This window comes from Rattus rattus, chromosome 12 (genome assembly GCF_011064425.1).
Source record: "Rattus rattus isolate New Zealand chromosome 12, Rrattus_CSIRO_v1, whole genome shotgun sequence".
NCBI lineage: Eukaryota > Metazoa > Chordata > Mammalia > Rodentia > Muridae > Rattus > Rattus rattus.
In genome coordinates, this window is record NC_046165.1 from 88,684,321 (window position 1) to 88,756,409 (window position 72,089).

The following is a 72,089-nucleotide window of genomic DNA, read 5'->3' on the forward strand; positions in this document are numbered from 1 at the left end:
TTTATAGATTGATATTTCCCAAAAACAACTTACACAGGACTCTGTTCTTGAGTCTCTTCTGAGAGATACAGGTTAAGTGTGATAATTAATTGTGTTAATTAACTGTGAATGAGATAGACGTTTCACTTCTAAGGTACTGAGATTTGTTGAAAAAAACACAACTGATTTATACTGTATAAATATTTTTATTTCGCTAACTTCTAACTTGCTTATAATTTTCACAGGGTATTCAGTAACTAGGGGGAAAACAGCAAATAAATGGCTAGAATGGTTTATAGAAGAGAAAAAGTATTCTTCACATTCAAGTTATGTTCCACTTCCAGTTGTAAACATATCTTCGTGGCTTGCCAAGATGGCACCATTGTTCACAGGTTAGGGCAGCTGCTTAGTATGCCTGTGTATCAATGTGGAGAAGGGAGATTCAAATCTTTAATGGTCCTTTCATAATGGATCTAAGTGACTCTGCTTCCTGAGTAGATGGCGCTTATGCAGAGTAGTCACATTTCAGTCTTTGACGTTCCACAGCAACACCTCCCCCTGTAATCCTTGTCCCCACATTTGCTCCTCACAGAAGTCAGGAGGTGTTAAGCCTGTAAATATTCAGTGTCTCCAACACAGGTACCAGAATGTTGAGTTCCCTGACCCCTTTCCTTATCTATGCTCCTGGATATACTTAGTTAAAAACTCCTGAAGAATCTTAGTGCAAAAGTACACTGCCTAACACTTCCTAAAATGCTCCCTTGTCTTTCACTGTTACTTGGATAATCCCCAAGTCCTACTCTGAAAGTGAGAAAAATAGAGGCTCATATCTCTTGCTTCTTCTGTCTTTCTTTTGATTTTCTGTCTCTATGCCCAGCCACTTGGGATTGGCTTCTCTTCATCCTGTAACACATCAACAATTCCCTCAAACCCTAGCATGTGACTATCCTCCATAATGCAAACACTCAGACTTTGTTCTTGAGCAAACAGAGGAAGGTATGTGGAGTTGAGAAATCTCCATCAACTTTAAATTTAAAGACATTTCATGACACACAGGTGGATTAGCTCTAACTCTCAAAGCAAACAGATACATCTGTTCCTCAAGCCCAGGACCCATAGGACCAAGGTACATGGAGAACAAAAAGCTACAAGCCAACACAGTCAAAGGGATGAAAATCCATCAGTCTAATTGTGTTTAAAGTTGTCTGAGTCATCTATGCAAAATACTTAGAACACTATACAGCTCACAGCAAGTGGACTCTCAGGTCAGATGCTGAGGATGAAAATAAACTAACTGGTGATGGTTCGTTTTGCTTTAACATTGATCCCTGAAAGCATGCATAGAATTTAGACACAGAAACAGGTCCAAGAAACAGGAGTACTAGAGGGAAAAGTGGGTCCTGAAATAGGAACCAAATCACGAATGTCAATATCACAGTAAGAGCTTTCTAACACTAATCAACTGATAATGGTAAACACTGAAAACGGCTCTTTGAGCAGTAAAAGCATAGGCTCAGAACTTGGCTATAAAAAGACCAATAGGGAAGCAATTATTAGGGGAAATTGTATTGTTACAGCATTGATATTGAAATAGGGAAGATCCTAGAAGAGAGTGGTTCCTAGGTAAAATAGTCTTCTACTGCACTAATTACAATTATGTTAAAAGAGAAGCCACCAGAACATCAGCCGTAACAGTGGCTGTCATTATAAAAAGAGGCATCTTTACAGATCATAAATGATTGATTAAAGGAGAATATTATTATTCTCCACTATGCAATATGTTTTTAGTGAACTGTTTTCATTGTTTTGTAGAATTTTGCAAGTGTTTTCAATTCTAAAATGTTACTAAGAAATTACCTTAGAAGCAACCAACAACACCCTTGATAATTGTAAACATTCAACTGCCATCTGTCTAAATCCTCTGGCAAATTAACTCTACCCTAATGTTTATAATGAAGGCTGGTAGTTCTGTGCTGTCAGAAGACTTAAACCAGTGAAAGGCCCTAACAATGGATAGAAGATGCCTCATAAAATGGAGTATACAGTGTTATAAATATTTTACAAATTAGCATCATTTGCTATAAGTAAATATATTAGTATCTTACATCACTTAATAGAGCTTTGGTTAATTTATAATTTCTAGCTCTGATAATGATCAGATGGCTTTAATCAGAAGTCCATAGTAGTCACAATAAGGAGGCTTCAAAGGAAACCACCGCAAGCCAGTTCATCCTGAGCATCAAGCAAAAAACATTCTTTCAGATCTATTAAATAGATCATGCAATTACCAATAAGATCAACAGCAACAGCATCTAATGCAGAATACCTATGATATGACCAACACAGCCAAGCTTAGCCTTTGAAGACTTGGGAGGATTTTGTATTGGTTGCTATTGTTGTTGTTGTTGTTGTTGTTGTTTTTTTGATTTGGTTTGGTTTGTTTTTTTTTTTTTCTTTGACATCATATTTTATGGACACTCTCAAAGTATCTTACAATGGACAAGTTAATATCTATGTTCAACTGCTTCATAAACTACCCAGGCACCCACAGAAAACTACCAGCTTCAACTGGCTCACCCGAAATTCCCAACTGTTTTCAAAACTAATTGATATTTAATTTTTAAATCAAATTTGTATTTATACGAATTATTTGTGTATATTATAAGCGCACAGGTTATAGTAGGTTCATTCTGTACAATCAAAAAATGAAACAGAAATATAATCACACGTACTCACAGAGAGAGAGAGAGAAAGAGAGAGAGAGAGGAGAGGAGAGGGAGAGGGAAAGTTGCTGTCTCTCTGTCCTCTCTCTTCCCTCCCGAACCCCTCTCATAAAACTCATGTGAAAGGGGTTACTATTGTTAGCTGAGGGATGACTCTTGATTCTGTATGGGTTCAGGGATTAGGGCAGAGGAGTGTGGGATACAAGTTCTGGATGAAGTTCTGAATAACTACCCTACATTCAAATTTACCCTCAGAGCTCTTCATATTTAGGAAAACTTTAAAGATAATGTACAGGTTTGATTCAAAATCTCATGGGCACATGGGTTAAACGGGTTAAACTGTGTAGTGGAGCCCGATGAGAAAAAAGCTATTGAGAAGCCTGGTGCAGGGCATTGATGTGGGCACTCCGGATAGGAGTGAAAGGCATGGGATTGCAGCCCTGCGTGGAGACCAAGGGGCTATGGAATTTGACAGAGCAAGCAAACTGAAGCTCTAGAGATTCTCTGAAGTCAGACACTGCCACTGCCCTGTAATGACCTTGACCTTGTCTTGTTCCTATTTTTTTCTCCTAGAAGAGCTCTAGCATGGCTGTTTGCTCTTTTTCTTGCTCCAATTGAAATTGGATACTGCTAGGAAAAATGAATCAAGATTCTCAGCTTGCAGAATATTTGAGAACTAAGAGGGAAAAAAAAAAGACATTTGAAATGTCTTATAAGGAAACTCTCGTTGAAATGTTGTATACTATGGTAGGACTGGGCATATCATTTTCCTGTGGTTAGCAAATGAAGGCATGCCCTCTGGTGATAGAAGGTGGATTTTTAAGCTGATGATATCATTTAAGTTCCAATGACTCCAGAGTCCCTGTCCAACACTGGTTGTCTCAGTATCTATATTACCCACCCTTTTAATTCTTCCACTTCCTGTTCTTGGGTCCAAGACTCTAAAGACCAGGTTGTGGAAATAATGGTAGAATCTAAGCATAGAGAAACCTCCCGTAACATTATATGGATCTCTGGCATCCTCTCATATGGCACTAAGCTCATACGTCCAGTAACTGAGGAAGAACATGCATTCATGCACTCAGATTCAAGAGTACAAATGTCTGCTTCTTTCATGTAAGTACAGTATAGGCCTAAAGCGCCAACCCAGCTCTACTACTCCCCTCTGGGAATCGGTAGGCTGTGCTGCCTGCACACTGCCTTCAGTCGCCCTCAGCCCTATCCTACCTTCTTCCATTCTCCACAGAAGAACCTCCCAAAACCTACTGTGTGCCAAGCATGCTTGTAAGTGCTGGATATGCAGCAGTGAACATGACTAGAAGGACTCTGCCACCCTGTGTCAACAGAAGAAAGCCATAAACAAATAAACACATGGATTAGTGCTAGGTGGTAAACTTACTTAAAGGAAAATTAATTGAATTGGAGAAATTAATTAGGCGCTGGGGAAAATGTGTTACTCAGATGGGAAAGACTTGGGTTGGGGTCTCTGAAAAGGGGTGAAGTGGAAACCACACCCCAACAAAGTATCAGAATGAAGCACAGAGGCTAGAGAGAAGCAGAAGTCAATGAAGGAAAAAAAAGCAACTGGAAAGTTCCAAGGCCAAGCAATGTCTCTGAAGAATGCTGAAGTAGCAGGGGTTAGGATGGAGAAATAGGAAATGCATTCTCAGGTGGAGGGGCCAATAGGACTTAGGGATGGGACACAAACACCTTTTATTTTGAATGCAGTAAGAAGCCACTGCGGCATCTGGAACAGGCAGGGGATGAGCAACAGAGATGTGGCAGTTGATGTTTGAAAGATGACTCTGGCTGTTGTTGAGAAAAAGTTGGCTGAGGACAAAAGAAGAAGCAGAGAGACTCTCCAGAGAATGCTGCATACCCAGGAGACAGCCTCATTTGGGCTTGACGGGCATCTCAGAAAAGAAGGGAGGATACCAGGAACACACAGTGTGCCCACTGTGCAGACTCTAATTACGTTGTCCTGTGTTCTTTCTCACCCTCCCGCCTTTGCTCCTTCTTCTCTGTGGAAACAAGTAGCCTGTTCAAATGGTGCAAAACTGCCAGCAGGGCAGGAAAGGAAAATTTAGTACTCAGCGCTTGGAAGATCTCCCACAGGAAACAAAAAATAGCTGAGGTCGTGTCCCCAACACAGTCTCAAAGGGATGATGAGACTCCAACACAAAAGAGCATCAGCAATCCTTTAGAAACAAAAGGAACAAGCAAGGCTCCTCTCAGAGCCAAGTCCAGCGCTGAAGAAGAGTCTGAAGGGTATTTTTAAATACTTCACTAGTGACCTCTTTACTTATATTGAGAAAAACTTTATGAAATGTATACTTCCTGTCATCCTTCAGCACATGTGCTTTCTTTACCCCAAACTATGGAAGACCCCAACAATCACATCACTTACCACTGCTCCGGAAAATACCAACAGTGGGGGTGGTGAAAATACACTAAATTTAGAGTTTATCTATTCAAAAATGAATATTCTGAGCATTATCTTACTTGTGAAATCGTGGTGAATATATGTTTTCCTTATTATGGGCTATATAGGTTCCTTCTTTTAAAAAAAAATCACAATTAAAATGAGATAGACAGGTAGATAGCCACTCGTCAACAGAAATATCAAGTAATAACTCTCTCAGCAAAGGAAGTCCTGTTAGGTTCAGAGCACAGGGTCCACAATGTTCACAGAACTCAAATGATGCACACCTATGCAGATACTTTTTCATGTGCAAACATTTAATCTACAGATGGTGTCTATGTTAACCTGTAGATGGCAACCAGGGATTTCAAATTGCTGTTTTATATCATTTTACCTAATGCTCTATTTACCTTGAAGCTTGGAGGTAGAGGTGACTGTTTATGCCACCGATAGTTAAAATTTAGGAATTGTTAAAAGTCTTGCTACTTACTAGCCTTTATTCCTACTGCAGGCATCATGTAATGGGCGTGATTTTCTGGTTTTCATTGTGACCGTATACTTCAGAGCCCCTTTGAAGATCAAGTACATAAAATACATTTGATTATATTTTTAGCTAAAATGCCAAAAAACCATGAGCAGTTCTTCTGTGTCATTTGATTGTCTTTATAGAACAGTTACAATGTTGACATCTCTCCTACTTAAGGCCCCTTATGGAAAGTGCCAGATTTGCTTCAACCACACTGGTAAGCCCGGTTCTCACAGCCTCCCATTTTTCTGTCCTTCTCGTAAGTAACATCTTGATGAGAAAGCATAAAAGATCTAAGGAGCTGCAGTTGCTCACAGCACAAGCTCATCTCAGAGTTGGACAAAATATGAAGCCCTGAGCCCACTCAGAACTCTCCACATGTCCTGAGTATTGACCCTCATGACAGCTCACATCCTGGGGAACTTTAAAAGATCTAAATAAAGACACTCTGCACTGTGTGGGGTCCAAATATTGAGGACAGAGCCAAGTAAATCAATTTATCCAAAAGTGAACCAAACGCCTTTCTTCCTAACTCACGATAAAAAATAATAACAAACCAGCAAGAGCTACCCTCCTATCTGAAGACAAATACAGCCAAAAATGACCTCAGCTCTCTCTAGATATCATCTCTTTAACCAGCTGACAATGATAAGTGCTGTGCAAATTCTCTGTGAGAATTATATCACACACACACACACACACATACACACATATACACACACACATACACACACATACACACATGCACACACACATACACACATACACACACACACACACATATACACACATACACACACACACATACACACACAGATACACACACATGCATACACACACATACACACACATGCACACACACATACACACACACATACACACATACACACACACATACATACACACACACACACAGGCAATCAGCAGAGTCTTGGAAACAATTATTATAAAGAGTTCTTATATTAGTTACATTTCTTATCATTGTTACCAAATACTGGACAGAGCTAAGTAAGGGTTTATCTTTATCACTGTTTAAAGGGTTACAGTCAGCAATGGTCAGAAGGCATGGCAGCAGGGTCTCCACGTGCTTGGGAGTGAGTGACTCAGGAGAAGAACAGAAAGTCTGGCCAGGTTGTCAGTGTCAAATATCCGCCTTTTTTGATGCACCTCTTCCAGGCAGGCCCCACCTCCCAAAGATTTTACAGTTTCCAAATGAAGCACCACCGTGTGGACAAAGTGCTCAAACATATGTGTCAGTCGGGAACATTTCACATTCAAACTACAACATTACCGTGATAATCACATTGATCGGTCAGGTAGTCATATACTGACATATGCATTGACAATTGTGTCAATATGAGGATATTGTCTTCCTGACCTCTGAAGAGTTCCATATGGTCCTTGCTATCTGCTCAGGACCTGCATGAGCCAAGAGGCTGAGTGGGTGAGGGAAGGCGTAAATGAGTGACTCAGCAAATGCGCATGCTTTGCCCTACTTCTATTACACATTTGCTATCCCACAGATGTCATGGGATCTTGCAATGATGATTTTTTTTTCCTCCATTTCTTCCCAACCTGTACTAAAACACCCATCTCATCACATACACTGGTAGATTTTAAAACGTTTGAAACTGTCACTTAGCTCCTTTCTTTCTGGGGCCAATCAGTGTGTTCCTGGAAAATCCACTTATCAGTTCTGTGCTGAGCACACAGACACCGAGATGATTGCAGACCCGCTGGCCACCTCAGATTTTCCACTCTTACTAAATGTGCTGTGCTTTTCTCCCCATCGAAAGTTAGAGGATGGCAGGCCAGCACATTAAATCCGTAAAGGAAATTTAGTTTCATGAGTGTAGATACCTGAGTTCACTATGCGATTTACCCATACTCCTCCTCTATAATTAATTACATGTTTGCTTAAGGTCTGAATCACTGGAAAGAGGCTTGTCTGTTAATCAGACGTGATTAAAATCATTCTTGCTATCCAGCTAACTGTTTAAGGGGGAGAAAATCCACATCACTTTTAAGAGAAAATGCCAAAAACAAAAATCTTACATGTCCCTTTAATTTCAAGGTCTTATGCTTAGCATACATCAGAATAAAACTGGAAAAAAAGCTATGATTCAAAGGCATAGAATTATAAATTCTTTCCCCTCAATATCCTCTCTTCCTTCCAAAATACTTTAAAGAGAACAAGACCTACTCAGAGTCACAAAGGTCTTCATATATGCTACCAAAGACACCACTGCTTAAAATTTACTCAATCTTTCCATCCCACCAATGACTTGTATGAAAAATTATTTTCCATATAAGAATCTTCTGCTGTCAATGTCCCATTGTGATGAATACACAACTAGTAAAACAGAATAGGAAGAAAGTGGGGAGTGAAATTGAAGCTTCTTCTGACGCATGGTGTTTTTCAGACCTTGAAGGATAATGGAGTTGAAATCATTAAAAAAATGAGGCCTATGAAATGAGAATTTATGCTGTTTCTCCTTTATTTTTCTTTTTGAAGTGAGGTAAGCATCAGATATCCCTACAGGACACTGACAGTGCACAAATAAGTTTCAAGCCCAAAAAAACCACAAACAACCCAAAAACTTATTTGTTCTCAAACAAGGTTTTCAGAACACTGTTCTGCACAGTCATGTGATAGCTAATTTGGGAAGTCAATTTGAATAGACGAAGAAATGTCTAGGCAATGAATGGGATGGAACTCTGGGTGTGTCTGTGATGGCATCTCCAGGTAGCAGTACAGTCCAAAGCTCTGACCTAGTCAATGGATCAATCTCTTTTTTTTTCTCTAATTTATTAATTTATTCACTTTACACTCAATCACAGCTCCCCCTCCATCCTTTCCTCCCAGTCCTCCCCCTGAACCTCTCTCTCTCTAGGTAGATTCATAACCTGAAGTTATTGTGGGAAGTGAAAGGCAGAAGGGAGAGCCAAGTTGAAGGAAGTTGGCCAATCGGCTATGTTCTCTAGGTTACTTAATACTGTAGCCTAGTCCTGTATGCTGCCTTTATTTTCTGTCCAGCTGAAGAAGAAATTTCACCTCTACACTACCACAAACATGCAATTGTGGATTGGACTCTGGAACTGTGAGCTAAAATATATATATACATATATATATCTTCCTCTTGAGTGTTTCTGACAGGTACTAATTCACACCAACAAGAGAAGTCACTAGTATAGTCCAGTAGAATAGAAAAGGAATAAACTGACAGAAGCATTTTTGGTTTAGTTGCTGAAGAACTCTGCTGATACCAGACTAATTTTTAATTATCCCATGTGCACCATGGTATGAAGATGCATCTCTCAGATTTCCCATGGAGAGTGTACTTGGCTAACAACACTGACTGCTTCTTCCTGAAATATAGGAATTGATAGGACTATGCTTCCCGCAGGCTCTCCCAGTTTATTCTTGGAAAATGCAGTAAGAATCCCCTGTGTAGGATTCTGGCTAGGGGTGCAGCCTTGCAGAAACTGTTTTCGAACAGCCTCAGGCCTGCTGAACACATTTCTGCTGAACTCCTTTTCTTCACGCTCAGCTTGCTCTCTCTCTCGCTCTCTCTCTCTCTCTCTCTCTCTCTCTCTCTCTCTCTCTCTCTTCAAAGTGAAAGACCTAAACCAGTCTAAAGTCATCCTCCTCAGGTTTCTTCACTAAATTTCCCTCGATGTTTCCTTCTGTATCTAATCCTTTGTTGAAGCTCAGAGAAACTTCAACTGATAGAAAATAAATTAAGTCCTATAGTACTTGTAAAGAAAAGACCTTCTTTCCTTTTTGCCTTTTGGTGAGGGAGCACTGTGGTGTGACAGTTTATGGAATAGGATGTTTGCTAGTCCCCAAGCCTTTCCCGATTGTTTGGACACACAATTACCAGACCCCATTTCCCAAGCTCCCTTCCAGATAAGTATGATTCCAAACATCTGCCTAGGCTTTACTGTTTCTGAATCTGTCACCTAACAATCTGTGTAGGTCCCCATCTCTTTCATTTTCATGTTTCCCTGTGACTGTGGCAGATCCAGAAATTCTGAACTCCGTCTGATGACAACAAAGTGAAAAGTCCACAGATAGGAACTACAGATTACCAGTTGGATAAAAGAAGTTTGACCTAGAACACCAGTTTGTTTGTAAATACAAAACGCACAGCTGGAGCTTGCCGATGATCCCAACTGGGGAGGCTGAGGCGGGAAGATTGCTACTGCTTTAACCCCAGCAGGCAAGATTCTGTCTCAAAATCAATAAAAAAGAAGGAAAGGAAAGTAATGTGGTGTAGCAGTGAATGACTTAAACTGCAGTGGTCGTGTGGGCCGCACCTGCCCAAGTGCTCTTCTCTTTGGATTCCCGAGTTAAAGACGCGCCAGCTAAATTTGACAAACCTTGACTAGCTCGATGGTTGGGCACTTCTAAACCTTCCCTCGGGTAATAAACACTCCACTCCAGTATTCCTGAGCTAACATCTTTTAAAATCTATATTTCATCTCTGCTACCCAGGACCCAATCAGGGAAGTGACCCCTAGGACCACTTTCCTGGATTCGTACATGCCAGCAGACCTTTAAGTTTGATCTTTCTGCTTTCCCATCATGGTGATTCTGTTTCTCCCCTCTCCCTTGGTCCGTTGCCTGCACAATCTAAACGTCCTACACTGTCGCCTTGCCAATGATTCTTTTTTTCTTTTTCTTTTTTTTTTTTAAGATTTATTTATTTCATGTATTGAGTACATTGTCGCTGTCTTCAGACAGACCAGAGGAGGTCATCGGGTCCCATTACAGATGGTTGTGAGCCACCATGTGGTTGCTGGGATTTGAACTCAGAACCTCAGGAAGAGCAGTCAGTGCTCTTAACCACTGAGCCACCTCTCCAGCCCGATTCTTTTTTTTTTTTTCTTAATCAGTCAAAGTCATCTAGGGGCAGGGACCCTAGGGTCTGGAAGTGTGGCTTTTCGGAGCCAAAATAAGACAAAGCATTAGAACCAATCACCAACAATGTTGTTGCATGAGGTCACTGATTTGGTTCTGAGCTTGTCACAGAGCAATTACCTGAAGCAACACTTAATTTTACAGCAAAATACGCTTGAGATTTTAAATAAAGCTGTCCCTGCTTGTCAATGAGCATGCACAGCATGTGGCAGGTGGTACTAAGAGCTACAGCTGCTGTTCCTTTTGTGTTACAAACAAGTCATTCCTCCCCTCACAAAGCAGTGTGTCTTCATCTCTCCTTATCAGACTGGCCCTATGACTTTTTTGACCCAGATGGTGACAAGTGGAAATGACAAACACACTGTGGACTTGCACAACAAAGGTGAACGGTCCCTACCTCTTGATCTGAACCCTCAAGCTGGTACTGTTGGGGTAGCTGATCGTGGGGAAGGCTTAAACAATAAAACCCAGACAGTGAATACTTGTAATGGCAATACTTGACCCATGGAAGCAAGAGGATCAGGAGTTCAGGAGTTCAAGGCCACCCAGGACTATGTGAGAGTGCTTCAAAATAACCACAAAACAACAACAACTACAACTGCCAAGACAAACAAACAAACAAACGATTTAAATAAAGAAGCAGTTGAAAAGATGGGGAACTGATAAATTACTATATTTTCAGCCTCAAGCAATCTGAAAGTAATGATATTATTTTGTGTGCTTAAAATACCATTGAGTGTCCCTACAATCCAAGACCAAATAAAAATCTGTGCCTCATACAAATACATCGTAATTCCTTTTGTTGACTGTCCTAAATTGTTTATTGGATATGTGTTTTACCAATATTACATGTATTAGCGTTAATGGTAGAGTTTGAGAGTATTGTGCCTTTTCCAGGTTGCACTGCGAGATCCACTAACAGTGTGGTGGACATTGTGACCCTTTCCAAGGCTATGGCTATTGCCATTAGCAGATGTCAGCCCATGCATCTCCCTGTGCTTGTGAACTGGTTTGGTGACGCACTGGGTGTCCGAATTTCTTCTGATAGCTTTATGGAATGGATTAACAAGGAAGATTCCACATCATGATTCCTACATAAACAAAAGTAATATGACTTGTCGCAATCTTTTTACTCTTTAAATAATAATATAAATAATATACTTGCAATTTAAAAGGTCAAATCATACAGAAAAGGAAAGAGAAGTAAAACTTTCAGTTTTTTGCTTCTTTCTTCATTCTAATACCTCTTCTCTACCTAGAGGCAATGGCAGAAGACATTTTCTGTGACTGTGGTTCACTCAACCAAGTTTGTTTTGCCATGCCATGACTATGAGGTGTGTGTGTGGTGTGTGGTGTGTGTGGTGTATGGTGTGGTGTGTGTGTGTGTGGTGTGTGGTATGTGGGGGGGGTGTGTGAGTGTGGGTGTGTGTATGTATGTTTGTATGTATGCATGTATGTATGTATATTGCTGTATTATGCAGGTTAGTATATGTGCATAGATTTCTGGATTTACTCATGACAAGAATTAAGCAGTAAATCTAATTTTATGACCTACAGAATTCATTAATTTAGAAAAGATGAATATTCTACCATACCCCCCACAAATGGACATCACTTGTTCACACATACATTTCCTTCTTGCTAGGCCCACATTTTCTCCACTAGGACCAAGGATGTATGCTACCAGCTGCTTACTTCCCTAAACCCAAGCACCCTACAGAGTAACAATTTCTGAGACATCGTTTTTTATTATCATGCACTTTCTTAGCTCTTTGATTTCATCACAAAACTTATTTTTCATATTTACATTTCATCTCTTTACAGGAGACTTCCATTATAATGAGTGATGGCAGAGAAACAAAGCTATGACATCATGTAACCAATAAACCAGTGATTGGCTGGTACCAGGGCCTGACAGGGAGGGAGCACTAGTAAATCTTTACTTCTTTGGATTTGTGCCACTGTACCAAGCTTGGAAAGGAAAATTGAAAACAGAAAGACGTGAAAATACATGGCAACTCTTTATCATAGACCTCTGTTTTCAGATTTTGGGCAAAATTAGTAACTAGATAGACAGCAGTCTGAGATCAAAGGTGCCATATTCTTGAATTCCAGGTATCTTTAGAAGAGGAGATTTGGGTTGCTTAATTCTAGAAACACACACACACACACACACACACACACACAGAGAGAGAGAGAGAGAGAGAGAGAGAGAGAGAGAGAGAGAGAGAGAGAGAGGAAATTCTACTGCATAATGCATAAAATAAAATACCTCAGGATCTTAAGAAAGAAACATCTTTTTTCTTGTTAAAAAACAGTTGAAACCAGACTTTCATTTCATTAGCAGATTCCAAAGTATGTTTATGTTTGCATTTAGTATGGAAAATATATCTGGAATAACATGGAAACAAGTCAGCTGGTCCAGTGATTCTTAGGCAAACATGAAGAGCCAAGTTCAATGCTCGGAAGCCATGTAAAGAAGTTGAGATGTAAAGAAGTTGAGTATGGTAAAGCAGGTTTATAACTTCAGTGCTGGGAAAGCAGAGGTACGTGGATTCTTGGACTCTTTGGCCAGCCAGCCTAAGCTACTAGGAAAGGTTCAGAGGAGTGAGAGAAACTCTGTCTCAATAAACTAAGTAGAATAGATTCTGAGGAACAAAATCTAAGGTTGTTGTCTGCATTCCACATGCATGACCATATACATGCCCTTATATCTGATCTCTCTCTCTCTCTCTCTCTTTCTCTCTCTCTCTCTCTCTCTCTCTCTCTCTCTCATACACACACACACACAAACACGCACACATCTTCTTTGATCTAATGACATAGATTATCTGCATGTGTGAGAGGATTAGATGGATGGACTTTTCTCCAGCATTTGCTTTCTTGCTTTCTTTTTTCTCCAAAAGGACGTGTGCTTACCAATTTCCTCTCAGCTTTTGGTTGGGAAGGTAGCCCTTACAGTGTATGACCACCTCAAGCACCATCAGATAATAACAATAGCATATTGTGTCTTGTAAAGATAAGCTGAGGAATATCCCCTACCTACATACCCCCCTCACATTGATGAATTCAGAAGCTATGACAAGAAATCACAAAGACGACTCAAATTCTGTCTTGCAGCTAAACAATCACATTTGAACTTGAACCTCTTCATATGTAAGCTAATGGCGCTGAAGCTGCTAAGTTGTTGGGACAAACCTGGAGACATCTACAGAGAAGTGTCTAGCTAAAATCAAGATAGATGGAAGGTCAACTTCAAAACAATTAAATAGTCTTCTTACATGTTAGCAGGAGCAGAAAGGGACAGCTAGAGTGTACTAAATGCTGTTTTTGTTATATCTATATTATTATATGAAATGGGCCAGATTTCTAAGATAAGATATCTGGGAGTTCAGCTCAAACTTCAACTTGAATCTACCTTTGTGTGAATTTGGACACTTGAAGATCTTGATTTCTCACTTGGATACCAGAGTCATACATTGCCTTAGAAAACTCAAGAGCATTTGGATGGTTTCAAGCAACCATGGTACTGGAAACCTCTCAGTTTACTGCTGCAGGTCAAATCCAGTCCTGAGGATTCTACGTAATTTTCTTTCCTTTGCACTCAATATTTTCCCTCACAGACAAAGAAATGTGAAATTCATGCATGCCTATTTTACTTGCATCTAAAATTTGGAAAACTATTACTTTTTTAAAAATAGGAAATCACTTCCAGAATATTCTTCAGACCAGTATCTATTATTGTACCACTCAAAAAATAAGCTCAAGAACTGAATACTTTTTTTTCAGAAATCACTGAAAACTTTGGGGGGGAAAATGACATGTGCCCCATCGTGAACTTAACCTGTGCTTCATTTCCTGAACACACATTCTCTGTGGGCGCACAATACCATCAACCCCCATTAAAAATCCAATACATCTCTGTCCTACTAGAGTGGTAATTCAGGAGGATTCTTTCAAAATTGAATCTGATTTAAAAGGGTGACACTTTTAGGAGCTGAATTTCAAAGCTACTAAGTCTTTCATTTATTTAATATTCTCCACAACGGCAACAAAGATGACTTTCAACACAAGTATAATATATTAACAATTTCAACTACCAAACAAACATAGTAAAAAAAAAAAATCAACCCTCTGCAGTTTTCAATCACATAGTTCACAAAGAAGCACAGAACATTCTAGTCAAGTGGGTAATTTGGCATCCTTGCCATCAAAGACAGTTTTAAACATGTAATTCAAAATGCCCATCGACAGCAAGTCTCTCTTGCTGCTTATGAATCTGTCAGGACGAATCTGGAAACATCAACATCTCTCAATTAAAAGCATAAACTCCTAAAATGAGAAATAAAATCACAGCAGCCTGAACAGGGCACTAGTGGCTAACTGACAGGCCAGCTTAATGTGAAAAATTTAGAGGTTGGAGGGAAAGGAAAAAGAATACAAAGCTTTAGACTTGCACAGCCACTTCCCCTGAAGAGATCAGAGCCCCTAAAGCACTTTATCATCTCATTAACTCCCTTGTTGCCTGCTGTGGGAGCAATGTCAGGGCAGAAGCCATTCATGAAGATCTGTAGCTGACAGTGCAGTGTGTAGGCACCAATTGTGAGGCCTATTACTTCGATTCTCTTTTCTGTATAAAGTGTGAGATTAGTGCTTAAGTCACAGCTGGAGGTGTGACACAGCATCAATTCTTAAACCAATTTATCCCTTTCCCCGACTCACCACACTACACAGATAATGATCTGAAATATTTCCATGTGCAGGTACATTATTAATGAACGATGACTGCATCTCTCAAAGAGAAATCAAAGACATCAAAAACATACCTAAGTGCTAATTAGAGACTTACTTAACTTCATGAGGATATTTAGAAAGTAGGTAACCCACGGGACTCATTTGTTGCTCAATGGTCTATCTATACATTCAGGCATCTGATTTCTTTCAATTATTTCCTTTCCATCTCCTGATGGAAAGATTACATACATGTTAAAGGGCATGCATGTATAAGAACACAGAGCAGGAAACAAAGGACACCATGTTACCATTACATACATTAACTTCTGAAAGGCAGTTTTCCAACATGCTACTTTATATCCCTTTACTTATTTTGTTTAAGAAAAAAAAAAGAAGCCTTCCTGAAGGCAGGGGCAGGGAGGGGGGAGAGCTGGAATCTCAGAATTGCAAACAATCCTGAGAGCTGAGGGAAGACCTCCATTTCTGCTCACATTCCTGGCCCCAAAGGAACCTTCCTAGTGTTCTCTGAATACAGGAACCTGGGAGCAGTCAGGGGCAGGACCCTTTTGGCTTCTGCCTGCTCCCAGAGATGAAAGTCAGTTGCCAGGAGCGCCTGCCAGCCTCAGGACATATAAATCCAGAAGTACTCTGGGACAGGACCCTTCCCATTTCTGCCTGTATCCACAGCTGAACTGGTCCCACAGCTCTCTGTACCTAAATCTCATGGGGGAGAGAGCTGGAATGTCAGAAGTGTGAACAATTCTGAGAGCTCAGGGGACACCACCATATCTGTTCACATTCCTGGCCCAAGAGGAACCTGCCTAGTGCCCTCTCTGCCCTCTGAGCACAGGAACCTAGGAGCAGTCAGGGGCAGAACCCTTTCAGTTTCTGCCTGCTCCCGGAGCTGAAAGCCAGTCATCAGGAGCACTGACTCACCTGAGAGCAGAGGTAAGACCAACACTTCTGCTCTGAGCAACCTGCCTGGAGGCCTCAGGACACACAAACCCAGGAGCAGTCTGGGACAGGACCCTTCTGGTTTCGGCCTGTGCCCATAGCTGACCTGGTACCACAGTTCTCAAGAGCCAGATCTGGCTGAAAGAAAACAGGTCTACAGGAGTGCTGACACACAGGCTTACACGAGGGTCAAGGCACATTAGGAGACAGCAAGAAAGCTAACACCAGAGACAACCTGATGATTAGAGTCAAGCACAGGAACCTAAGCAAAAGAAACCAAGACTATTTGGCATCATCAGAGCCCAGTTCTCCCACCAAAGCAAATACTGGATAGCCAAACACACCAGAAAAGCAAGATTTGGATTTAAAATCAAATCTCATGATGATAAGAGAGGACTTCAAGAAGGACATAAATAATTCCCTTAAAAAATTACAGGAAAAAAAAACAACCAAAAGGTGAAGGAATTGAACAAAGCCATCTAGCATTTAAAAATGGAAACAGGAACAATAAAGAAATCACAGAGAGAAATAACGCTGGATATGGAAAACCTAGAAAAGAGATCAGGAGTCATAGACGCAAGCACACCAACAGAATACAAGAGAAAGAAGAGAGAATCTCAGGGTCAGAAGATACCATAGAAAGCATTGACACAACCTCCAAAGAAAATGTAAACTGCAAAAAGCTCCTAACACAATACATCCAGGAAATCCAGGATGCGATGAGATAATCAAACTTAAGGATAATAAGTACAGTAAGAAAGTGAAGATTCCCAACTTAAAGGGCCAGTAAAAATTATAGAAGAAAACTTCCTGAACCTAAAATAAAACCTAAAGGAAGAGATGCCCATAAACATACAAAAAGCCTACAGAACTCTAAGTAGATTGAACCAGAAAAGAAACTCCTCCTGTCATATAATATTTAAAACACCAAACGCACAAAACCAAAAAGGAATATTAAAAGCAGTAAGGGGAAAAGGTCAAGTAACATATAAAGGCAGACCTATCAGAATGACACCAGACTTCTCACCAGAGACTATGAAAGCCAGAAGATCCAGAGCAGATGTCATATAGACCCTAAGAGAACACAAATGCCAGCCCAGGCTACTATACCCAGCAAAGCTCTCAATTAACATAGATGGAGAAACCAAGATATTCCATGGCAAAACAAAATATGCATAGTATCTTTCCACAAATCCAGCCCAACAAAGGATAATAGATGGAAAACTCCAACACAAGGAGAAAAACTACACACTAGAAAAAGCAAGAAAGAAATCTCCTTGCAAAAACCCCAAAAGAAGAGAGCCACACAAACATAGTTCCAACTCTAAAACAAGAATAAAAGGTAACAGCAATCACTATTCCTAAATATCTTGTGACATCAATGGACTCAATTCTCCAATAAAAAGATGTAGACTAACAGACTGGATATGTACAAAGAGGACCCAGCATTTTCCAGCATACAGGAAGTACAACTTAGTGACAAAGACAGAACATACCTCAAAGTAAAGGGCTAGGAAACAATTTTCCAAGCAAAGAGTCCCAAGAAACAAGCTGGAGTAGCCATTCTAATGACGAATAAAATTGACTTTCAACAAATATTATAAAAAAACATAAGGAAGAACACTTTATATTCATCAAAGGAAAAATCCACCAAGGTGATCTCTCAATTCTAAATATTTATGCTCCAAAACCAATAGCACCTATATTCATAAAAGAAATCTTACTAAAGCTCAAAGCATGCATTTACCTCACACAATAATAACAGGAGATTTCAACATTCCACTCTCAACAATGGACAGATCATGGAAACAGAAATTAAATAGAGACACAGAGAAACAGAAGATACAGAGACACAGAAGTTATGAACCAAATGGATTTAACAGATATTTATAGAACATGTCATCCTAAAACAAAAGAATAAACCTTCTTCTCAATACCTCATGGTACTGTCTCCAAAAGTGACCACATAACCAGTGAAAAAATAGGCCTCAACAAATACAAAAAGATTGAAATGATCTCATGCATCCTCTCAGACCACCATGGACTAAGGCTGGTCTTCAATAACAACAAAAACAACAGAAAGGCCACATACACTGGGAAGTTGAACAACGTTCTTTAGTGAAAACTTGGTCAAGGAAGAAATACAAAAAAGAAATTTAAGAATTTTTACAATTTAATGAAAATGAAGGCACAACATACCCAAACTTACAAGACATAATAAAAGCAGTGCTAAGATGAAAACTCAAAGCTCTGATGCCTCCAAAAAGAAACTGGAGAAAATATATACTAATGCCTTGACCGCACCTCTTAAAGCTATAGAATGAAAAGAAGCAAATTCATCCAAGAGCAATACAAGGCAGGAAATAATCAAAATCAGAGCTGAAATAAACCAAGGAGAAACAAAAAGAACTACACAAAGAATCAACAAAAACAGGCGCTGGTTCTTTGAGAAAAGCAACATCATAGATAAACCCTTAGCCAGACTAACAAGAGTACACAGAGAGTGTATTCAAATTCACAAAATCAGAAATGAAAAAGGAGACATAATGAAAGAATCTGAGGAAACTCAAAAAATCATCAGATTCTACTACATAACCCTGTACTCAACAAAACTGGAAAATCTGGATGAAATGGACAATTTTCTAGACAGATACCAGGTACCAAAGTTAAATCGGGATCAGATAAGCCATCTAAACAGTCCCATAACCCCTAAAGAAATACAAACAGTTATTAAAAGTCTCCCAACATGGGTTGGGGATTTGGCTCAGTGGTAGAGCGCTTGCCTAGCAAGCGCAAGGCCCTGGGTTCGGTCCCCAGCTCCGAAAAAAAAAGAAAAGAAAAAAAAAAGTCTCCCAACAAAAAAGATCCCATAACCAAATGGGTTTAGTGCAGGATTCTATCAGACCTTCATAGAAGACCTCATACCAATACTCTCCAAACTATTTCACATAATAGAAACAGAAGGAACACTATTCAATTCTGTCAATGAAGCCACAGTTACATTTATGCCTAAACTACACAAAGAATCAACAAAGAAAGAGAACTTCAGACCAATTTGCCTAATGAATATTGACCCAAAAATGCACAATAAAATTCTCAAAAACAATCTAAGAACATATCAAAACAATCCTCCATCATGATCAAGTAGGCTTCATTCCAGGGATGCAGGGATGGTTCAATATATGGAATTCCATCAGCATAATCCACTATGTAAACAAATTCAAAGGAAATAAAACATAATCATCTCATTAGCTGCTGAGAAAGCATTTGACAAAATTCAAGATGCCTTCATGGTAAAAGTCTTGGAAAGATCAGGAATTCAAGTCCCATACCTAAACATAGTAAAAGCAATGTACAGCAAACCAGTAGCCAACATCAAACTAAATGGAGAGAAACTTGAAACAATCCCACTGAAATCAGGGACTACACAAGACTGCCTACTCCCCCCCTACTAATTCAAAAAAATACTGGAATTCCTAGCCAGAGTAGTCAGACAAAAAAAAAAAAAAAAAAAAAAAAAAAAGGAAATGAAAGCTATACAAGGTGGAAAGTAAGATGTCAAAAAATCACTATTTACAGTGATATGATAGTATACTTAGTGACCCCAAAAGTTCCGCCAGAGAACTACTAAGCCTGATAAACAGCTTCAGCAAAGTGGCTGGGTATAAAATTAACTCAAACAAATAAGTAGCCTTCCTCTACTCAAAGGATAAACAGGCTGAGAAAGAAATTAGGGAAACAACATTCTTCACAATAGTCACAACTAACATAAAATACCTCAGTGTGACTCTAACAAAGCAAGTGGAAGATCTGTATGACAAGAACTTCAAGTCTCTGAAGAAAGAAATGGAAGATCTCAGAAGATGGAAAGACCTCCTGTGCTCATGGGTTGGCAAGATTAATATATTAAAAATGGCCATTTTTCTAAAAGCAATCTACAGATTCAATGCAATCCCCATCAAAATTCCAACTCAATTCTTCATAGAGTTAGAAAGAGTAATTCACAAATTCATTTGGAATAACAAAAACAAACAGGATAGCCAAAACTATCCTCAACAATAAAGGAACTTCTGGAGAAATCACCATCCCTGACCTCAAGCTGTATTACAGAGCAATAATGATAAAAGCTGTATGTTATTGGTACAGAGACAGTCAGGTAGGTCAATGGAATAGAACTGAAGACCTAGAAATGAACCCACACATCGATGGTCACTTGATTTTTGAGATAGGAGCTAAAACCACCCAGTGGAAAAAAGATAGCATTTTCAACAAATGGTACTGATTCAAATGAAGGTCAGTATGTAGATAATGCAAATAGATACATTGTTATTACATTGTACAATGCTTAAGTCCAAGTAGATCAACGACCTCCACATAAAACCAGATATATTCAAATTAATAGAAGGAAAATGAGGAAGAGCCTCAAACACATGGGCACTGGGAAAAATTTCCTAAACATTACACCAGTAGTTTATGCTCTAACATTAAGAATCAACAAATGGGACCTCATAAAATTTCAAAGCTTCTGTAAGGCAAAAGACACTGTCATTAGGACAAAATGGCAACCAACAGATTGGGAAAAGATCTTTACCAATCCTACATCTGATAGAGGGCTAATATCCAATATATACAAAGATCTCAAAGTTTAGAACTCAAGACTCCAGAGAATCAAATAACCCTATTAAAATATTGGATCTAGAGCTAAACAAAGAATTCCTAGCTGAGGAAGACTGAATTACCTAAAGAAACCTTTCAACAGTCATCAGGGAAATGCAAATCAAGACAACCCTGAGATTCCACACCAGTCAGAATGACTAAGAGCAAAAACTCAGGTGACAGCAAATACTGGCTAGGGTGTGGAAAAAGAGGAACACTCCTCCATTGTTTGTGGGATGGCGAGCTGGTATAACCCCTCTGGAAATCAGTCTGGAGGTTCCACAGAAAATTGGACATTGCACTACCTGAGGACCCAGCTATACCTCTCTTGGGCATATACCCAAATGATACTCCACCATATAACAAAGACACATGCTCCACTATGTTCATAGCAGCCTTATTTATAATAGCCAGAAGCTGGAAAGAACCTAGATGCCCTTCAACAGAGGAATGGATACATAAAATGTGGTACATTTACACAATGGAGTACTACTCAGCTACCAAAAACAATGACTTCGTGAAATTTATAGGCAAATGGATTGAACCAGAAGATATCATCCTCAGTGAGGCAACCCAATCAAAAAAGAAAAAAAACACACATGCTATGCACTCAATGATAAGTGGACATGAGTTGAAAATCTTGAAATACCGAAGATACAATCCACAGACTGTGTTTTCCTATATTTCTACAGGTATTTCTTCAGGTATATTAGGATATGCGAGGCTTGCTGTACTAGGAGAGCTGGGTTCTGATTGCATTGGTTTTCATTGATTATGTCCTTGCACTTTTGCCATATGATTTTCTCTGTTGTAGCTGGCCTGGGTGTCCCAGTTTGGAGCATGCCTCCAGGAGGCAGGTGGAACTGTGTGTCTAGTCCAGAGTTAGTATAGGCTTCCTGTGCTCCTGGTTAGAGCAGGCCTCCTACAGACAAGCAAGACTGCGATGTTGGGGACAGGGAAGGGAAGGCATGCTGTTCCTCTGTAAGTGCCAATAGAGATAAAGACTGGAAGGGAGATGGGGCTCTGAATCCATGTCTGCTGGGCTCTGTGGAATCTTAGCTGGAATGGGAGTTGGGGCAGGAGTCTCACCTGAATCTCTGTCAGAGTTGTCCTCCTGGGAGACATGCAGGGCTGTAACGTGGGAGGTAGGCACGCAAATCCCCAGCAAGACTTACATTCTTAAATGTTTTCTGGGGAATGATCAAAATATATAGACCCCATTAAATATAAGTTCTCAACCTATTGGATGAAAATCTAGATCTTAACATCATTCTAAAAGGATTTCTTATACATATCACTGAATTAAAACACTATTATGGCCCTAAAATAGAAAATCAGAAGCTATCTTAACCCAACTGAGATTTCTGCAATCAGGTAACATCTAGTATCCAATCCATATTTTCACCTATCAGATCACTAATTCTAACTCCTAGTTTGGTTCCCCTAATTTTGCTAGTTAGGTGAATGAAATATGAATACATTCAAAAGTTCCATTACTGGTAATCCCATTCTAGATTTTTAAAAGTTCCATCTTCTGCCATATTCTCCAAGTAAGACGTTTTTCTCTGCAAGAGGAGAGAAAGCCACATGAAGATTTGAGCTCCCAGCTCTTCTTGACTTCAGATGCTATCTGGTGTTTGCTCTTCTTGAGTTTTAATTAATTGTCTTGCCTTCCTGAAGTGTGACATGTGAGTGTCAGAAATGGAAATGAGTGCATTTTAACTCATTCTGTTTCTCTATATCATTGTCCTTCTGTCATTTCAATATGAAAACATGTCACTAAAGTCTTCCAAATATTAATTTTTAAACAGAAGCTATAAATAATTGGTCCTGTGAAGAAAGTACACTTAGGGGTAACTTGAACAACAGAAACAGAAACCTCATACATGACCAGTAATGATAAGTTTTAATTTTTAACTTGGCACAGTATAGAATACCCTGGGAAGGAAGACTCAATCTAGATCAGACTGGCCTGTGGGAAGGTCTGTAGATGAGTGTCTTGACTGACTTAGCTTTTATGTGAAATCCTAGCCTGAAAATGGTCAGCACCACTCCCTAATTTTGAGGTGTGGACTGTGGGTGGTTTACTAATAGAGAAAGCTTCCTGACTATATATGAACTCATCCATTTCTTTCTTCTCTTAACTGCAGATGTGACTATTTGCTTCAGGTTCCTGTCTTGACTTTCCCCAAGTGATGGGTTTAACTTGGAATAGTGAGCTAAAATAATCCCTTTGTTTCCTACATTGATTTTCTATTGAGATATTTTACCACAGCAACACAAAGGACAAACAAAGGCATGGCCTTTCACAGAGGCACACAAGCTTGGAGCTATAGAACAGGTCAACTTTTAATCTTAGTGGATCACAGCCCTACCAGCAAAGAGGCCACAGATCAAGGCAGAAGTTGAATGTCTATTAATTGCCCAGCTAAGCTCCTGGATGGAATCCTCTTGAATGTGATGGAACTCAAAAGGATAGGACAGAGTACCTGAGTTCATGAAACAATTATAAAAAGTAAATCACAAAACAGCAAAAGGAAATGTGAAATAATATTTTTAAACTGCCACACAATTATGGTCAAGCAAAATAATTCCATTTCAAATATGATTTAACAGTTACAACAGAATATTTTAAAACAGGGAATCAGTTTCAACCCAAACATTGATTAACTCAAAGGAAATCTTATGCTATGTATATGTTCTCTCCCTAAAGTTTGATCAATGTTTTGTATAATAATCTCAAATATAATGTAAATATTCTTTAATTTTTAAATGTTATGAGAATTCCATACAAGAGGACTATATTTCTGTCACTTTTACCTCTCCAATCCCAACCATAAGCCTCTACTTTCTCTTAAATTTATGACTCTTATTTAAACATACACACACATACACACAAACAAGTGTTACCAAGTTCATTTTGTGTTGTGGGTATATGTATGTGTTTTGTGCTGACAATTTGGGATTGAATAATCTGTCAGAGAACTTAACTGAAACTTTTTCAACCTCATTTCTAATGGTAGTTCTTAAATACGTTAACCTCCCTTTTAGCCCACCACCCATCAGAGGTAGTGGAAAGAAAGGACTCAGGGGAAAAGGAGGAAGTGGACCTGTTGAGAAAGATTCTATGGATCTTTGCCCCCTGCGCACAGGGACCTAGGAGCAGTAGGGGCAGGCCCCTACTAGTTGCTGCCCTCACAGAGAGCTGAGAGCCAGGTGCCAGGAGCAACTACAGGCCTGAGAGCAGAACACTCTGTTCCCATAGCTGGCTAAAAGAAAACAGGAAAACAGGTCTACAGGAATGCTGACACACATGTCCACAGGAGGGTCAAGCCACCATCAGAAACAGCAAGACAAGCTAACACCAAAGACAACCTGAACATGTCAAATACAGAGGCAAATGCTAGCAGCAAACTTCTGAACTGAGAACGGGATCCTGTGGGAGGAATTAGAGAAAGAACTGAAAGAGCTGAAGGGGCTTGCAACCCCATAAGAACAACAATGCCAACCAACCAGAGCATCCAGGGACTAAACCACTACCCAAAAACTATACATGGACTGATCCTGGGCTTCAACTACATATGTAGCAGTGAATAGCCTTATTGGGGCACCAGTGGAAGGGAAAGCCCTTGGTCCTGTCAAGGTTGGACCTTCAGTGTAGGGGATTGTTGTGGGGGCACTACTTGGAGTGGATGGGGAGAACACCCATATATAAGGGGAGCAGGAGGGGTTAGGGGTCTGATGGACAGGAAACTGGGAAAGGGAATAATATTTGGAATGTAAATAAGAAATACCCAATTTAATAAAAATGGAAAAAAGTTTGAAAGAAAGAAAGTAAGAAAGAAAGAAAGAGAGAAAGAAAGAGAGAAAGAAAGAAAGAAAGAAAGAAAGAGATAGATAGATAGATAGATAGATAGATAGATAGATAGATAGATAGATAGATAGATAGATTGATTCTTTGGAGCAACTCTTGACTGTGTTGTCTAGAAATTGGCAATTTAGATTACAGGTTAACAGCAGCTCTATCCGCTCCCAAACACTTCATGCGTAACCAGCTGTCCAGTTCAGTAGAGTTGGGATAGCAAACACCAGTCAGTAGCTGTGGCATTACCTAGCAGAGAAGGCCAGGCCTCAGCCTCTGCAGGAGGTACCAGGGCCAGCAGTAACACCAGGAAAAGTTCTCAGCTATGCCTCTCTCAGGGAAGACCCAAGACTCAAAGCATTGCACAGACAGCTCCATGACCAAGCCAAGCTCAGCGTCCATCATAGTCCATCGAGTCCTATTTATACCTCAAACAGCACACATCCTCCATGGGTCTTGCCTCAGTACTGGTCTTCCCTTGGCATGGGTCTTGCCTCAGCACATGCATCTGTCTCAGATGACATCATTCTGTCAATCAGCCTGAGTCCCTAGAAGCAGCAAGAAACTGCAGCACACTAGCAGAGGGTTTTTTGTTTTTGTTTTGTTTTGTTTTGTTTTTGGTGTGTTTCTCTCTGTGGAGTCCTGACAAATGAAACTCAACTATGCAATGTAAGGCGATGCCTGTTGTTAGCAAAGAATCCTTCATCAAGTGTCCTTTCACATGCTTGCCTTAGCAGAACATCCTTTCACCAGCTTCCAGAGCCCTACATTCTTATCTCACAGAAGATGTCCTAATTTCGTAGCTAGGAAGAATCAGAGAGATGAGTGTGATTGGGATGCATAAAGTAAAACTCACAAAGAATTAATAAAATATAATATTAACAATAAATTATTTACCCAGGAGCAGGCCATGCCAGTCAGAAGAACAGGTGAGTGACCTGCCAGCCATTGGCACTGCCCACAATTTAGTTTCCCAAACTCACTCCACTACCTCATGAACCCACCCCATCACTGCCCTCTTCCTGGCCCCTGGTCCCAACTGGGCAGACTTCTACTGCTCAGATACTGGCTACAGGGTTCAGAAGAACATACGAGTGACCTACCTGCCAGATGAACTGCCCCACTCCCTGGATTTGGCTCCTAAAGACATATTCCACTGTCCCTTCACTTCCCACTTTTCCTTCTGCTGCTATGCCCTGGGCCTCAACTCAGGCAGACTTTTGCTGCCCAGGAGCAGGTCATGCCAGTCAGAAAAACAGGTGCAGAATAAGCAAGTCAGAAAGACAGGTGAACTCAGGCAAAGACTGATTGGAGTGCAAACTTGTACAACCACTTTGAAAATCAATTTGGCAGTTTCTCAGAAAATTGGAAATAGTTCTACACCAAGACCCAGATATCACTCTGGGGCATATACACAAAAGCTTCCTTACTATACCACAAGGATACTTGCCCAACTATGTATATAGCCTCTTTATTCATAAGAGCAAGAACCTGGAAACAACCTAAATATCGCTCAACTGAAGAATGGATAAAGGAAATGTGGTACATCTACACAGGGGAATACTATTCAGCTATTAAAAACAAGTACATCATGACTTTTGCAGACAGGTGAATGGAACTTAAAAAATAATATTATCCAGAGTAAGGTAACCCAGATCCAGAAAGACAGGTACAATATCTACTCATCTATAAATAGACATTAGCCATAAATACAGGATAACCACACTATGATCCACAGACCCCAAAAAATCTAAGTAAAAAGGAGAGCCCAAGGGAGAATGTGTAAATCTCATTCAGAAGGGGAGATAAAATAGATTCCAGAGGTGGATCAAGGGAAGCAACTGCATGGGGAAAAGGGATAAAGAGAGGAATGGGGATGGGGACCAGGTATGGGCAGAAGGGAGGCAGGAGAGGGCTGGGAGTGAAAACCAAAATTGGTGGGGTACATCTCTGGGATCTGCCTGAGACCTGGCATAGGAGAGGCACCCAGGAATCTATGGGGGTGACTGTAGCAGCTGGGGATACAGAGACTGAAGTGGCCATGTTCTGGAGCCAGGCAATACTTCCAGTGTAGAGAGGAGCGCATCAATTCACCCACAACCCCTAAATTTTTCCTGCCTACAAGATGCACATGGATGAAGAGGGAACAGAAAATGAGGAACTGGGCAATCAATGTCTGGCCCGACTTGAGACCTATCCATGTGAGAGAGTAATCTTTCTAAAACAGATCAGAACCATCTACCTAGGAATGGTGATACCTACAAAGGGCTCCCTCCCGTAACCATCAGCAGGAAAGACAATGCCTACACGCTAACTTGATCTGGGTAACTGAGCTTTTCTCTCAGAAGACTCTAGCCTGTGTCAAATTGACAAATCAAATTGAGAAAAATGAAACTATGTAAGAGCAACATGAAAAGGACAGCAGTAAAGGCTGGATGTCACTGCTACTGACACAATCCTCAGGATGGCAGCACCTGTAAGGCAACTTAGCAGCCATTGCTTTGAGAATTGCTTGATAAGAACACTGAGACTAGCCCAAGGGCTGAATATGCTAAGCCAGGGAGTCAACTCAGCCGTAGAAATTTGAACTGTGTTATTTGTGTTTGAGTTTCAACAATGTGAAGAAATGTGGTCCAGAAATACAAGGTTTCTGGTTAGAAGGCATCAGAACAGCACATGAAGATGACTGAAAAATGTTGTTTCAACGAAGTTGAAGAAGCATGAGTCTAGCCTGGCATGAGAAAACAGAATTCACGCACTTCTAACCATGTCAATTAAATGTATTAATTCAGTGTACATACAGGCTAATTTCCATATTCCCTACAACATTGTACCTGCACACTTCAGTCTAAAGTAAATAGAGGGTGTTTATGTGTGCAAGTACTTGTACATGTATGCAAGTGTATTTGCATGTGTCAGGTAGGTAGTCAGTTTTTAAATTATTTTTAACGAGATACCTTAGAAAATCAAGTTTTTAGTCGGGCATAGAAGAATAACATTCTTATTACTCAGGAGGTTGAAATGAGAAAACTGGGATTTTAAGGTAAGTCTAAGTTTTATAGTCAGAATATTTGATATCTTAGCCACATGGTGCACATATGTATATATATATAGGCAAAACATAAATACACATAACACAACAGATTTTTCCAGTGCCAGGAGAGATTTAAAACTAGTTAAACTGTATCAAAATTAATTTGCAGCTTATTAAAATGCAGCAAAAGGAAGACTAGCAATAAACTGTAATTTCAAATGTGTATATTGGAAAAGAGGGAATGTATTTTTAAAAAAGCATCTGAGCCATGACTATAGGGAGGAAGAGAAAGGACACAACATAGACATAGAGAAGAAAGAAGATATGCATAAGAGGTAACAAGAATAACCCATCTGAAAATGAGGAAGCAATAGAGAATAAGAAACAACCAAAACACTTGATTTTTTTTAAATCAGTGAAATTGATACATTTAGTCAAGAAAACTGAGAAGTATACAAAGAGCAGGCACAAGTTGGTAATTTGGAAATAGAAGGTTATCACTATTGATCTTATAGATTTTCAAATAATAATGAAATATTATTAAGAACTCAATGACCAGAAATATGAAAATAGATTGGCTTTTGAAAAAACAGCCAATGAGAACTCACAATTAGAAGCATTTGAGACATACCTCGTCAACATTTACTAAAGAAGTAAAATTAATAACTAGTAACTGTTCAAAGAAAGAGAGAAAGCATTAGACCCAGCTAGCTTCACTGGTGAATTATTTAGAACTTTTAAAGAAAGAAATTACACCAACCCTTCATAAGCTCTTTCAAGAATTTAAAAATAAACACTTCTTAATTCATAATATGAACTGATCACTATTGTAATTAAAAACATAAGACACTACAAAACAGAAAAACTACAGGCACATGCATTTTTTGAGGATGTAAAAGTCCTCAAGAAAATATTAGCAAATGGAATCCAAAGGAGCTTGGGATACAGCTCAGCAGTCTTGTGCTTGCCTGGCATTTGTCATCTAAAATTCTATCTCACACTTCTCAGAATGGTTAAAAGAAATCCAACTTGAGTAAAGAAATATTTATACTGAAAAAGCAGATTCTCCGGTCTTAAAATCAGGATTAGATTATGGGTATTTTTTCCTAGCACTCCTTTCAAAGAAGAGAGAGAAAATTCTCTTTTTACTATTTTCTTCTTTCAATATTGTTTTTGAGACTTTAGTACAGAAATACAATGCATTTTCATCATATCTACTTCTCCTTTGTTACCCACAAGCTCTCGTGTGTCTCTCTGCATCCCAGTGTCAAATCCATGCCCCCTTCTTCTATAATTGGTGTGTGTGTGTGTGTGTGTGTGTGTGTGTGTGTGTGTGTGTGTGTGTGTTTGCAGATAGGTAAGTAGGTAGATAAATAGGTTATAGATAGATAGATAGATAGATAGATAGATAGATAGATAGATAGATAGACAGACAGACTACTAAGGTCCATTAATGTTACCTATACATGGGTATAGATCTAACAATAAAAGTAAACTCCCCCTCCTCCTCTCTGCAGCCATCCATTGCCTGTAGTTCCTCAATTTGGGGAAGGACTTTGTGAGCCCCTCCCGTTTGTGCTGATAACATTGTGGTCTTTTGCAGGAAGTCATATTGTTGAGAGTTCATGGTCACAAATACCCAGTCATGTACTGAAGACACATTACTGCTGTCTTCTCAGTCCTCTGCCTTCTACAGTCTTTCCATGCCACCCACCTGCGATTGTTCTCTGAAGTCATGCTACATGCTTGGCTTCATGAACATAACTGAAAGTCTTAGCTAATCCAGAAACGTAAGAAAACTTTGCAAAAGATGTGAGGTTGTTTCCTCCCCAAATGTGAACAGGACAGGACAACAATGGACAGGATAAAGTTGACAGGGGACAGTCCACCCAGTTTACACCCTACACAAAGAACTGCACACAACTAAGAAATGCTGAGAACGGGAGAAATCATCTTCCACAGGAAGAGCACACTAAGTGACTATCCTAAACCAACATACATAAAACATACATAAAAGTAACATTACATATTCTGAGAAGGTTGTATTTAGTAATATATATGTGGAAGGGCTTTGAGGGAGGAAAAAGAAGAGGGAAATGATGTATTTGTATTATAATCTTAAAAAACAAAAGTAATAAGTAGAAATTACTTCCAAATAAAAAAATAAGTAAAAGACATAGCTAAAAGAAAGTGTGATATAAACTGTTACATTCTCAAATGCCATGAGTGAGTATGTGAGCACAAAATGTAAAACATATGTGAAAAATGCTTCTGGGCATTAAAAACTACCATCTTATAACAAAATGTAAAGTACAAGGTTAATAAATGAAAGTGTGCTTTTGTTTTGTATGTTTAAAATGAAAAAATAGATTTGAAATTAGTAACAACATTAAGCGTATTAGTACCAAACATGAAGAAAATTTAGCAAAATAGTACCATATCTAAAGAAGAAAATGCCAGACTGAAATGGGTCAAAGGCCTGCCAGACTGGAGTGAGTGCATGTTTCTGCGTTTCTGCTGACGAGGGCTCAGTTTTGGTCAGAATGTCAGCTTTTTTTTTTTTTTTTAGTTTAATCTATAAGCTGTGTGCATTTCCTGTGGAAACCTCAGAAAATCACTTTGTAGGGATCAATAAGCAGATTCTAATATTTATGCAGAAAGGCAAAAGAGCAAGATCAGAACAATCTTGCAGAAAAGTGATGAAGTCAGGGGGATAGACTGTACTAAACAATAAGATTTACTATATATACAGAACTACAATAATCAGGTCAAGTTATTGACAAATAAATCAATAAAGCAGACAAAAAACAGAACTAGATACACATAGATAAAATATTCAAATAACCTCTAGCAGAGGAGCAGAGGAACGTGATGGAGAAAGCAGTTATCTCAGTCAATGTTCCTGGAATAATTGGAATAGGAAAGCAGCAGGAAGAGGTGGGAGTGTGGGTGGAGAAGAGAAGGGAAAGGGTGGGAAGGAGAGTAGAAAAGAGGAGCAGGAGGAGGAGTAGGAGGAGGAGTGTGAGGACAAGGCCAAGGAGGAATGGAGGGGGGAGGAAGAAGGGGACGAGGAGGAAGACGATTAAAAGCATTAAGAAAGGAAGGAGCCTAGGGAGGAGAAAGGGGTGAAAGGAGATGAGGAGGATGAAGAAAAACAGGAGAAAGGAAAAGAAGGAAGAGTGAGTATACGCATAAATTTTTTGCAACCTACTTTCAATAAGGGTTCAACCTCTCCTCACCCAACAGAGGGAGTAGAAGAGAAAAGTCATTAAGGTCTGGAGGAAGTGGACCTGCTCAGTGTAGTTCTTTGGGGGCAAGCTTGATTTTCTTTGGCACTAGTCCAGTCCTATAGCAAACATTAAATAAGATTCAGCAGTTGCAGACCGGTCCTCTAGGCAGGCAGACACCAGGGACAAACCAGCAGCTACGGTCCAGTCTTTTTAGCAAGCAGACACCTGGAAGCTATAGTTCAATCCTGAAGAAACCTCCAGGCTCATCAACCAGCTTGAGGCAAGGACACTGAAGCGACAAGCTGCCACAAGAACCTCACAAGCAGTTCTTAGGAGGCTACCACAAGTCGAGCTCGACAACTCTATGGAAGGCAAACCAATAAATGTGTGTCTTTAGCAAAGGATGGCAAAGTGGAGCAAACCAAACCAATGCTCAGTGCTCATCTCCCACTGTCTGAGGGGTCATATTCATATTCATAACAGGACCTTCAATATGTTTGCTATATCAAAACATCCTTTAACCTGTGTCTTGCTTCCTGAAAACATTCTTTCACGTCTTTGATTTAGCAATAATTCTTTCACCTGTGTGCCCCAGCAAAACATCATCTTCCATAATTAACTTTCCAAAGAACTAGAAGTTTTCACTTCAAGCAAGGAAGGGAAGAAAAGAAGGGAGAGGAAAAGCTAAGAATAGGGAGAGAGTGGAGAAGAAAAGTTAGAAGGAGAAGGAAGGAGGAGGAGGAGGAAGGAAGGGGAGGAGAAGGATGAAGGAGGAGGAGAAAAGAAAGACTCTTGACCTGGATCTTATTTTTTTCATTAATATTAACTCAAGATGGACTGAAAACCTAAATTTAGTGACAATAAACCATCTCAGGAGATAAAATAATAAACCAAGATAACCTTGCACCTAAACACTTTGTAGAAGCAGCACAAAAGAAGAATATGGTGGCTGAGTTAAATCCAGTAAATTTTAGTTTTGTTCAGTGAATGGCGTTAAGAGAATGGCAAGGCCAGGAACAGTCTAGAGCACATTTGCTGAAGGCACACCATACCGAGGGCTGTGAGCATCACTTAGTCTTGACATCAGACAATAAGAAAGCCGAGTGCTTCTGCGTTTGCTCTTTATAATTTTCTATAGTGCACCAGTTTGTTTATTGCTCAGACTTACATCACTGTAGTAAATTGCCTAACACATGATTTAGAAAATGGGGCTTATTTTGCCTCCACTTAAGTTTGGCCTCCGGTCCATCATGGCAGGACTTAGGAAAGAAAATAACTCACACGCAGAGAGAATCAGGCTGGTTCCAAGCCCAGACTGAGAGCTGTGGAGGAAGTAGTCAATACCTGGGCATGTGGGGATATTCATCTTCAAGCACTATCAATTTGCATACAGAATGCCCCTAAATAAATTATCTTAAAAGTGCAGGAGAAAAAAAAATGTTACATATCATCGGTTACTAGGGAAATGCAAATTACAGTCACAATAAGCAAGCACTTTGCACCCATTAAAGGAACCATAATCCAAAAGAGATGACAGCAAACCAGAACAAGGCCAGGAACAACGTGGACAGATCAGACACAGCTGACGGGAAAGCACATGTGCACAGTCCTCTCAGAGATAGGTTTGAAAGTTACTCAAAAAGTTAAATAGTAAGGGAGAGTAATTCTTTTCTTGGAGTGGGCATCAGTAGGTTCCCCATTCTCCAGGGAATGGCTCTACACCAATGTACACATGGAGAGCATGAATTGGACTCAGTGGCCTCTTTTTTTTTTAAGGCATGAAATTGGAATAGGGACATGTTGTAAAAATGTGGTGTGTGTTGTTGGGGTACATGGAAAGATGATATGATCCTATTTTGTCGTACATTTGAATGGAAATGTCCCCCCATAACCTCAGATATTTTGATACTTGGACCCCAGTTGGGGGTACTGTTTTAGGATGCTTAGGGGGTATGTTCTTGACAGAGAAGTAAATCAGTGGACATGGGATTTGAGAGCAGAAGGACATGTCCTACTTCCACTTCCTTTGTTCTACTTCACTCTGGTGGCTCAAGGTGTCAGCTGTCAGCTTGCTCCTCAAGCGCCATGGCTACCTCCCACCTGTGATGGACTCAGTCCTCTACACCTCAAGGACAAATAAATTCTTCCTTCTGTAAATTGCTGTGTTATGGTAGTCATCACAACTCCTCTCTCTCTCTCTCTCTCTCTCTCTCTCTCTCTCTCTCTCTCTCTCTCTCTCTCTCTGTGTATCTGTGTGCCTGTTTGCCTGTGTGTGTCTGTGTGAAATTCTCAAGAATAAAAAAAAAATATTTTGAAAAGTTATATTTGTCATCTACGTAGCAGTTCAACACAGATATCCCCAGGTAAAATTCAATAGATGACCCCAGAAACATCTGTATTCAAAGTCCATAGAGATATTGTTCTGAATACGCCAAACTTGAAAATAGTAGCTATAAACCAGAAATAGTCTAAATTTGATGTGATAGGTCTAGACCACAGAATATATAATTTAACAACAAATCTGAAGAAGTTGCTAATACAATGTACTAATACATTTTACAATAAAACTTCAGAAACACTGTGCTAAATGCCAGAAGGCACACTCAGAGACCACCTATGTGTTACCCAGAAACAGGTGAATGAAGCACAAAATTGTGGTTACCTGGAGTCAGGGGTGAAATAGGAACCCAGTGAAAATGGACATGAAAGACAGTGTTGGGTACATTTTCAATATGAGTTCTGGTGATATTCACATAATTCTAAAATGCAAAAATTAAGTTACTAGCTAAATGTCCACTCCTTGTGGGGTACAGCATTCATTCACGATCGCTCGGCCTTTGTGCCCTGCATAGAGACAATGGGTCTATGGTTAGCTGTCCACCTGTACCCACATGTCTCCTTCTACCCAGTTTGAGAGTTAGTGCTAATTTCACTCAGAACTGCCCCATATCTCTTTTGGCATCTCATGCTCTTATGTGAAACTTTTTTCCATAATTAAGGAAAAATGCAAAACAATTTTCCCATGAATGTGACTTTACTCTGTTTTCCTTCTACCACATAAATAATAGCTTTATTTTAAAAGATACACTAAAATTTATTTCTTCATTCTGTGTGTTTATGTGCCACCCCTATGTGGTGGTCAGAGAATAACTCATTTCAGTTGAATCTTTCCTTCAGCTATGTAGCCACTGAATTCAGATTACTTGCCAGCAAACATCTTTATCCACTGAGCCAACAGCCTTAAGATCTTTTACATCTGCTGATTTTATTTCTTTATTCCTTCTTCAACTCACTGACATCTAATTTCTGACCTCAGCTATTTAAGGAATATTCTTTTTGAAAAGTTCACAAATCACCTTGAATTTCCTGTTCTTTGGCTGATTGTCTTTTAAGCATTTGACCTTGTTATCTTAGCCTATTAGAACTCTTAGCTCTTTAGATTCCTGATAACATACTTTGTTCTTTCTCAAACTATCTGACCATTCATGTATGAGCGCACTCCTACTGTTAGTATCAGTTCCCTGTAGAGTTCTACTCTTAGTTGATTCCATTCTAATTAGCCATCACTTTGGATGATTTTATGCAATTGTGTTCATAGAAACAATTTTATACAGGAGTGAGTACATTAGAAGGCTTAGCTATTTGCCACCTCAGTGTTCGCATCCTTGTCATGGTGTCTTGTAATGTTCCATCCTGTCATACCAACAGTATGTGTTGGTGTATGAATGTGTATGTGTATATGAGTGTGTGGGTGTGTGAATGTGAGTATAAGAGAGAAAGAGAGGCAGAGACAGAGGAAGACAGGTAGAGAGACAGAGAGATGGAGGTGTAGAAGTTAGATTTACTTAACAAAAATACTCGTTAGAGTTGATCCCAGAATTCATAGGAGGTTGCCTTTTTTCAAATACCAGCTTCTCTAAATTCAGAAGTAAGTATTTTGAAAAATACCTATAGCAAAACTAAATCATTCAGAGAAATGTTAGTGGAAATTCTTCCCATATATTGGCTTTCTTGGTGCTTTCTTAGTGTTAATAATATTTGTTTCTATGACTTGAAAATAAAAGGAAATATTGTTATCATGATTCTATTTCAAAAGAAAAGAGGGTTGGAGAAATTTTTGATAGTTTTAAAATTGTGTCTATTATTTACATCTTTAGACACACTAGGATAGTTATTTTAAAAGACTAATTAATAGAATGCCTAAAATTCTGTATGTGTGCCAAAGGTGACAGTGGGTAAATAGTACGTATTTCAAGCAAGGAAAGCCATGCTCAGGAAAGCAATGTGTAGAGGGAAATAAATGTTAAAATGTTCAGAGAACAACAGCAGAAAGAATGGGGACTTTTCAGGCAAATCAGAGAAAACAAGAACCATTCAGAAGCTGAATGGAGACAAGGCAGGAGAAAATGGATCTAAAAAAAAAAAAAAGAGCCTACCAGGTTGGGGGTGGGGGAGGATCGATGTCATACTTTTAAAAAGACAAATTCATCTTATTGAAATCAATAGATAAACAGAATAACATGGTTACCACATGTCTTGCAGCAAAGTCTTCAAAAGCCCATGGCTTGGTCTGATAAGCTATATGCTTTGTTGGAGCCCATATGTTCTAAAATATTCTCAAGAAATCCCTTTACACACGAAAGCATCACCTTCAAAGAAAGCTGGACCTGGCTCTGAAGCCTGTTTCTACCACTTACTAGGTATTTAATCCTGACAAATTCTTAATGATGTTTATATCTTTTAAGCATCAACTTTGTGTCCTCCTGAATATAAAATTAGATAACACCTATAAAACACTTCTCACAGTATTTGACACATCAGCTTAGTTTGTCCTACCAAATGACTTCATTTACTTGTATGAATACTAACCAAACTCACCCAAACTAGTATTTGTTGGTGTATGTATGTATGTATGTATGTATGTATGTATGTATGTATGTATTATTTCATTGTACTAAGAATGGAGCCTAAGTCCTCCCACTTGCTAGGCAAGGCAACTTCTAAGCTCCATTTTTTGGTTTATAAAAAGAAGACTTTTTTTTCTTCAAAACCCGGGTGGCTATTTATGCTCTAGTAGATGGTCATATTTGGGTTTCAAGAAAGAACACAGGAAATTGTGGGGAATAAATAATCCAATAAACAAGTAAATAAATAAAGGTGTCACTTAAGAAGCACCTCAGAGATCTATGAGCTGGGAATCTCTGAACAAAGATTAAATGTAAATGTAAGATGACAGGCACCTAAGAGCTCTCTCTCTCTCTCTCTCTCTCTCTCTCTCTCTCTCTCTCTCTCTCTTTCCCTGCTTTGATGCACGAGCACCTCAAAAGCCTTTGGATGGAATGTGGAAGATGTTCTTCCACAAAATGTATGGGAGATGTTGAGTTCAAAGGTGACACTTCCCTGCCCAAGAGCTCTGTGCTGTTCAAAGGAAGAGCTAAAGCACAGTCCTGGAGGGCAAAAAGGGGCCAGAGCATTTCCCAGGGGCAAGCGTCCTCCATGGATAGAACTGCAGTCTTCACTGTGGCTTCACAGTGGGTGCCACACAGGATCTAGACTCTTCTTAAATGCTCTTCCCTCCCCTCAGTTCCAAAACTTTAAAATGTATGTCTCGTCATACTCATGAGAACTGTCCATAAGTGCACTCCTGAAAAACCATTGCTTGTGGGAGAGGAAATAGTTGCAGAGGTCTGATATCTTGATACGCAACAGTTCTCTTCCATTACCGCAGCTCTTTTGTTTACTGCCTTGAAGCATATGAGGAAATACAGGTTCTACCAGGGAAGTTTGCTTTAACCAAGAAAACAGTAAACTAAAGATCATTTTATTTTCAGAAATAGTAGAAGATATTATAAACCCAATGTTTATCTTGAAAAGTTAAAATCCTAGGTCAGCAAGATGGTTCAGGGTGTAAAGGTTCATGTCACCACGCTTCATGACCTGAGTAAAATCCCCAGAACCCAAATGCTGGAAAGAGAAAAAAGAACTGTGTCCAACGAGTTATCATGTGACCTCCATATACAGACATATATAGCACCCACCCCTCTCTCCCCACACATCAGCCTGCTTTCTTAAGCTAAAAAGGCCCCTCTGGCAGCATCTGCACTTTACAAAACTTGGCTGATGTCTCTGGCAAATATGTGTTCTCTTGACCTGTGGATGCAACATAGACTGTCAGGAATCACTTTAGTTTGAGAAATTGGCCAGTGAACTGTAATTACTAAAAGTAAAGCTTTGCATGCTACATGTATATTTTTTCTTGAAAGGGCCATCACATTAATTGAACTAAGATTCAATTAGAGATGGCTGCTGTCTAAAGAAATAGACTTCCTTTCTAGACATAATCTAACATGGCCAACTGCCAATGTATGAGACGGTTTCTTAAGAGAGGAGAGGAGTGCTGCAGTGTGAGAATCCACATACTATGGCAGACAGCAGCCATGGGCGTCAGGCTTCTATCACAAATATTAAACTCCAGCTATTATAGCCACTACATCCATCAAAGGAGGACAGTGTTCAGTTTTGGCTAAAACATGCTACTTAGATGCTATTTAAAAATTCTCTAGTAGTTATTACTTTGTTTAAAGTGAACGTGGTCAGACTTCCTTCTCAATCTCTCTCTCTCTCTCTCTCTCTCTCTCTGTCTGTGTGTGTGTGTGTGTGTGTGTGTGTGTGTGTGTGTGTGTGTGTAAATGAGTGCTGGCTGCTCCCAGCCTTCCCCAGAGGAGCTTTACATTAACTAGACACTCATTTCTTGTCTGGTTGAAGTGCTGAGAATAACAAAGGGCAGATTACCTGTAATTAAATGAGCCATCTATATGACCCACTAGAAGACTCATGAACATTGTACATGAGTGGCTGAAAAGAATGGAAGAGATGGAGAAAAGTTCTACTAAAAAAATCTCCTCTGGACATGATGTGATCCCCGTCAACTCGGTGAAGCTCTGGGTACCTGTGGACGACCTGTCAGTATTTCACAGTGGAAGAAGAGTTTATGAGGGTCCAGCCATCGTTTAGTTGAGAGTAATAGTTAATGGCTTCTGAAAGGGGCTAGTTTTCTTCAGCTAATAAGCTGCCTATGCTCCAATATAAAACTCTAACTCATGCTCATGCAAGCAACGTGATTAAATAAATGTGTCATGTGTCAAATCAAAAGTCTGAGGGGGATCTGCTCTGGAGGAGAAAGATGTCAGTGGGAGAGAAAAGAGGGATGATAAAGTGGAATTGGGGTTGAAAATTACTATGATTCATAATACACATGTATGAAACTTTCAAAAATTATACGATTTTTCTAAAATTTTCTAGTAGACAAAACATGAGCAGAAAATTAGTTTAAAGACTGACTGTTGATCATCTATGCATTCTAGATGAACAATCATTAAGGAGTAAACTCACTGCCTATTAATTTGGACAGTGACAGCTGTTATAATCCCCAGTGTAGGATTAGTCAAACATAACACTTGCTAATTTTCTATTTACATGCCAAAATTGGGCAATATTGTGACAATAAAAGGCCTGTAGTTATTGTGGTACATCCTAAACCTGTATAAGAACTCTGTATGCCCAGCCCATTTTGGACTGTTTTATATTTATGCTGACCTATAAAGCAGGTACATCCTCAAATTTTGGTGCCAAGGCATGAAGGAGAAACACCACAATTGTGCTGTTTTACAGTTAGGAATCCCATAACATCCTGACACACAATGCCTTTGTTCTGATAATTCAGAGAGAAAAAACACTATATCTCAAAGTAGTACAAGTGTCAACTTGGGCGGAGGTAGTAGTTTATATATTTAAAAGTTGGTTCAAACATGAGTCCTCAGTTCCTCTCAGATACAACAACCAGAAAGGAGCTTCTCTGAACCAGTTCTGACTTACTTATGTGAACTCTGCTCTTTCTTCACCCATGGGACAGAATGTAAAATGTCACTATGAACCTGTAGCTCAGGTTGTGAAACTGCAGCTGGAGTTAGAGGCCAGTAGTCTAGCCTCAGGGAGAAATTACTCATGTTCATGAGACTAGAATATAATTGTCTTGTGGTTCTTTGAAGCCACAGCCTCTGCCAGCCCCTTATTTCTGGGGGTTGAATGATAAAAACCACCAGACCTGGAGAGACTCCATCCCATGGAAGATATTTCTATTCCTGCAGTGTCTTGAGGGAAAGAAAAGAATGAAGTCATTCTACATAGCAGAAATTTGTTGGCCTCAAAACAGATGTGCCTCAGAGTAGGGTGTCAGAGAAAAAAGCCACCCTCAAATATAGGCCTGGTTTATTAGCAAATGAAATCCAATGGAAACTGTCTACTTTTGAACTGGTGAGAGAGTTTGTCCAGAGTCACACATCAACACCAAGTTGTACTATTCTAAAGCAGACAAGATCAGTATGCTGGTGCCGTACATCTCATCAGCTGTCTACTGATGGGTTTTTGTGCACCTTCGCCATCAGATTTAGGGTGCTTCCAATAGAAAGGCCATTGTGTAGTTTCCAGAGAGGATGGCTATCTTAGGTAGATGCAGACCCTTTAGGAATCGGTGTTGGCCTGGGCCTGTCTAATTTCCTAGCTCTGGGCTTTGATGACTCTGAGATGCCCTACACACCCTGCATTCTACCAAAGGATAAAGCCAAAGCCACTAGCATGCTTTTTCCTGAGATGTCAGTCCTCTTTAGTTTTTTCCTCTTTCCATCCCAGCTCTACCTTGTCTTTAATTTCCCTTGGATCTTAATGTAAAACATCACTTGGATAGAACCCTCTTCTCAGAATCTAACTTGAGAACCTGACCTAAGATGTTGGGATGCAAGACACAGCTTCACAATAAAGTAAATTGCAAACATGCATAATCCCGTAGAAGACAGAGACTCATTGAGAGGCCATCAATGGATAATACTGTTTTGTTCCTTGGAAATTTGTTTTATAGGAACATATAAATGCTTAGAAGATGAATAAGAGTATTATTGTGCAAGCATATGTACCTAAGTTCGATGGCCGCACCCATGTTAAATGCCACATATAGCTGCCTATAGCCACAGCACTGTGGAACAGAGATATGTAGATCTCAAGAGCTTGCTAGCCAGGCAGCTTAGCCAAAACAGCAAGCTTCCGGTTCAGTGAAAGACTTTGTATCAAGGCAATAATAGAAAGTGATGAAGAAAGACACTTGAGGAGACATACACTGCCACATACATACCACACATAATACATATACACACACGTATACACACACACACACACACACACACAAATACACACAGAATGAATGAAGAACAGATAAACGATGTTTGTATATTAAAGTACAAAGAACAATATTCATTTGGTCTTTATTTTTCAGTCCTATTTCCTTCCTATAAATTAATGACAAAAAAGAAGTAAAAAACCCTTCCACTTGAAGATGAACCCAAGATGTGGTCATTTGGATAGGAATGCCCTCCCTCAGACTCATGTGTTTTAATGCTTGGCCCATAGAGAAAGACACTATTAGGATATGTGGCTCTGTTGGAGTAGGTGTGGCCTTCTTGGAGGAAGTGTGTCACTGTGAGGGGTGGGTTTTGAGGACTCCGATGCTCAAGCTGTACACAGTGTATATTTTCAGTTCCCTTCTTCTGCATTTGGATCAAGATGTAGACTCTCAGCCCCTTATCCAGCAACATATCTGCCTGCATGCTGCCATGCTGTCCTCCATGACAGTAATGGACCAAACCTCTGAAACTGTAAGCCAGCTCCAATTAAAATGTTTTCCTTTATAAGAGTTACCATGGTCATTATGTCTCTTCACAGCAATACAACTCTAAAACACAAGATAAATGTGCCTCCTTTAGTTTCTAATGAAGAGAACTGAGAAAATGTGGGAGGTAAATGTTAAGTTCTATTAAGAACTTTAAGTAAGCATTCTTAAATAGCTAGGTTGGAAGGGTAAGGAAAGGGTGTAGAAAACCCAAACTATTAGATAACTCAAAATCATGCATCATTGCTTTACGTAAGCAGGTCCATTTTCCATTCCTTTTGCTTTAGGCAAATATCTAGGTCAGGTTTCCTTTTCTAAACATACACTCGCTGACAACACAGTGCACATCAGGTTGAACACCTGAGGTGTGATTTGCCATGCTGAGGGCATAAGACAGAGATCTGCCGTAACAAGGGAATAAGATAGAAACTCACTACACTGAGATATAAGATAGAGAACTGCCACGCCAAGGGCACAAGTTAGAGTTGCTTTTCACAGGAGCTTAAGAATTGAACACAAGCAATTTCAACACTGAAGCTGACAATATTTCTCATTAGACCTGGTTAAAAATATTTCACAGCTCCAGGAACACAGAAATGATGTAGTGACTCTGGATAACTGATAAATCATCCCACTTGTTGCAAAATTGTAAAGGAGTACACTTTCCTAGTGAGTATATAATTATTTAAAGATTCATAAACTACAAGCAGAATAATTGACCTATATATGATATGGTGCAAAACTATTAGCAATTTTTAAAATGTTAATGAAAAAATATTTTGCATGGCTTACTGTGGTCAAGTTATTTCATTTATTTACCTGACATTTTAACTTACACTAGAGCCCTGGAATGTAAATTAGGCTCTCTATAGTAGATTTTCTTGAGTTAAAAACTGCCATTTTTTAAACTCATTGAGAAAAATTAAAAAGTATCCCAAAAATCAATTTAGGAGGCTTACTTAGTAATATAAAAAGTCTTGGATGAGTATAGAGTACTATAAGTTTTTAATATTTTCAGATATTTTGTGTTTCATAATTAGGAAATGAACTCAGGAAAAACTCAAAAACTTTAAAAATTTTTGAGGGAAAAGATGCAGTTTTAAGAGTAATTCTTGAAATAAATTATTTTTAACTAAAAGAAACAACTATGTTTTGATCCTGTAGGTATCATTCTGACAGAGCATCATAACGAATATTAAAAATACATTTGTACTAAAGTAGACTCTACAAGACTGACATGTTTGCGGAAAGTCTGGTGTTATGACCATGCAGGCATCAGCCTTGAAGGGGACACAGCCAGATAAACACGCACAGCACCACCTCTGCAGAACATTTTATGTATATTTCCCTACTCCAGGATCCCCCACATTAGAGACTCGTGCCATTAAATTCTAACAAAAACGTGCCTGAATTCCATTTGAGTATCTTCTTAAATTCTTGTACTAATGATAACAAGAACCTCGAGAGGGTGCTGACGACCACTAGTGGGCACATAAATTTCCTGAAAACAATAGGCAAGAGCTAAAGAAGAAGAAGAAAAAAGTCTGTACTTCCAGAACCTCTACAGTCCATGATATTTCTTAGGACTTTATGTATGATATTTATGTGTGCCAGACATTGATCTATAACAATATTTCCTTTAATTTTCATAAATTATATTAGGTAATAAAACATCTTCATTTTATAAGGAGGGACCATAACCACAGCTAACCAACAATGTTACAGAGGAGCCATATGCAGGAGCCACTTCTGACCTCACTCTCAGAATTTGCAGCATCCTATGCTTCTCTTAATGGAAGGAGCAATGCAGAGAATGAAATAACTGTGAGTGGGCTACTTACAGAAGATGCAAAGAAAAAGAAAAATAGTTCCTGTCTCAGGAAAGTTAGACCAGAGCAGCAGAGAGATGTTACATCTGCTGTGGTCCCAACTGAGGCTGGGCTCAAAGAGCATGTAAGCAGGAAACCATGAAGGAGCAAAGAGGGAGGAGTCAAAGACAGACAGAAATCTGTCCATTTGACTGCATCTGACTTTGGTGACCTGAGAGTAATGAAAAGGACAGGCCCAGATTCCCAGAGGTAAAGCCCATAGAACTGGTCCAGTTTTCCTCTTCACACCAAAGAGGCAGGTTAGATCAATGGTATGTGTTTGCACGGAGTTCCAAATGGCTTCTGCCTCCCTCTAAACAGCTCTGGAAACAAGCTCTCACAGCCCTCCATACCTAAAACAGGGACATGCTAAACAGGGATTTCTGCAACGTACTACACATATCACAGATGCCGCACATACTCTGAAATAGAACAGTGATATAGGTCAGCAAACAGTGACAACACTCCAGTCATGGAGGACATGGGATGAAATGGGCAAAGCAAATGTTGAAGAAGTGGTAACAAACTGGATGAAGCTCAATGGACCATTAGCTCACAACCAGAAATGGGAAGTCAGCAGGGACTCCCTGAGGAGGTGTCCTTTATACTGGAACTCAAGAGATGATTATGAATTAGTTGTTGGGGTAGAGGCTAGAGGAAATATCACTAATCCTTAGGTTTAGGTGATATGTAAAGACCAAAGACAAAAAGAAGATGGCCAGAAGCACAGGGAGATCAGATTTGAAATGGAGGGAAGAGCCACCATTACACAGATAGATGACACAATGTACTCTTTCGCAACACTACCATCCAGTTTCTTCTTCACTGTAGTGTAGTTGAAGATAGGAACTCTGTAGAATACTTACTATGACGATATACAATAGATGTTTACGAAACATTAGTCGATAAGTGAATGAATCAATTAAATTATTATTTTTACTGTTGACCTTCCTGCTTGGATGGGAAGGTGTCTGGACTTGGAAACGCAGTAAGCACACAGCTCTGGGAGGGGTAGAATCCCAGAAGAGCATCCAGAGACACAGCTTTGAGAGGAAGCCTCCTCAGCAGAGGAGTTGCAGCTCCCAGGGATGGGTGTCCACGGCTGAGCTCAGGAGCTCAGGAGCCTCCGCCCTGCACCACTTCTTTGCTTCTTTTCTTCTCTCCATTACTTCTCGGCTTCTTCCAATGAGAAAGTCACACTGCCAAAAACCAGCTTTAACACCATAGGGTCAACCAAGGCAGGTACCCAGTGGGGGTCACCGCTGAGAGCAGTGACAGGAGCTGCCGCCTCCAGCAGACAGCGATTAGAAAGAATATTCAGGAGGCTTTTCTGTGAGGGAACAAAGCTTAATTTACTGGGTTTGGTACTCCCTGTGGCCAGTGAAAAACTCTGAACTTTTTTAACTCCTTGGGAGTCATCAAGAAAGAAAAGAGAAAATTTATACACACACATACACATTGAGTGGATAAAGCAAAGACAGACTTCAATAATCTCATGCATATACATACATACATACACACACACATACATACGTACATACTTTCTTACATGCAGATAGACAGACAGATACATACACATTCACATAATGAATGACTGGAGGAAAACCCCAACAAGCAAGCTCCAAGCACTTCACACATGTACATGTATACATGTATATATACATATGTGCACACAGTTGGAGGATGGAGCAAGCTCTAACACATACTCACACCACACAGTATTTACACATATATACATACATACATACATACATACATACATACATACAAACACACACACAAACACACACATATATACATACATACATACAATATATACACATAGTGAATGAGTAGAAGGTACGGTGTTCCAACACTACACTTTATTTTTTTCTTCCATTGCTTGTATGTCCCAGCAAAACCTTTCAAGCAGTATAAAATTACAATGTAATTCTGTTCCATTTTTCCTCAATAGTACCAAGAAGCATTCGTGAACCCCTAAAGACCAATCAAGAGTCAATTGGATGCAATCACACCAGGGCCTTTATTCACAAGCTAATGCTTGGGGCTTATCTCACTGCTGACCCACAAGACAGGTCTGGTGGAGAAAAGCCCCAAGGAATCATCAGGACAAGGTTTTATAGAAAATGGCAAGTAAGGGACAGGGTCCTTCTGGTTTCCATCTGTACCTGGAGCTGACCCCGTGCCACAGCTCTCCGTACCCAAATCCCAACGAGACAGAGTTTGTCTCCCAGGAATGCTGACACACCTGAGAGCATAGGTGAGACCACCATATTACTAAAGCTCAAAGCATACACTGCACCACACACAATAATAGTGGGAGACTTCAACACCCCACTCTCATCAATAGGCAGATCATGCAAAGAGAAACTAAGCAAAAACACAGTGAAACTAACAGAAGTTATGAACCAAATTGATTTAACAGATATCTATTGAACATTTCATCCAAAAACAAAAGAATATACTTTCTTCTCAGTACCTCATGGTGCCGTCTCCAAAACTGACCATATAATTAGTCACAAAACAGGCCTCAACAGATACAAGAAGACTGAAATAATCCTTTCATCCTATCAGGTCACAATGGACTAAGGCTGGTCTTCAATAACAGCAAAAACAACAGAAAGTCCATATATATATGGAAGCTGAACAATGCTCTACTCAATAATATGTTGGTCAAGGAAGAAATAAAGAGAAATTAAAGACTTTTTAGAATTTAATGAAAATGAAGGCACAACATACCCAAACTTATGGGATACAATGAAAGCAGTGCTAAGAGGAAAACTCATAGCTGAGTGCCTCCTAAAAGAAACTGGAGAGAGCATACATCAGCAGATTGACAGCACACCTGAAAGCTCTAGAACAAAAAGAAGCAAATACACCCAAGAGGAGTAGACAGCAGGAAATAATCAAACTCAGGGCTGAAATCAACCAAGTAGAAACAAAAAGAACTATACAAAGAATCAACAAAACCAGGAGCTGGTTCTTTGAGAAAATCAACAAGATAGATTAACCCTTAACCAGACTAACCAGAGAGCACAGAGACAGTGTCCAAATATAACAAAACCGAAATAAAAAGGGAGACATAGCCTCGCTCGCTGCAGATGGCCTGCCTCAACTATTGCTCTCCTACCACCACCCCACAGAAATGTTTTGACCCCCCACAGTCCTTTACCAAATGAGACCTGTTGTTGTAAAAATGTAAAAATAAAAAAGTATAGTTGTCTTTTACCTCGCTAGGTCCAGCACTGCGGTGCCCCAAGATATCTGCTAGATTTCTTGGCGGAAACACATCCCAACTCCGCTGCGGCCCAGAACAGCCGCACATACTTCTTCCTACACTCGAACCGTCATGTAAAAGAACACACAAAACAATAACCTTAGATTCAATTGATAAGATATAATTGCCCACCTAAACGTACAAAGCTCAGTACCATCCATCCCTTAGGAACATTAATAACAATCTGTAAATACACAGAGTGGAATCTTTACTTCAACCTCCATTGTCCTGCCACGGCTTCTCCCTCTCTCCCCTCCTGTCTCTTCCTCTTTGTTCCAGTCGCCTCCTCTTCCTTCAAACTTCCCTCCCGCCCATCTTTCCTTCTCCTCCAATGACAGGACTCCTTCTATCCTGTACCTGCCCCTCACCAGTACTTTACAAATTCAATGGGGGGAAGGTTCTGGTGAAGTCACCTGAGTTCTGAGTACATGACTAGGCAGCTGTCCTTGGGGCAGTGGAATTAGCATCAACATACAGAAAACTTCAGGGCAAACCACAACAGAGACCAGTGTCTCAAGCACTGGCTTCTCATCTCACCTGGGCCTCTGCCAAAGTTGTAAAATCTGGTGCAGATGCTCCAGGTGTAGCCCTTTTAGCCAATGCTGTAGCTGTTACAATGGGGCCAAAGAGAAGAACAGTAATTATTGAACAGAATTGGGAAAGTCCCAAAGCAACAAAAGATGGGGTCACTGTTGTAAAGTCAATTGGTGTAAAAGATAAATACAAAACTATCAGAGCTAAACTTGTTCAGGATGTTGCCAATAACACAGACGAACAGGCTGGAGATGGCACCACCACTGCCACTGTTCCGGCACAGTCTGTTGCCGAGGAGGGCTTTGAGAAGATCAGCAAAGGGGAAATCCAGAGAGGTGTGATGCTGGCTGTTGAGGCTGTAATTGTTGAACTTAAGAAATAATCTAAACCCATGACAACCCCTGAAGAAATTGCTTGGGTTGTTACGATTTCTGCAAATGGAGACAAAGACTTTGACAACATCAGTTCTGATGCAATGAAAAGAGTTGGAAGAAAGGGCGTCATCACAGTGAAGGATGGAAAAACCCTGAAAGATCAGAAGATACGTAGAGAAATTATTAAAAGAGCACTTAAAATTCCTGCAATGATAATTGTGAAGAGTGCAGGTCTTGAAGGGTCTTTGATAGTTGAGAAAATTCTGCAGAGTTCCTCAGAAGGTGGTTATGACACCATACTTGGAGATTTTGTGAACATGGTAGAAAAGGGAATCATTAATCCCAAAAGGATTGTAAGAGCTGCTTTCCTGAATGCTGCTGGGGTGGCCCCCTTGCTAACTACACTAGAAGCTGTAGTGACATAAATTCCTATAGAGAAGGAGCCTGGAATGGGTGAAATGGTTGGTATGGAAGGTGGCGTGTTCTAACTTCTAGAATAGTGCTTTGCCCTTCTCAATGAAGTGTGGCAGGAAGCTCAAGGCAGGTTCCTCCCCGATAACATCAAAGACATCACCTAAAGAAAGTGACTGAAGAGAAGGTGGGCTGATCACTGTAACCATCAGCACTTGTTCCCTTTGACAATATATAATGGCTTTCTGCTGTCATTGTCCATGCCTAAAGATAGTTATTTTGTAATTTTGAATAAAGACATTTGTACATTCCTGATGCTGGGTACAAGAGTCATGTACCAGTGTCCTGCTTTCAACTTAAATCACTGAGGCATCTCTATTGTTGTGTTAGCATCAGGACTGTAGCGCTGTGTCAGCACATGAGAAGTTCAGAAGCAGTCTCTCTGTGGAGGGTAAGGATGATTGTGCACAGAGTAGAGAAGTATCTAATTATGGGACAACCTTTAGTAATAAAATTTTGTTTAAAGTTAAAAAAAAGAAAAGGGAGACATAACAACAGACACTGAGAAAATTTTTAAAAATTATCAGATCCGACTACAAAAGCGTATATTCAACAAAATTAGAAAATCTGGATGAAATGGACAATTTTCTAGCAGATTCCAGGTGCCAAAGTAAAATCAGGATCAAATAAACTATCTAAACAGTTCCATAGCCCCTAAAGAAATAGAAGCAGTCATTAAAAAGTCTCCCAGCCAAAAAAAAAAAAAAAAAAACCAAGGACCAGATGGGTTTAGTGCAAAATCCTATCAAACCTTAATAGAAGACCTAATACCAATGCTCTTCAAAATACTCCACAAAATAGAAACAGAAAGAACACTACCCAATTCATTCTATGAAGCCACAGTTATAATAATAACAAACCAAACAAAGATCCAACAAAGAAAGAGAACTTCAGACCAATTTCCCTTATGAATATCAATGCAAAAATACTCAATAAAATTCTTGAAATCCGAATCCAAGAAAACATCAAAACGATCATCCATCATGATGAAGTAGGCTTCATCCCAGGGATGGTTCAATATATAGAAATCCATCAACATAATCCACTATATAAACAAACTAAAAGAAAAAAAAATGATCATTTCATTAGATGGAGAAGCAGGCCTTGTTGGGGGTAGCCTGGAAATTGGGGAGCTATGCTCAGGTTTTTTGGGGGGATAACCTGGAAACTGGAGCTAGGTACCAGCCTGTTAGTTTACTTGAATTTAAACTTAGGCAAGGTTTTCTAAGGTGGAGTCTGAACTTTGGTCTCTCACTAGTGAACGACTCAGTCATTCTAGTGAATGACCATGAAAAAACAATATACCTTTACCTTTAATGTATACCAATAACTTTAAAAAAGTAACATTATGTAATTACAGATAAAGAAAACAAATTATTTCCAAGAACCCATGTACATTCACAGTTAAGCAATTCGTTAGAGATTAACAAAGAACAAGCAAGGTAGTTTTCTCAGCCAATTTCTCTTACTGGTGGGCAGTAATTTGCAGTTCTGAAGAAAGGATTATTTTATCACTTATCTTTAAAGATAATCTTATAAGACTCTTAAAATCACAAGTCTAAGCTTTTATATAAAAATCAGTCATATCTGCCTTAAATCCTCAGAATGCATAACCACTCACCAGCAATTCTTATGAAATCATGTCAGAAATCTGAGGGCAAAAATTGGTATAAGAAATCAATCATCCAGCCTCAGTGAGAGTCAAGTCAGCCAGTGCTCCCATTGCTCTTTGTCCCTAACCATAAAACACCCCTTGCTTAACTAATAAGCAAGTTTTCTGAACTTCAAGTTGTTTCCTAAGATATCAGAGCCAGTAGTAAAAGTATCTTAACCTAGCTTCTCTAAAAAGTTTATTTTTCCAGATGTTTTCTAAGGGTGGTGATCATTGCTGACCATCTACATCTCTGTGTAAGTTCTTTCCTAGGGTGGTGACTGAATCCTAGATACGCCCCATCAGCAACGCCTGAAAGAGGTCGAGCATTATTATTGTGAGTGCCGGAGATGCAGCCAAATGAAGGGCTGGAGGCCCCCTTAGAGATTTCACACAATTCTAGATTAAGTGGGAACTGGGAAGAGAAAATTGAAAACTCCGTTACAGCACGAAGTCCTCAGGACACAGTACTCTAGGTTGTGCCTCAACCAAGACTTACCAGTAGTGACTGTGCTAATGGGTGGGCCACAGTTTATGAGTTCTAAAGCTATTTGTCATTCCTCCTGCATGGCCCTTGGCATCACACCAGGCAGCAAAACTCCTAAGAAAATTATTGGGAGGGGCCAGTTTATAGACAAATCCTCTGCTCCTGGGAGTGGACAGTGTGGAACTGAACAGACACAGCCTTTATATATAAGAATTCAGGGCGGGAGAGGGGCTTCTTCGGTGGAGAGGATTGGTGGGATTTCAAGTCCTGAGCTTCAAGAAGGTCAGAGATTGGTGCGTTTTCCTCTTCAGACCTTTCACCTAAAAATTAGCATAATCTGAGAAGGGTCTTATTCAGAAGCTGGAGATGACCTTTGTGACAGTTACAGAAGCCAGAAATGCAGATATGACAGGGAGGTGTGAGGGAGGGGCCTGGTTGCTGGAGCTCCTCAGGTGGAAGGAGGGTGAAGGAGAAGCTGGCGGCTTTCCTACTTTAAGGGTTTACAAAGTTTACACAGGTAGCCCACAGTAGGGAAAGCCTTCTGAGTCCTGCGAATAGTCAACACTTGGAATCACAGCAGAGTGAAACAAGAATTGCACATTTTGTAATTCTGATTTTAAAGCAGAAGCACGGTAGGACGTCAAAGTCTGTGGTTTGAAGACACAAAGTAAAGTCAGTAAAGTGTTTCTGCTTAAACTTTGGTGAACCAAAGAAAGTAAAGGGGAGAGCTTTCCCATACATTGTTGAGTAAAAGCAGAAAGAAGAAAAGCTGTTGAAGGGCTGTTCTTTGCAGTTGGCAGGGCTGGTACAGAATCGTGTGGATGATATAATGTTAAATAAAAATGCCATATAACACAGATGGGGTGTTTCTATTTCTCATGACCATAGTCATCAATGTGTTGTGCTCTATCATAAAATTATAAAGCGTGGTTCAGAGTAGTGCAAGCCACAAGAAACCTTCGAGCAGAAATAGAGGACAGTCTGGGGACAAGGCCAGCCCAAGCCCTGTGACTAGCAGCATTTTCATTGTCCCTTTCATCAGATAAATGGCTCACTGGTGGCTTGTCCATCATACACAGTAGTGTGAAGCATTGTCACACAAGAGAAATGATGGTGGCTATAGTGTCTCCCATTAAACCTTAAACATTTGCCACATAAAGAATTTTCATAGTCAGCTCTTGTCTTTGCAGCAAATCAGTATGACCTATGTTTCCTTTGAGTTTGTTGTATATATAAAATTAACTTTAATTCCAACGGGTTGGAGAAATATCTTAACGGTGGAAACCACATACTATTCTTCCAGAGGATCCAAGTTTAATGCCCCAAATCCACGTCAGGCAATCTCACGTAACTGTAGCTCCAAAGGTTCTGATGTCCTCTTCTGGCCATCGCAGGCTCCTGTACTTACTTGTGCACATTGCTACACAGAGAAACATGCATGCACATACTAAAAGATAAAAATAAATCTTTAATTTTTTTTAATTTCAAGAAGATGTCATTGATCATATTGATACCCAAGTGTCTTTCATGTCTAAAAGTGAATCCTCAAAAAAAAATTAGCATTGTTCTTCTTGGTGTGTAAAAGAAGAAAAAAGAATTTATCGTTGATATGTTTGTAAAAGGATAAAGGAGGGGAATATGTTCTATGGAGGTGTGGTGAGGTGTGGGGAAGGGGATGCCTCTGAGGGCCCATGCTGAGGCATCCCCTTCCTCCTAAGGGACCAACCGTGGTATAGTATAGAATAGAGTTTTACTCAGGGCATGGGAAGGGGAGTTAAGAGAGTAGTAGGGGCAGAAAAGGCAGAGAGAGAGAGAGAGAGAGAGAGAGATGAATAGAGAAGAAGTGAGACCAACCATGAGCACTTGGAGAGAAAGGGGAAGGAATGGGGGAGAGAAGGGGAAGCCAAGAATAAGAGCAAGAAAGAACAAGACAGCAGGGAAGAAAGCCACCCCTTTTTTTTTTTTTTTTTTTTTTTTTGGTTCTTTTTTCGAGCTGGGACCAACAGGGCCTTGTGCTTCCTAAAGCCACCCCTTTTATAGTGTCAGGTATACCTGGCTGTTGCCAAGTAACTGTGGGGCAGAGCCTAGACAGAATGCCAACAATCAATAAAAAGTAACTAATTACAAAATTGTCACTCTTTCAAATAAGTGACCATAGTTTTATTTTAATGTTTGTAACCACTAGACTATTTTAAAAAGCCATGCTAAACTTCACTATCTTTTATGAATTCCTGATAATAAGTTGAATCGAAACTGTTCTCAGTAATCCAAAGTCCTCAATTTCTACAACATCTGAGTTGCAGAATGTTCAGAGTCTGAATATGAACTTCTTTTTTCCTGCTTTATTCTTTTTTATTGTAAATATTTTTTAGCTGGATATTTTTTATTTACATTTCGAATGTTGTACTCTTTCCTGGTTTCACCACCATAAGCCCTCTATCCCATCTCCCTTCACTTCTTCTATAAGGGTGTTCCCCCTCCCCAACCACCCCTATTCCCACCCCCCGACATTCCCCTGCACAGGAGGTCCAGTCTTGGCAGGACCAAGGGCTTCTCTTCCCATTGGTGCCCAACAAGGCCATCCTCTGCTACATATGCAGCTGGAGCCATGGGTCTGTCCATGTGTACTCTTTGGGTAGTGGTTTGGTAGCTGGGAGCTCTGGTTGATTGGTATTGTTGTTCTAATGGGGTTTAAAGTAGCCCCTTCAGCTCCTTCAATCCTTTCTCTAATTTCTCCAACAGGGATCCCGTTCTCAGTTCAATCATTTGCTGCTAGCATTTGCCTCTGTATATGTCATGCTCTGACAGAGCCTCTCAGGAGACAGCTATATCAGGATCCTGTCAGCATGTGCTTCTTGGCTTCGTAGATATTATCTAGATTTGGTGGCTGTATATATGCTGTATCCCCAGGTGGGACAGGATATGAATGGCCACTTCTTCAGTCTCTGCTCCAAATTTGGTCTCCATATCCCCTCCTATGAATATTTTTGGTCCCTCTTTTAAGAAGGACTGAAGCATCCATACTTTGATCATCCTTCTTGAGCTTTATGTCGTCTGTGTATTGTATCTTGGGTGATTTGAGCATTTGAGCTAATATCCACCTATCAGTAAGTGCACACCATGTGTGGTTTTGTGTGATTGTGTTACCTCACTCAGGATGATATTTTCTAGTTTAATCCACTTGCCTATGAATTTCGTGAAGTCATTGTTTTTGATAGCTGAGTAGTACTCCATTGTGTAAATGTACCACACTTTCTGTATCCATTCCTCTGTTGAAGGGCATCTGTGTTCTTTCCAGCTTCTGACTATTATAAATAAGGCTGCTATGAATATAATGGAGTATGTGTCTTTGTTATATGTTGGAGCATGTTTTGGGTATATGCCTAGGAATGGCATAGCTAGGTCCTCAGGTAGTACTATATCCAGTTTTTTGAGGAACCTCCAGACTGATTTCCAGAGTAGTTGTACCAGCGTGTAATCCCACCAAAAATGGAGGAGTGTTCCTCTTTCTCCGCATTCTTGCCAGCATCTGTTATCACCTGAGTTTTTATCTAGCCATTCTGACTGATGTGCAGGAGAATCTCAGGATTCTTTTGATTTCATTTCCCTGATGATTAATGATGTTGAACATTTCTTTAGGTGCTTCTCATACATTTGGTGTTCCTCAGTTGAGAATTCTTTGTTTAGTTCTGTAGCCCATTTTTTAATAAGGTTATTTGTTTCTCTGGAGTCTAACTTCTTGAGTTCTTTATATATACTGGATATTCGCTCTCTATCAAATGTAGGGTTGGTAAAGATCTTTTCCCAATCTGTTGGTTGCCATTTTGTTCTAATAACAGTTTCATTTCCTTACAGAAGCTTTGAACTTTTATGAGATCCCATTTGTCGATTCTTAACCGTAAACCATTTGTGTTCTGTTCAGGAAATTTTCCCCAGTGCCCATGTCTTTGAGGCTCTTCATCGCTTTTTCTTCTATAAGTTTGAGTGTATCTGGTTTTATGTAGAGCTCCTTGATCCACTTGGACTTAAACTTTGTACAGGGAAAATAGAATGGGTGGATTTCCATTCTTCTACTTACTGAACACCAGTCGAAACAGCACCATTTGTTGAAAAGGTTGTCTATTTTCTACTGAATGGGTTATAGGTCTGTTGGAAAGATCAAGGTATGAGGGTTCATTTCTGGGTCTTCAATTCTATTCCATTAATCTATCTGCCTGCCTATGTACCAATACCATACATTTTTATCTCTATTGTTCTGTAATACAGCTCACGGTCACATTGGTAGTTCCCCCAGTTTTTTTATTGCTGAGGATAGTTTTCACTATCCTGGGTTTTATGTTATTCCAAATGCAAATTGCTCTTTCTAACTCTATGAACAACTGAATTGGAATTTTGATGGGGATTGCATTGAATCTGTAGATTGCTTTTGGTGAGATGGCCATTTCTGCAATATTAATCATGCCAATCCATGAACATGGGAGATCTTTCCATCTTCTGAGATTATGTTCAATTTCTTTCTTCAGACACTTGAACTTGTTGTTGGTTAGAGTCACAATGAGCTATTTTATGTTATTCGTGAAGGGTGTCCTTTCCCTACTTTCTTTCTCAACCTGTTTATCCTTTGAGTAGAGGAAGGCTACTTATTTATTTGAGTTAATTTTATATCCATCCACTTTGCTGAAGTTGTTTATCAGGCTTAATAATTCTCTGGTGGGACTTTTGGAGTCACTTAAGTAACTATCATATCATCTGCAAATAGTGATACTTTGACTTCTTCTCTGCCAATTTTGACTTACTTTCCTTGTCTGATTGCTCTGGCTAGGACTTTGAGTACTATATTGAATAGGTAGGGAGAAAATGGGCAGACTTGTCTAGTCCTGATTTTAGTAGGATTGCTTCAAGTTTCTCTCCATTTAGTTTGATGTTGCCTACTGGTTTGCTGTATTTTGTTTTTACTGTGTTTAGGTATGGGCCTTGAATTCCTGATCTTTCTAAGATGTTTAACATGAAGGAGTGTTGAATTTTGTCAAATGCTTTCTTAGCATCTAATGAGATGATCATGTAATTTTTTTCCTTGAGTTTGTTTATATAGTGGATTACCTTGATAGATTTTAATATATTGAACCATCCATGCCTACTAGATCATGATGGATGATCATATCGATGTGTTCTTGGATTCGGTTTGCAAGAATTTTACTGAGTATTTTTGCATCAATATTCATAAGGGAAATTGGTCTCAAGTTCTCTTTTTATGTTTTGTCTTTGTGTGGTTTAGGTATGTGCGTAATTGTAGCTTCATTGAAGGAATTGGTAGTGTTGCATCTGTTTCAATGTTGTGGAACAGTTTGGATAATATTGGTATTAGGTCTTCTATGAAGGTCTCAGAATTCACACTAAACAAATCTGGCCTTGGAATATTTTTAGTTGGGAAAATTATTATAACTGGTTCTATTTCTTTAGGACTTATGGAAATGTTTAGATGGTTTATCTGATCCTGACATAACTTTGGTACCTGATATCTATCTAGAAAATTGTACATTTTCTCCAGATTTTCCAGTTTTGTTGAACATAGGCTTTCATAGTAGGATCTCATAATTCTTTTAATTTCCTGAGATTCTGTTGTTCTGTCTTCCTTTTCATTTCTGATTTTGCTAATTCAGATATTGTCTCCATGCCCTCCGGTTAGTCTTGCTAAGGGTTTATCTATTTTGTTGATTTTCTCAAAGAACCAGCTCCTGGTTTTGTCAATTCTTTGTATAGTTTTTGTTGTTGTTGTTGTCGTTGTTGTTGTTGTTTCTACTTTGTTGACTTCAGCCCTCAGTTTGATTATTTCCTAATGTCTACTACTCTTGGGTGAATTTTTTCTCTTTGTTCTAGAGCTTTTAGGTGTGCTGTCAAGCTGCTGACCTATGCTCTCTCCTCTTTCCTTTTGCAGGCACTCAGAGCTATGAGTTTCCCTCTTAGCACTGCTTTCATTGTGTCCCATAAATTTGGGTATGTTGTATCTTCATTTTCATAAAATTCTAAGAAGTCTTTATTTTCTTTCTTTATTTCCTCCTTGACCAAGTTGTCATTGAGTAGAAAGTTGTTCAACTTCCATGTAGATGTAAGCTTCCTGTCGTTATTGTTGTTACTGAAGACCAGCCTTAGTCCATGGTGATCCGATAGGATGCATGGGATTATTTCTATCTTCCTGTATCTGGTGAGGCCTGTTTTGTGACCGATTATATGGTCAGTTTTGGAGAATATACCAGAAGGTGCTGAGAAGAAGGTATACTCTTTTGTTTTTTGATGGAGTGTTCTATAAATATCTCTTAAATCCATTTGGTTCATAACTTGTTAGTTTCTCTGTCTCTGTTTAATTTCTGTTTCCATGATCTGTGCATTGATGAGAGTGGGGTATTAAAATTTCCTACTATTATTGTGTGAAGTGGAATGTGGGATTTGAGCTTTAGTAAGGTTTCTTTTATGAATGCAGGTGCCCTAGCATTTAGAGCATAGATATTTAAGAGTCAGAGTTCATCTTGATGGATTTTTCATTGGATGAATATTAAGTGTCCTTCCTTGTCTTTTTTGGTGACTTTTGGTAGAAAGTCAATTTAATTCAATATTAGAATGGCAACTCCAGCTTGTTTCTTTGGATCATTTCCTTGGAAAGTTGTTTTCCAGGCTTTTACTCTGAGGTAGAGACTGCCTTTGTCTCTGAGGTGTTTCCTGTATGCAGCTAAATGCTGAGTCCTCTTTATGTATCCAGTCTGTTAGTCTATGTCTTTTTATTGGGGAATTGAGTTTATTGATGTTGAGAGATATTAAGGAATAGTGATGGTTGTTTCCTGTTGTTTTCATTGTTAGAGGTGGAATTATGTTTGTGTGTCTCTCTTTTGGTTTCATTGCAAAGCAATTACTTTCTTGCTTTTTATACCATGCAGTTTCCCTCCTTATGTTGGAATTTTCCATTATCCTTCATAGGGCTGTATTTGTGAAAAGATAATTGTGTAAATTTTGTTCTTTCATGGAATATCTTGGTTTCTCCATCCATGTTAATTGAGAGTTTTGTTGGCTATAGTAGCCTGGCTGGAATTTGTGTTTCCTTACAGTCTATATGACATCTATCCAGGATCTTCTGGCTTTCATAGTCTCTGGTGAGAAGTCTAGTGTAATATTTATAGGTTTGCCTTTATATATCACTTGACCTTTTGACTACTTTTAATATTCTTTATTTGTTTTGTGCATTTGGTGTTTTGACTACTATGTGACAGAAGGAGTTTCTTTTCTGGTCCAATCTATTTGGAGTTCTGTAGGCTTCTTGTATGTTTATGGGCATCTCTATTTGGAGTTCTGTAGGCTTCTTGTATGTTTATGGGCATCTCTTTCTTTAGGTTAGGGAAGTTTTATTCTATAATTTGGTTGAAGGTTTTACTGGCTTTTTTTTTTTTTCGGAGCTGGGGATGCCTTGGCTTGATGGCAAGTGCTCTTGAGCTAAATCCCCAGCCTTTACTGACCTTTTAAGTTGGGAGTCTTCACTGTCTTCTATACCTATTATCCTTAGGTTTGATCTTCTTATTGTTTCCTGGATTTCCTGGATGTTTTGTGCTAGGATCTTTTTGTGTTTTATATTATCTTTGATGATGCTGTCAATGTTTTCTATGGTATCTCCTGCCCCTGAGATTCTCTCTTCTGTCTCTTGTATTCTGTTGGCTATGCTTGTACCTATGACTCCTGATCTCTTCCTTAGGCTTTCTATCTCCAGGGTTGTCTGCCTTTGTGCTTTCTTTATTGTTTCTATTTCCCTTTTTAAATCCTGGACAGTTTTGTTCAATTTCTTCACCTGTTTGTTTTTGTTTTCCTGTAGCTCTTTCAGAGATTTTTGTGTTTCCTCTTTAAGGGCTTCTACTTGTGTACTTGTGTTGTCCTGCATTTCTTTAAGGGAGTTATTCATGTCCTTCTTAACGTACTTCATCATTGTCATAAAATGTGATTTTAAATCTAAATCTTGCTTTTCCCATCTGTTTGGATATCCAGTGTTTACTTTGGTGGGAGAACTGGGCCAAGTAGTCTTGGTTTCTGTTGGTTATGTTCCTGAGCTTGCCTCTAGCCATTGGGTTGTCTCTGGTGTTAGCTTGTCTTGCTGTTTCTGACAGTAGCTTGACCCTCCTGTGGGCCTCTATGTCAGCACTCCTGTAGAACTGTTTTCCTGTTTTCTTTCAGCCGTTTTTGGGAACAGGTTCTCTACTCTCAGGTGTGTAGGCGCTCCTGGTGACTGTCTTTCACCTCTTGGTGCAGGCAGGAATCAAATGGGTCCTGCCTCTGACTGCTCTTAGGTCCTTGTGCCCAGGGGGCACAACTGGCACTAGGTGATTCCCTCTTAGTTCAGGAATGTGGGCAGAGGGTAGTCTCCTCTGATTTCTCAGGAGTGTCTGCACTTCTGAAGGTCTAGCTCTCTCCCCGACAGGGTTTGGCTCAGGCATGTTTTATGACTGATTATATGGTCAATTTTGGAGAAGGTACCATGAGGTTCTGAGAAGAAGTTATATTTTTTTGTTTTAGGGTGAAATGTTCTATAGATATCTGTTAAATCCATTTTGTTCATAACTTCTGTTAGTTTCTCTGTGTCTCTGTTTAGTTTCTTTTTCCATAATCTATCCATTGCTATGAGTGGGTGTTGAAGTCTCCCACTATTATTGTATGAGGTACAATGTGTGCTTTGAGCTTTAGTGATGTTTCTTTTATGAATGTAGGTACTCTTGCATTTGGAGTATAGATATTCAGGATTGAGAGTTCATCTTGGTGGATTTTTTTCCTTTGATGAATATGAAGTGTCCTTCCTTATCTTTTCTGATAACCTTTGGGAGGAGAGGCCCTTGGTCCTATGAAGGCTGGATGCTTCAGCATATGGGGAATGTCAGGGTGGGGGAAGTGGGAGGGATTGGGTGAGTGGGTCGGTGGGGAAGCACCCTCATAGAAGCAGGGGGAGGGGGAGGGGATAAGAAGTCAGGGGGGAAGGAATAAGGAAAGGGATAACATTTGAAATGTTAAAAAGAGAAAAGAAAAAAGAGAGAAAGTATTCCCAGGGATTTAGCAAAGGACTTTGGCTTCACAGAAAGAGATTAGAGAAAGCAGAAGCAGAACAAAAGTGAAGCCACTCTGCTTACAAGATTCAACAGAGAGAACATCTCCATAGCAGGTTCAGGCTGTCTGCAACTGCCTGGATTTTAAGAAAACTGACCAAAGTTAAATTTGATTCCCACATTGCTCAGCACAAGTCACTCTGTTTCGGTTTGATCTAGTCTCCTGGCGCTTAGTACAAGAACTCGGACCAAACAGTGAGTCCTACGACCTCCTCTAACTCTTCACATGTTCTGCCAGCTGAATGCTTTCTACCATCAAATGCCAAAAGACATATTGGAAAATTTAAACTGCCATCCTAACCACAGGGCAGCCATATTCATCCCTCATCTGCCTGCAGTGCAGTGGTTTAAAGAAGCATTGATTTTACTTCGTGTTGTTGCCTTACCTCACTCAGCAAAATTTAATATTATGCAACTATGTTAAATCAAATTTTGAAACTGATCTTCACAAAATGTTTCCATCAATTCTTGGAGTTTTAAAATCGGCTTCCTACACTTCCATTCTAATATCCTTTCTACCTTGGAAGTCCACTTCTAACACCATGGAAAATTACTTTCTTAGGCAATTATTTAACTTTCTCTCAAGTAAATAGATTCATTTCTACTCAAGGAATAAATGGCCCTTTAAACACGTGACTTGTCAGCCAATCTTGAGTCATTTTTAAAATCCATTATTATATGAAGTGAAAAACCTTATTTAATAGGCTTAGCATTTGCAAACAATTAATTTCACACCTGGGCACTAGTATCATGAATATCTGACAAAGAGAACAAATCTGTTTGCTACTCAGACTAAGATTTTCAAATAGTCTTAGAAGCAATTTTTGCAAAATTATTGCCTCCTTGGGACTTATATTGCTAAACATTAAATTGATTTAGCAATAGTTAATAATCTCCAATAATGCCTGTCAGTGGGGGAAATGCAAGTGAAATGAAGAGAAAACTAGGGATGCTTTAGTTATTATTGGCGTTAAGCCTTATTTTAATTGCAAGCCAACACAATTAGATAAGAAGTAGAAAATAGTAGGCGGAAACATGGCTCAGCATATAAGAGCACATAGCAGAATCTGGTTGCCAAAATCCACACATCAGGTGGCTCACAAACTCCTGTAACTGCAGCTCTCAAGGATCCAACAACCGGGCTGGAGAGATGGCTCAGTGGTTAAGAGCACTGACTGCTCTTCCAGAAGTCCTGAGTTCAATTCCCAGCAGCCACATGGTGGCTCACAACCATCTGTAATGGGATCCGATGCCCTCTTCTGGTTTGTCTGACAGACAGCTACAGTGTACTTATATATAATGAATAAATAAATTAAAAAAAAAAAAAAAAGAATCCAACAACCTCTTCTGGACTTTTCAGGCATCCTCACATGTGTAATGATTGCACATATACACAGGAATATATGTACTTACTACACACAAGAAATTAAATATTGTTAAAAGAAATGGAAAATAAAAATATAAATGTAAAAATCTGAAAAAAATTTCTACTTACACATGATGTGACTATCTCTGAATAGCCCAATATATTCTATTAAAATCATTAAAACACTGAAGTGTGTTGTTAGCATTAATATACAATATTATAGAATATGTAAAATTACATATTAGATATGCAGTATGTACAATGAATATTATTTATTCGCTAATATTTCCATAACTTGTATGTACTATGCTTCTAACATATACTAGGAAGTCAAGCAATCCACACAATAAAGAGAAAGAGACTAAGGAGTGGAATGCAGAAAGAAAAAGGGACTGAAAAGTGGAATGCAGAAAGGTATTACATTAGCTGAGAGGTCTTTAGGATGGTGAGCAGGAAGACAATTAAAATGCAGGGCTTGTGTCACCTGCACACTGAACCCAAAGCTAATCTCTTCTTCCTCCACAGTAGGAACTAGACACTCACTGCTGGTTGACACCTCAAGGTTGAACTCCATCAGCTTGCTTCGTCCTCAGAATCTCCCATTATTGCATCTTTATCACAAGCAAGTTCTCCACACGGGAATCCAGGAGAGCATTTAGGTGATAAAAATCTTCATCAAACTTTCACCCAGTACTGGAGCTAATTAAAATGGAGTAGACTAATAAACCGAGTCTAGAATGAAAAGATAATTAGAAAATCCCTAAATGTAATTTACCTTTTAGATACAATCTTTCGTGCTGCATATGTGTTCTAAGTTTGTTCCTTTCCTTCACAGTTGAGCATAATTTCACACTGAAGACTTACTCAAGGCCACTACCAGCTTCTGTCAAGGCAGAACCCTCCTGCTCTCTATCACCTTCATTATAACTGATTTTATGAGATTTTGTATTTCTTATCCCTAGTGCTGGCATTTTCATTTTTCCTCTTATTTTTACCAAATAAAAAAGTGCAACGAATATTTAACCATTTCCCCAAACTGCAAAATTCAGCCACTTGTTTTCAGGGAGTCATGTCAGCGTTCTAGAAAGTTTTAGTTGTGAGGGGTTGTTGTTGTTTTGGTTTATTTTTTGCCTGAGAGATGAAAACTCAAACCTGGCAAATGGAAATTGTTTACAAGAATTGGATATGAACATATGAAATCCCTGAGACATGAAGTAAAAAAAAAAAAAAAAGACAAGGATCATTACATTACAGGAACAAATAAAATTTGATTAAAAAATGTTTACAATAACCACTTCAACAGCTAAAAGTAGAAGAAAACTATTTTAGTTTTCTGTTGATCTGTAATAAATGGCTCTAAAACAAATTAGCCTAGGGAAAAATTTAGCTCTCACGGTATCACCTACCATAGAGTCAGAAAAGGCCTTACCTGGAAGACTTTGACTTGGAATTATGGAAACTGCAGTTAGATGGTGGCTGGAGTTAGGACCTCAGGGTACAAGAACTATTGACACTGAAACTAACGTCTGCTTGGTCCTTATACACAGTCACAGAGCTTCTACGAGTGATCCCCTCCGTAGGCTAGATTTGGTTCCTCACAAATGACAGCCTCAAGGCCATTAGGCTGCTTGCAAAAGGCTAGAATGAGCGAGCATTTAGTTTGATAAAACTGTTGGTATTGGTACAGAGACAGACAGATAGACCAATGGAACAGAATTGAAATTAGGGCACTTGATTTTTGGGAAAAACCATCCAATGGAAAAAAGATAGCATTTTCAGCAAATGGTGCTGGTTCAACTGGAGGTCAACATGTAGAAGAATGCAGATCCCATGCTTATCACCCTGTAGCTTAAGTCCAAGTGGAAAGGACCTTACATCAAACCAGATACACTCAAACTAATAGAAGAAAACTAGGGAAGCATTTGGAACACATGGGCACTGGAAAAAATTTCCTGAACAAAACACCCATGGCTTATGGAAACAAATGCAAAAACTGCAAAGCTTAGGCAAAGGACACTGTGGTTAGGCAAACGGCAACCAAATAGATTGGGAAAAAGATCTTTACCAATCCTACAACAGATAGAGGGCTTATATCCAAAATATACAAAGAACTCAAGAAGTTAGACAGCAGGGAGACAAATAACCCTATTAAAAAATGGGGTTCAGAGCTAAACAAACAATTCACAGCTGAGGAATGCCGAATGGCCGATAACACCTAAAGAAATGTTCAACATCAACATTAGGGAAATGCAAATTCTGAGATTTCACCTCACACCAGTGAGAATGGCTAAGATCAAAAACTCAGGTGACAGCAAATGCTGGCGAGGATGTGGAGAAAGGGAACACCTCCATTGTTGGTGGGATTGCAGACTGGTGGCAACCATTCTGGAAATCAGTCTGAGGTTCCTCAGAAAATTGGACATTGAACTGCCTGAGGATCCAGCTATACATATACCCAAAAGATGCCAACATTAAAAAAGACACGGTCCACTTGCATGCCTTATTTATAATAGCCAAAGCTGAAAGGATGCCCTTCAACAGAGGAATGATACAGAAAATGTGGTACATCTACACAATGGAATATTACTCAGCTATCAAAAAACAATGACTTTATGAAATTCGAAAATGGTTGAACTGGAAAATATTCCTTGAGCTAACCCAATCACAGAAAGACATACATGGTATGTACTCATTGATAAGGAAATGCTTGAATTACTCCTAGAAATGAAACTCAAGACGGATGATCAAAATTATTCTGCAGACACAGCCAGAATACAGCAAATACAGAGGCGTATGCCAGCAGGAAACCACTGAACTGAGAACAGGACCTCTGTTGAAAAAAAAAACTGGAAGAGCTGGAGACAGGATGTTATGTACCAACCAGACTTCCAGGGAACACATGGACTGACCTGGACTCTGACCTCGTAAATGATTTTGGAAGGGGGGGCCCATAAGTAAATATACTGTCTTGGAGAGGGCAATTTGGAGACTGTTTTAAAATCACACTTTGTATATAAGAAATCAACTAAAAAGAATAAATTTTTGAGCGAGCATTGCTCTAAAGAAAATGAATGTTTTTCATGGCCTTCCCCTCAAGCTCAGAAATCACACACCATTATTCTGCTGTAGAGTTGCAAAAAAAAAAAAAGTAGACAGTTAGACAGAGGAATGTAAGTTTTGGATAAATACATGTCAGATTTCATCCTGTTTTTTTTCTAAGATGCAAAAGCTTTTTTGGTTTGACATATTCAGATTTCATCCTGTTTTTGATAATTTTTTTTTGGTAATTTTGTGCATGAGCACAGTGGACTTAAATAATTTCTACTGTCATCCCTCCCACATCGGTCTCTTCCCTTAACTCACAACTGAATTAATGATCTCTTACACAGTACCTACTTAGTCCATCAAGCATTGCTCATGCATACATGTGTTTAGCACACACCACTTGAGGTTGGATAACCTATCAAAAAAATCTTACCTCTGGCAAAAACTTACTCTCTGCCACTCAACAACTATGATTCCCTATATTTCTTTGTTTATGGATAGAGATCTGCGAAATTTCTCCCATCGCTTCTTGGCATATGGACAAGGGTTGTCACTATGTGGGTCTTGTTTACACAAATATACTGTTGAGATTTCACAGATGCATCGTGTCTAGAAAACACCGCACACTGTCTCACAGCAGTCATCCTGGTTCTACAAACGTTCCGCCCCTTTCACAATATCCCCTGAGCCTTGGGTGTAGAAATCACGTTGCGGATGAACTAAGTGACTCTGGTTACTTCCCCTCTGCATTTTGATCAGCTGTTAGATCTGAAAAGCACAATGACCAGCCTGACAAGTAAGCCCCAAAGCTTAAATAGTAACACGTGTCTTGGGGGTAACCAACAGGTGTCTAATTAGAATTAATCCCTGCACAATAGGAGAGAATTCTTGCCTGTTGTGGAAACCTACCCAAGACTCCTGGCTGGTAAAGTCACAGAACCGGTCATTTGTTTCTAACTATATTCTAAAATAGTTATACAAATATCAAAGTATAGCTTTCACTCCTCATTTTAAAAACAGCTTAATTTCTTGCAGCAGAGGCTATTACAGAGATGTTTAAAATATACTATCCAGCAGCAATTGATAAAGAACTTGAAATTAAAACAGTGATGAGTACCACCACACTCCTATCACAATAGCCCTATATAACATTCTAACAGTACTAAACACTGAGCACATAAGCATGCCTGGGGGAGGGGCTCAAGAATAAACAACAGAAGGAGAGAGTTGCCTAGGATCAACATAGTCATGTGAGCTTCTGTTCTACCCTTTTTTTTTTTTTTTTTTTTTTTTTTTTTGCTTTCACTGCATAGAATAAATCAATAAGGTAAAAAGCACATTTTTCTATTGGGCTACTAAAGGTTATTCTGTAGCTACTTAGTTATTTGGACTTAGCAGGGACAATGTAAATCAAATTTTCCAGCCTTTACAATTCACTGTGAAAAGTCACACTAAGTTAATGGTATTAAAACTTCAGAAAGAAGCTTGGCTTGCAAAGCCTCTCAAACTCCAGGGACACAGATACGATCCATTTCCCATACACTGGGCAGATAATTCCATTCAGACCTTTGGCAGCGTGAGTCATCCCTGTAACTCCTCGTACGCCATCCACCAACACTGTTACTCCATCTGCCAACCCATACTCGTTAGTTGAGGACTCATTTTCTTGTTACTATCGAGTGAGTTTCCTGATATGTAATTAAATTACTGACTCCACATGTTTGCCAGATCCACATTCAACACACGTCAAACTATTACTTTTCACAAAGATTAAACACATGAATATTTAGCAATGTTTTTTGTGAGGAAGCATTCAGATGCAGAAGGCATAGAATGTCATACCAATACTTTTTTTTTAATTTTTTATTAGATATATTTCTTTACTTAGATTTCAACTGTTATTTCCCCTTCCTGGTTTCCTGTCTGTAAGCCGCCATCCCCTCCCCCCTCCCCCATATGGGTATTCCCCCCATACATCCCCCTTACTGCCTCCCATATTCCCTTGCACTGGGCTTCTCCTTCCACTGGTGCCCCAACAAGGCTATTCTCTGCTACATATGCAGTTGGAGCCCTGGTCAGCCCATGTATAGTCATTGAGTAGTGGTTTAGTTCCTGGAAGCTCTGGTTGCTTGGCATTGTTGTACTTATGGGGTTGCAAGCTCCTTCAACTCTTTCAATCCATTCTCTAATTCCCCCAAAGGGGTCCTATTCTCAGTTCAGTGTTTTGCTGCTAACATTGACCTCTGTATTGGACATGCTCTGGATGTGTCTCTCAGGAGAGATCTATATCTGGTCCCTTTCAGCATGCATTTTTTAGCTTCATCAATCTTATCTAGTTTTGGTGGATATATATATATATATATATATATATATATATATATGTCACATGTGGAGCAGGTTCTGAATGACCATTCCTTCGGTCGCTGCTCTAAACTTTGCTTCCATATCCCCTCCTATGGATATTTTTCCCCTTTTCAGAAGGAATGGGAGCATCTGCATTTTGGTCATCCTTCTTCTTGAGTTTCCTGTGGTCTGTGGATTGCATCTTGGGTAATTTGAGCTTTTTGGCTAATATCCACTCATCAATGAGTGCATACCAAGTGTGTTTTTCTGTGATTGAGTTGCCTCACTCAGGATGATATTTTCTAGTTCATTCCATTTGCCTATGAATTTCATGAAGTCATTGTTTTCGATACCTGAGTAGTACTCTGTTGTGTAGCTGTACCACATTTTTTTGAGCTATGTAGAGCACCAATGCTCACTTGAAACAATCAAAGAACAGATACTCTGCTGATTCTTAACAAAAAAAGTAAAAATGGAGTCTAAGGGCCAAAGAGCTGAAAACTTTTAGGATAAAATTGTGGAAACCCTATTCACTGTCATTAAATTTTGATTTGGGAGTCTGTGTGCGTGTGTGTGTGTGTATGTGTGTGTGTGTGTGTGTATGTGTACATGAGTGTGTGTGTATGCATCATATCTGTCTGCATGTGTCTTTGCATTGTGGTTCTCTCTGTCTGTTTGACAGTGTTGATTGTGTGACTGACTGTGTGTCTATTCATGTCTATGTATGTTTCCATATGTGTCTGTGACAGCCTGTATTCCTGTGTGTGTTCCTCTATGTGTGCATCTGTGTCTGTGTGTCTGTGTGTCTGTGTTTGTGTGCCTATGTGTCTGTGTGACCTCATCCTAGAAAGATTGAAGGAAGAAGGCTTGCCCATGGTTAAGAAGCTCTGATGGGACCGAAAGGGTGACACTGAGGCCTTGTGTCCCTTAGTCTATGTCTAAATATGAACCATGCCCAGAAATCCCTTATATCAGACTTTCCACCTCATGATCTGCTGCACAGATTCACAAACACAGACACCTAAAGTGCCAGGCAGCAGATTCTCGGGTCTTGTATCTTGAACATCTTGGTGGAAGAAGTTGCCCTCCATAGCAGATACAGAACCAATGAAAAGAATGTAATCATAATTGTCAAAGAAAATGGTAGCACCCTCTAGGAGTAACAGTCGGGAAGCGGCAATGCTCAGCGTTGCTGCAGGTTCCAGGTGGATGTCTACTATGCACCTCTGTCGATGTCAGATGATGTTAGATGCCAACATGGGCAGCAAGAGCAGTAACGTTTATTCTCCACTTCTGAGTCCAGACTCCTACCTCAAATTCAGGCTATCATTTCCTTTCCTTTTTAACGAAGTCTTTTTAAGTTTTCCGTTGATTCAAGAAATGTGCCCTTTAAATGAGAAACTCAGAAAATGTCTAGTCATGGAGCAATTTGTGTAGGAATCTACACAATAAATGCAAGGAACAAAGAGCTGTACCTGTGCCCTCCTCCAGTGTCTCTTACAAGTCACAATGTCAGAGGAATGCATTGGGACAGCAAAACTGCAAAGGATGCAAGATACGTAAGTGCCGAGAGGTTGGAGTCCTCTGTCCATCTGAATGAGAACCCATGATGACCCAGTAAGTGTTTCTTCTTGTGCCTATACATTCTTTCTAACTAGGTGAGAGAAAGCAATTTGGCTAGCCTTCCGGAATCAGACCAAAGAATTCATTTTAAAGGAAAAAATTAAACACAGCTGCCTGTGAGAGTGACTGGGCTGAAGGAGTCATGAAAAATCTATGGAATGAATTGCAGTGGGACTTTTAAAGTGTCTACAAGCAGCACAATGTTCTTTATATTCTTCAGCTTTTGGGAAACATGGCTTGCTGTCAGTATCCCTAGGATTTCCTATTCTGAAAATGTTCTACATGCAGATGCTTTCCCGAAGAGCCACCACTGTGAATCTCCTTTCACAGGAACACTTCTGAGAAATAGCCCTGAAATTGTAGACAAGAGAAAGGATGCACATTAGTGCTGGTACCTATTTCGGCAGATCACATTCTGAGTGAGATTTTAGAGATAGTTGTTGCCATCAGGCATTAGAGGCCACTGCAGGCTCTCGTTCTCTTAATTGGACAAATCAGCTAGATGAGAAATCCCCTTTCCACAAGAGCAAAAGAAAAAAGAGACATTCTACACAGTGGTGACACCAGGTGGGCCAGCATTGTGGAACACCCTGGCCTTCTCCCATTCACTGGTTGAGTGGGCTTAAATTTGTTTTATGGGCCTGGGAAGACCTACTCACAACACGGTCATGACCATTAACTGCTAGCTTCAGCACATTCTCTGAACACATGCTAATCTCTGAGGACTGGCTCAATAACTTCCTCCACTTATGCCATTTCAATTATTAAATATTTATTGAACACATAGTAGATCTGTACATTACACCAGTCCCGTACCTATAAATTCATCTTTCAAGTAGAACACTCAATAGAAAAAATGACATCAATAAAGATGCTGAGAGATCTATCCAGGTGCTGAGAGGGAAGGCAATGTTGAAAACAGAGAATGAATAGGAAATTTCACCTTGAATATTCTTACATGTAAGGCCATGTTAAAACCACATTTTTAACTTATTCATTTTAGGGGAAGAAAGTAGGCTGAATTCTGTCCCTTGTTCTACAGATTCAAAGGACTTCCAAAGTTAATTAATGCTTTAAACAAAATGAAAGAGAAATTTTGTCTGCATCACAGAACAGTTATTTACAAGTACTTCTGGATACGATTTCAAACAAGCATTATATTTGCTAAGTAAGCAAAATCCAGGCTTGCTAAGCCTGGTGTGGTGCTCATTACACTTGCTATTAACCACTCATTAAGACCAGTCCTAAAGCTAGGAAAAACCCACAGGGTGACTATGCTTATGTGCAATGGAGCATGGTTCCATTAAAGATTACATATACTGTACAACTCAAAGCTCTGGGATAGTACAGCTGTTATGATCATTGCCTCTTGAGTCTGTTGCAAGGACACAAGACTGCTTCAAATTTACCTGGGCCCGTAAGTGACCAGTCTGGTCATAGAATATCCTCAAGCCTGGTCTTTCTTCCCTAAATGTGGCTCTAGTAATTATTATCATGCTTAGAGTGCTTGTTGTGGTGTGAACAGCCCATACAACTTGACTGTTACTACCTCTTCTCATGATAGTCATTATTCTACCTAGCAAGTCAATCCAGTAACTGCAGTAGTTAAGGGCAGAACTATAGCTGGACAGAGGGGAAAATAGGGTACCCCATACTTCAGAAGAAATAAGGAAAATTAGAAAGCACTGTCTATGTGCAGCCTCACTTTAAGGTATTACACTAGCAAACTCAAGAACTCTCAGGTTTTCCTTACAAATATAAAAAGAATTCTAGAAGAGACTCATGTCAGTCTCTTGTGTCAGCACCCTCCCTTTAAAGATGTACTAGTGAAACACCATGATTTCCATGTAGTTTGTCAGAAAAAAACAGTTTTTATTCTGTCCATTTATTTGTGCAAGAAAAGTGGAGAGTGGGGACAGTTTCACAGTTTTCAAACCAGGTTTCTTTTTTTTTTTTTAATAAAGGAAAACATTTAATTGGGGCTGGCTTACAGTTTCAGAGGTTCAATCCATTCTCATCATGGCAGGAAGCATGACAGCGTGCAGACAGGCATGGTGCTGGAGAAGGAGTTCAAGCGTTCTACATCTTGATCCAAAGGCAGTAACGGAAGGCTCTTCCTCACTGGGCAGAGATTGAGCTTCAAGCCCATCACCCCGGGTAACACATTGTTCCAACAAGGTCACACCTATTTGAACAAGGACATAGCTCCTAATAATGTCACTTCCTATGGGCCAATCATTCAAACACACGAATCTATGAGGGCCAAATCTATTCAAACCACTACACTCCCTATAGGTGACCATGATTTGTAAAAAGAAATATATTAAAGCTAGTGACACACACATTATAGCCACATCAGTCGCTCTAAATCTTGGGCTATATTAGAATCACCTAAGGTGATTACAACAGTCCCTAGACACATGGTTGAATAAGTTGGAACTAACTGACAAAAACTTTCTGCTTTGCTTCAAGGCCCCAGACAATTCCAATTGCTACTGAACGTGAGAACAACTGCTCTACATTTTTTTTCATTTTTTTCTTTTTTACTTACATTTTAAATGTTATCCCTTTCCCTGTTTCCCTCCAGAAACTTGCTATCCCATCCCCCCCCCTGCTTCTAAGAGGGTGCTCCCTCATTCACTCACTCGCTCCCTCCCACCTCCCCATCCTAGCATTACCCTACCCTGGGGCATAGATCCTTGACAAGACCAAGGGCCTCTCCTCCCATTGATGGCCTACAAGACCATCCTTTGCTACATATGCGTCTGGAGCCATAGGTCCATACCTGTGTACTCTTGGGATACTGGTTTAGGCTCTGGAAGCTCTTGGGGAGGAGGAGGTGAGAACAACAATCAAAGCCAGGTTTCTTGATCTTCCTAAGTGCATTTATTATCCAGCTAAGAGTTGTAGACACCAACAGCTTTGTACAGCTGACTCAGTACCCAACCAAGACTCAGAGGACATCGTTTTCCCTTAAGAGTAAACTTTCAAAGTCAGGACTATTCTGTTAGTTTGTTCTATTGTATTTCTCCTTCAGCTAAACTCAAGACACCACAGTATTAACTTACCTGACGTCACCCATGAGGTTTCCTCCTGGACCATTCTGACTAGGGAAAGCAGAGAATGGAATAAGACAGACACACAGACACTAATAAGGAACAGTGGGGGTCATGTGGACTGTGTATACATACTCTGGTAGAGCCACACCATAAGCTACAAGCCCAGCAGTTTCATCAGGCACTGTGCAGAGTGAGGGGTTAACTAGTTTGGGTGCGAGGTCTCTGGAGGTGATCATGCTTAGGCTGTAAGCATCCAGGATGAGGAACCTGAAATAGCTAGTTTTTGGATACACTGATCAATCATTCCTAAACACTAGTCTTGAGACCAAAAAAGGTTTTGCCAAGTCCAAGCCTGACCCATTTGGGGAAAAGCTTTACCATTGGTCCTAGGCCTTTGTCAAGATTTTCCTCCATTTTCTAAACTTGTCAGCAGCAACAAATTTTAAATAAATCTCTTCGTATTATATCTATTTGTTCAGCAGGTAGTATATCTTGGGTGTAATTTCTCCCCAAAGGGCTGTGTGCTAGAAATGTAGGACACCGCATAAGGGTACAGAGAGGAAAGGAAGAGTTTATGAGAAGAGACTAGACAGGAAGTCATTAGGTTTGGAGGGACTAATGTATCCTCTTAAGAAACTGGGTTAGGTTATGTTGTGACTGGACTTTGTCTAGTGGGAGTGAGTTGAATCTGAGAATTAGATTGTTCTTGTGTATGTCACCTTCTCTGCCTCTGTGGCGTGTGACCTCTCTTACATACAGCTCTTCTGTCTGTCATGCTGAAGAAGCATGAGGTCCCTCAGTAGATGGCAGGTGACTCTAGTACCCTGCTTTCAGAGTCTCCAATATTGTGAGTGAAAAAAAAAAAAACTTTCCTGTATAAATCACCAGCTTCCTGTTGTTGTCACAACAGAAAATAGACCAATCCGCATATTTTTAGTTTGGGCATTTCCATTAACCATTTCAGATAAGAAACTCCCAAATTTGCTTTGAGATGGCACGAGTCTGTAATTAAATACAGATTATTTTAATGCGATTGTATGTTTGAAGCTGAAAATATTTGAACATTTCTAAACTAAATGTCACACAAAAAAGATGGGACAGCTTTTTCACTCTGTTTGATCTTGGCACAGCTCTCTTTGGAGAGCCCATTTGTGAGAAAAGTAATTTTCTCCTCCAGGAGAATATTCTATTTTGTTCTTGTTCCACCACCTTCTCCCAAGTAAACTTGTTCTTCCCCTTGAAGCAAGTTCAGCATTTGAAAAATGTCACTTCATGTCACTCTTTCGAAAATGATTTGAGCTTTGGCAGTTTCTTGCTTGCAAGTGACAAATTACCATTACTGGTGATGAAATGGAGGAAAGTTGAAACATATTTGGAGCTGCCCCCGTGACAGATGACTGCAGACACACTTTCTGGAAAAGACCGTCCAGAAGGAACCATGTATAGGGGTTTTGCTAACCCCAGCTAATCAGTCACCCTGCCTAAACCAGGGAAGAAACACTGCAAAGGAGCTGGAAATCTGGTCTTCATGCTTCTCATCAGGCAGCAAGGGACACTTAGTAGGCTATTGATCCATCCCTCCTGGTAAAATAAGCATATCACACAGTTAAAATTAAAGAGACTCACCCAACCTTTGAAATGCAAGTAAAGAAATATATCTAATAAAAAAAATTTAAAAAAGGAAGATTCACATTAGCCTGAAGAAAGCAGAGATAACTTTAAACAGGACAGGATGAGACATGATTAACAGAGACATTTCACAAAAACAAAAAGAGACCTGAGAAAACAAAACCTCTTCTCTAGACTCAAATTATTAATGTGAGAAAGGTGGAATCATTAATCATAATTAGTCAAAATTAATCATAATTTTTAAGGAAGGATTTCAACCTTTGATGAACAAAAGTAATGTGTATGTATCAAAATCATGCATTGTGCATTCAGAGTAGAAATACCTTACTAAAATGTTTATAATTTTTTACCTTTTATTAGTTCTTTGTGAGTTTTACATCATGCACCCTAATCCTATTCATCTTCCGATTTCTTCCTACCCACCCTCCACCCTTGCAGACGACCCCCCAACAGAGAAAAATTCATGTTATGG

At 39.6% G+C, this 72,089-nt stretch overlaps 1 protein-coding gene across 1 annotated transcript; it reads left to right on the plus strand.

The window, feature by feature from the left end:
• Nucleotides 1-10,907: 10,907 nt before the first annotated feature.
• On the plus strand, nucleotides 10,908-47,240 carry LOC116913284 (60 kDa heat shock protein, mitochondrial-like). Its single transcript, XM_032917412.1, is given in 3 exon segments — nucleotides 10,908-11,058; nucleotides 11,472-11,588; nucleotides 46,363-47,240. Coding segments are annotated over 3 exon segments (1,146 nt in total).
• Nucleotides 47,241-72,089: the final 24,849 nt, after the last annotated feature.